We start from the raw sequence: 72089 nt of genomic DNA on the forward strand, positions 1-72089 counted from the left end.
TGTTTATTATAAAGACATTCTTTTATTTTTGGTATAGAAAATGCCACCTTTGCTCAAACGATGAAGTTATATCGTTAGTGTTTCCGAGAAAAAAAAATTCAAAAAATCTAACAAACCTGAGTAATACGTGTATGCTTATTTGGTAACAAGGCTTTATTTAATGTAACATATTAATGTATCTGTTAATTATTCCTGAAGTTAATTATTATTAAGTTTTACTTCAATCGCGCTTAAAGATTACACGCACACACTTTTTTTTAGTTACGTAAACAATTGGGACTCGTTATCTGTACTTGGCTTTTTCAATTCTATACCGGTTTATAAACGCCGGAGTTTTGAGGTAAGTTACAGATTATGAAATATACTCACGTTGAGTCTTTATCATATTCAGTATCCCGCAAGTATCCCATCTCGGCCCATTAATATTTATTTTATATATATTATTAATGAACTAATGAATTTGTAATTTTGACACTACTAACGTACGCTATGTAACATTTTCCTACTATGTGCAGTAGATCTAAGACTTGTGTGTACTTACGTACGACTTATGGAACGCAAGAAGTAACATTCTTTTAGCGTATCTAATAAAACAGAAATCCATGCAAAAAATATTACTCGTAGCATTTTAGGTTTCCAGAAAGTACAATATTGTAACAAAGAAGGAATTCAATTTACCAGTGAAAATATTATTATACCCCATAATTTAGCTAATTAACATTTATTTAAACACATTTTATTTTATAGTTTTGAGTTGGAAAATTGGCTTACGTCTAACGTCTGAATAACTCCGTGTCTGATATACACCTAAGAGTTTACAAATGGATCTTCACGGCATATGAACACACAGTTTTCCATCCCATTTTGTCTGTCGTCAACCTTATTGACAGAGCGTGACAACAACACTATTCTCCGTCCTTCAGCGTCCATCTCTTTCTAAATTTGCATCTGCTATTACTAATTTAGTACATGTTTTTTATTCTTTTACTACGTCACCTTATTCACTTTAGATATTTGATTGTTTTTCAAAGTCAAATCTATTTAGCTTATGGTATATTTAGATTTTAGGTTTCTCGTTTAACATTTAAAAAAAATTATATACGCCTCACTTGCGACAATTTGATATTTCTCCGTATCATGAAAATTGTAGTGGGTAAATCGTAATTACGAAACTGCTACCAATATTCAATAAAAACAAATAAAACACATCACAATAGGTAAGTCAAATAATAAAAGCACTACTCGAAACACTACACTATTCGAAAGCTACAGTATTAAACTAATATCTAAAATATTAAAGCGAAGCCAACACTGGCAATATTCAATGAAAATTTCATGATAGTAGCGTTGAGCCGAGTTGAAACTGCGAGTTATCCAGTATTTCAATTGAAATGAAACAATCAGAACATTAAGCCAATAAATGTCAGCAGCACACGTTGTATTAATATGCGAGTTACATGTGGGCACAATACTGGAGCCAATCATTCGCTGATGGGGCAAATATTTGTGAGAATGCTTTTCTTAGTACAAATTACTTGTTGAAACTTCGTTGTTTATCAATTGCCATGTTTATATGTTAGCTATCAGGAATCGAACATAAGGTTTAAGGCATGGGTGATTAGCCTCGATTATTTTAATGATAAACGCAATATGATATATAGCGGAGAAAGGCTGGTTACATGGTCAGGATTTTCGTGGTTCTCCGTCAGCATTTAAAACACAGTCTTAAACTCACAGTTTTAAAAGTTGCATCGTATTGGTAGATACACCTCACAAAGCCTTATGATTATAAATGAATAAGAACATGGGGCTTGCGGCATGTACGTGCGACACAACCGCCACGCTTGATAGTTCTTCCCTGACTGATAACCTGCTCGTTGCTCACCCTATGCCCGATCATGACCACACTCGCACTGCATGCCGATCACACTGAATACCGAATCATCTCTTTACTCATTTCTTCTGCTTGACATTCTTGGCTGTGGTGTTAGTGTTTGAATTTCAATAAGGAATGGATTTCCTATTTTATTTAAATTAAATTTTGCATATGGGAAAAATTTACAAGAGTAGCAAGTCGTTCATCTGATGCTAAGGGATACAATGTGTTGATTTCCCTACTGCTGTTACTATACTAAGTAGTTTAATTACAAAAGGAAAACAAATTTTAGTAATCAGACAGATAAAGTGAATTTTTCTATTCAAACTTATTTTTAAAAACAATGGAATACGTTTTTAAAACTATACGATATTGATACTTTAAAAAATAACACATTCACCGTCCTAAAAGACCGGCAACACTCCTGTGATTCTTCTATTGGAAAAAAAAATAAGCAAGAAGCTTAATCACTTTTCACGTTAGTTAATATAATAAAGAGATTTCTTAGCATTATAAAAGAACCATTCCTAATAATTATTCTTAAAAGCTATTCGGTCTGTGTTTGATTTTCAAGCAACTGATCGACCAATCCCACTGTAGCATGAATATTTTACATGCAACATTACTAAATTGAAATAAATATTATTGTTCCAATAATGTTGTTTCTTTAAACTCTTAAATTACATAAAAAACAGTAAACATAATTTACATCGTTATTACATAATAAAGGCGGAGTTTATTGGTTTAGTAAGAAACTTATTAAAATAGGGTTGACAGATTAGAATAAGTAAAAAATAAATAAAGTTTATCTGACAAAAAACCTTCAAGATTACATTTAGTGGTCGACCGACGGTCAGCGCTGACAGCGGTTGAGCGTAGCTCTAAGTTTGAAAACATAACATGAACGCGTTCAGTCTAGCGCTGATGAACGCAACAAATGCTACGCGCGTAGTGCTACGTTGCAGTTACGAGAACCGTCGGTCGAGCTCTTTGGTCTGACGTACGTCGGTCCGCGCGCTGAGGCGCTGTGGCGATAGGTTAGTGCATTCAGTGTCACGCTGACTGCGTGACCAACACTACGTGCGTTTGTAACATCGCTTTCAAGAATCGTAAACAAAATTTCGTGGTCTGACAATTTCAAACATATTGTATAAAATAACATATAATAATTGGGTGAACACATCTTCTCCGTCATTTATTCCGTAATGTTTGCGTAAGTAGTACGTACATATTAAAGAGGATTAAATTTATTTCATATTTCGTCGCAATTGTAGGAGCGCAATCAAGTTTGCTGCCAGCTGAGCATTAAACGATTAGATGTCCTGCACCTAATATTCAGTGATTACCACACGCTCACATTCTCATTCAACTCCAGAGGAATCACAGGAGCATTGCCAAGCTCGAACAATTGGCTGAATATGACTTTCCAACGGGGGGCATCGTGGTGTATGTGATGTACGTAAATGAAAGATCACAAATAGTAGCATAATGTTCACTAAATAATTGCGGTGTATTCTCAATTCGATAGGGCCAAAGCCCCAAAATATAATGGACTGTTGTTATTAAGCCTATTTCAGGTTAAAATATGTCGAATGGATTTTAACTATTTTCCTAAACTCGCATTCTTCTTATTTTCCTGAATCTGATATTGCAACTTAGTTAATTTTTGATTGTTTAGTAAAACGTCTCTTACTTTTCCCTTAAATAAAATAATTAACGTTAACCAGAGTGTAACTACATTTGCATATAAATTCAATAGCTAATCTAAGTTAACATATTATTATATTGTACGGAAACTACAAGTAAATAAATCAATTTATTGTTAATTATTATGTAAAAATTCTATTTATTTTTTCTGGTGCCAGCCCTAGATAAGATGTCACCGCCCGGAGATCAACTTGCCGCATCGGAAATGAATACGACTTAGAACAGCTATCGTTCTTTGTTTTAATATCCTTATTTGTGAAAACTATAAGCTAAGTCAAAAATTTATCAAGCATTAAAGTTATGGTTGGATTTCATTTACATTTAGTACTTTATTTATTTCACTCTAGGGGTGGGAACTATTTCAGATGTTTTTGGTTAGTTTGGAGAGCAGCAGACTCGAATTTATGGTATCAAATGCGCGCGAGTAATCAAGTAGTAAAAAATTAGTACCCTTTCAAGGCATCGTGTTCAGTAAAAATATTGTCAACAACGTGACTTGTAATCCGGTAATATGCAGTGCTAGATTGCATGACGCCATAAGACCAAAAACTTACATGAAAACAAGGATGTATTTATGATATAAGTAAGAACACTAAGAGTTTTTGCTTTAAGCAGATTAAGCATAATATCCAAGGAGACCAATCAGGCTTGCGATTGTAACTCATTTTGAAAATTTGAAATACCGTACGTACATCTACTAGTATAAAATCAAAAACTGGGTCACTATGGCGATGGAACACGTAATATGTCAGATTAGGCAGAGGAATCTCAGTACTGCCTGGAATGTTAAGAAAACAATTATTCATTTCGATAGGGTTTGCAAGGTGAGATGTTAATGTGTTTTTTCTTTCGTATTGATTTAAGTATTCTTAGTTATTTGCTCTAATTAATATGCCTCCACACTACTTGGGGTTTATTGATATATCAGTATATGTCAAAATATGCTTTTTGTCTCTTTGTATTGCAGACTTAACATAGCTACAAGTTACTACATTGTTATGCAAACGACAGCACTGGTGATGAAATCGTCCACCAGTGCCGGGAGAAACTTATGTCTTCTATCGAGACTCTCTTGATAAGGTCGCGGAACGGGTTAAATTGGAAAAGGTTCAATTTAACCAGAAGACTCAAGTTTATGCGTTTACTACTAAAAAACCTGCCGCTGAATTCCATCTTCGGACGACACGCCACAAGTTATATTATATTATCCTCACCATCTGGATGAGTGGCGGTCCTTCACAATGCGATTTTCAAGGAGCTTTCTTCCACGTATTAAAAAGCTGTGGAATGAACTTCCTTGTGCGGTGTTTCCGTGGCGTTACGAAATGAGTACCTTCAAATAAAGCGCATACACTTTCCTTAAAGGCTGACAACGCTCCTGTGATTCCTCTGGTGTTGCAAGAGAATGTGTGCGGCGTTGATCACTTAACAAAAGGCCCTTACGCTTTCTCGTCCTCCTTTTCCATAAAAAAAAGTGCTTTATATCTTTATAGATGTCAAAATCAAAGAGTCATATGAATTTCCTCTGTTTCTCTTCAACAATCTTCGCAGCAAACTATAAATTGCTAGCATCTCTATATCTAAACTAATTTTATAAAGAGAGAATATTTGATTTACATATGTTTGTAAGGTATACAGTTTAATCACTCAGACTAATAGTATGTAAGCAAACTAGGGTTCTAAAAATACAATCACCCAGCAAAAATCGAGCGTTGATGTCTAGTTTTGCTACAACTTTATTGCGCACTATTAGGTGAGCAGAACAAGTTTCAACGCAATTACCATTTTAAATATGATAACTTTTAGTTAAGAGTTGGAGAGTTAAAGTTAAAAAAAGAAGTTTGAAAGACATTGTACGAATTAACCTCTTTATTAAGAATACTTAGACTTGCATCAGCATTGTTTTTAGTAAAAGTTTTTGAGATATTTGATGATTGCGATATTATAATGAATCAAGGTGTTGGGAAAACCCTTTGGTTTAAATTATTTATTAATTCGGATATTTTCACGATTTTGTTTTGGCGGTGTCGGTACCGACTATTTTCAGACCATTCGGAGGTCCATCATCAGGGGTGAGTGTGGTGGGTTCGCGATAACGTCCCACCTCTTACTGCGGACTTGGGCTCGTAGTGCGCGGCTGGACAGAGCGGGGGCTTACAAGTTGGTTTAGTTTCAAAACAGTATAGAAAGGCGTGACATTGATAGAAATTCAGGACCGTTTTTATTAAAAGGACAGACTATAATATGATGAAAATGTTCCACAATAAGACCTATGTACTACGATCCTAACTCAAATTGAATATTTACGGATATAACAAAATCGACTGATGTGAGCTAACGTAGAACGTATCTTGTTCAATGTTCAATAAAATTTTGTATGTGTAATTTCTTACGAATAATCACTAAAATACCATATATAATAAATAGCTGGAGCAACAAACAATGGATTATTTAATATCTCTAACTTCCAATCATTCGACCCTAAAGATATATGCTTTGTCAGCCAAAGTAGAGCATATGTCGTAGGTACATTTACTTTGCACGTGTAGAACCTTCTGGAAACAATATTTCTGATATACCAATTTACTTCCTGTGAAATACGTAAAATGACTCTCTTTGGTAGAATAAACTATATAAAGTAAATTTCGTAAAACTGAGTATTCTGTGTTTAGTCTTAGCCGTAAGCATTGTAAATAAGGTTTATTGAATAAAGTTATTTTTTTTATTAAGTAACCATTCAGTTATTCCTTGACTAGCTTGTGAAGCCCAGACCTTATCCCCAACAAAATATCATACTAAAACCTTCTCCGAAGCACGCTAAATCTTATGGTATCAGTATTATTCGTTCAGCAGTGTTCGCATAACCGAAGGAAAAATCCGGCTCTCGATTATATTATTGGTATAAGTGACTATGGTAGTATAAAACTTTCGATTTCCTAGCCTCACGTGATGAGAGAACCATAAGACCATTAAACGTATCAAGTGCTATTAAACTTGGAAAATCTAAGGTTGTCGTCAGATGAGCCATAAAACGCAGTTAAATCACGTTCGCGATTTACGTAATAGCCACCTCATTGGTATGTAAATACCTTTACGAGCGACAATCTAACTGACGGTGATATATTGACTTATCGGGACTTGGTTCTTTGGCAGATGAAATTAACTGTGGATGTTTGTGATCGATTGATCTAATCCAAATTGGTGATGTAATCTAAGTGGAGTTAAAAGTATGGTAATATAGGCTTAGATTTTAGCATTAATTTGTAAACATTATTATGTTTCGGTCTGAAGGTCGCCGTAGCTAGTGAAATTACTGGGCAAATAAGACATCATCTAATCTCTCAAGGTAACGAGCGCAATTGTAGTGCCGATCAGAATTTTTGAGTTTTTCATGAATCTTCAGTAGCACTGCAGTGGAATGTGCAGGGCCTATCAATTATAATCAGCTGAACTTCCTGCTTGTCTCGTCCCTTATAATGTCATAAAAAATATATTATTTTTACAATGCTTAAAAGGAACTCTAGCGCATCGGCACGTTGGCTGTGTTTTGATTTAGTGTTTTGATCATTTTTAAGGCCCTGAGGACCTTTTATCTATTATAGATTTGATCAAATTTACACTATTTTACCAAATTCGTTTTGGCCATGCGCAACTTACTTGTCAGTCGTATGCCTGAAATTCAAATAATTACAAGAATATCATATAACATACAGCCGAAAGTTCTGTGTATTGTGAACAGATGTATCTATGTCGTTACGCAGAATGTTACAAGCGTAAATTTGTACAAACCATTTTATATCTTAACACATAGTCAAAAGGAGAACTTTGGCATGTGTTTTTATAAATATATATGTATCGATTTTAGTTTCGTTGTACGTGTCCCTTCACCACATTCATTCGGCACGTAGCATATATACATGGATCTCGTTGCACCGCTTGCAGTTATAAAATTAAAGACTATCGCACACTAAATTTATCTATCTTAGGACAAAATTATAAGCTTGGAAAATTAAATATGCTGTTCAAAGAAATATCGGAATAATATAAAGAATACTAACGCTATTAGGAAAATTCACAATTTAATCAATAACATTGTAATCTACAAATGCTACAACAACAACTTGATCTATTTTTATCTTCAAGCATCAAACGAGAAATTATTATACTGTATGGAGATTCCAAGTTTAATCCAAATTACTTATAAATACGTATAAATTTTTCCTTGGGACACAACTTCTATTGGAGTTGAACAGGCTATCAACCGTGGGGCCTCGATTTAAGATTCTAACAAACATGCCAAGATTTATGTGATTTATTTGTGAACATCTTGCTCATCTGACCACTTCTTCTTTCTTTATAATCAAAAATAAATAGTGGGCGTTATTGTTACAGCTGTTTATAATTAAAACAAAACTTAAACTTCTAGATTTATATTAACAAGATTATTAGGTATAGATTAAATATAATGTTAAACAAGGACGTCTCTCATTACGGCCGGGCGATGGCGGTCTCTTTCGCGTATGTCGGCGCAGGTTCTAAAAACTGGTCGCTTCCCCTCTCCCCCGCCGTCTCCTCCTCTCAGCTGTTACAGGCGTTAACATCCTCCGGGCCTTGAAAGTACTGCTTTCAATAGGATTGAATGTGGCCCAGTACAGCGTCCGAGTACCTAGTTTGTTTTGACATCATCTTTGGCAGGAATTACACACATCTTGTGGATAGCTCTTTTTATTGTGCCCTTTGTAGTAAGGACATCTGCGACTCTGCTTACTCCATCCGATCCAGGGTATAATTTGGCGATGCGTGCTAGACGCCATTGAAGTGGAGGAATATTATCTTCTTTAAGTAATACTAAGTCTCCAATCTGAAGCTCCTTTGTCTTAGTTCTCCACTTAGTTCGCTGTTGAAGCTCTGCTATAAACTCCCGGCGCCACCTCTGCCAAAAGTGTTGCCTTAATTGCTCAATGAGCTGGAACCGGTTGGGGTGCTTTGCCGTGATAGGAAGCGTAGGCACCGCGCTCATAGGTCTTCCAATTAAGAAATGCCCAGGGGTTAATGGAGTAGGATCTGTAGGATCAGCAGAAAGAGGGGTTAAAGGGCGAGAATTCAATATCGCTTCAATCTGTGTGAACAGCGTCGCTAGTTCCTCAAAAGTGAGAGAAGCATTGCCAGCGACACGACGCAAATGATGCTTTGCTGACTTCACGCCAGCCTCCCAAATACCTCCAAAATGTGGAGAATAAGCGGGACTAAATATGAATCTAAATCCTTCATTAGAGGCAAAATTGGTTAAATGCTCACGACTAGATTTGAGTAATCTACTTATCTCATTGTTTGCACCCTTAAAATTGCTGCCATTATCACAAAATATTGAATATGGTTTGCCTCTTCTAGAAACGAACCTTCGCAATGACAAAATGAATGACTCCGTGCTTAAGTCACTAACTACTTCCAGGTGAAGTGCTTTTGATGCTAAACATATAAATAAACACAAATAACATTTAGAAATGCGGTTGCCCTTTCCTTTTCGACTGGAAATCATAAATGGTCCGGCAAAATCCACCCCACACGAATAGAATGGAAACGAAGAGTAGGTTCTTTCAGCAGGTAAGTTGCCCATTATAGGTTGCAATGTTTGTCCACGCAAACGAAAACAAATCATGCACTGCTTCGTCGTACTACGTGCCAGATGTCGACCACCGATGGGCCAGAAACTCTCTCTTATAGAGGCAAGTAGATGCTGAGGACCGGCATGAAACAACTTTTCGTGTTCGTTTTTAAATAGTAATTTAGTGAAATGATGCTTTGAATCCAAAATCAACGGGTGTTTTTTATCGTATTCAAATTCAGAGTTTTGAATACGACCCCCAATTCTTAGCAAGCCGTGTGAGTCGATAAAGCAATTTAGTGTTATTAATTTAGACTTACGATTGAGAGCTTTATTATTTGAAATTAATTTTATCTCTTCATTGAAACATTCCTGTTGACTACATTTAATTAATAATAGTAAAGATTGATTCAATTCATTAGCATCTAAAGGACCAATTATTTTATTATTCTTATTTTTACAATTTGATAAAAAACGTAATACGTAGCCATAAATCCTCTTCATTCTGTTAAGGTTAGAATATTTGTCAAATTTTAGAGCATCGTTAGCTGAGACGTGGCATTTAATTATGTCTTTTACCTCGGGTAAGTGTATAGGAATGTGAGTATGAGCGGTTTTCGGCCAGTAGGATTCATCATTCCGTAGGAACGACGGCCCTTCCCACCAGAGGGCAGAAGCTTCGAGCTGACTGGGACTTACGCTGCGAGACGCCAGGTCTGCCGGGTTTTTATCTGTGGGTACATGCCGAAATATAAATCCGCTGGTAAGTTTATTAATTTCATTTACCCGATTACACACAAATACCTTGAGATCCTTAGTTTGGGTCTTCAACCAAGCTAAAACAATTGTTGAATCCGTCCATAGATATTTTTGGCTAAAGTTACCCCGCCATGACTGTAAAACCTTAAAGCATAAGCGAGACCCTAACAGAGCACCACATAATTCCAGCCGAGGAATGGTGGTAGAGTGTAGAGGAGCAACTCTTGCCTTTACACATAGCTGCCTAACCGTGATACTTCTGTCCTGATTTTGAGAACGTACGTACACACAAGCCGCGTAGGCTTGTTGGGAGGCATCTACAAAACAATGCAGCTCTAGAGATCTCGGGTTTTCAGACAGAACCCGTCGCGGGATCTTAATGTTTGACAGGTGTAAAAATTCTTTTAAAAGACTTGACCAATTTTTGCAAAAGTTCAAAGGAACGGGATCATCCCAATCTAACTTGGAAGACCACAATTCCTGTAAAATAATTTTTGCTATAATAACACAAGGACATAGCAACCCTAATGGATCAAAAACCTTACATGTCGTGGATATGACAGTTCTTTTGGTGATCTGAGGGGATGGAGTCAGATCTGTTGAAAATTGTAATTGATCCGCTGTAGGTGACCAATTCAGACCCAAGACACTGGAATCTTTTTAAAAATCCATGGGTTTTCCCGAATCAGTTTCATTATGAAATAATTGAGGACAGTTAGTACGAAATTTTCTTATAGGTTAACACGCTGAGTCAAGAACTTCGACAACATTTTTGTAAATGTGTTGCAGGCGCTCTACGGTATCTGCGCCTGTATTAAGATCATCAGCGTAGAAATCGCTTTTGATTATACGAGCAATAGATTCATCGTCACATTCATTAGCTAATTGTAGGAGACACCGAGAACTGAGAAAGGGCGCAGACGCAGTAACATAGGTTACTGTATTTAGACGCAAAATATCAATAGGCTGATTACAATCTTCACACCACAAAATGAGCTGAAGATGACGCTGCGACGGTGTGATTTCGGTTTGCCTGAACATTTTCTCGATGTCGCCTGTTAGAACATATTTATGCTCACGAAAACGAAGCAATATAGATATTAGGTCACTTTGCACAACTGGGCCGACCATAAGAATATCATTGAGTGATTTCCCTGTATGAGTTTTAGACGAAGCGTTGAACACCACCCTTAATTTAGTGGTTTCAGATTTCTCGCGGATTACAGCATGATGTGGCATAAAGTATCCAAACTCTGGTCGATTGATTTTAGTTAGATGCCCTAAATCAGCATATTCATTGATAAATTCTTTATACTTTTCCTTTAAACTTGGTTGTTTAATAAATTTTCTTTCTAGGCTTTCCAAGCATTTTTTAGCAATATAATAGGAATCACCGAGTGCTTTCTCTGGTCCTTCCTTTAAAGGCATGTGAACAGAAAATCTGCCATTTGGCAGACGACAAACATTCTTTTTAAAATCATCTTCACAAAGCTGCTCTTAAACAGAATATGTTTTTGTTTGTGGTAAGTCATCAATGTTCCAAAATCTTTCTAATGAATCCTTTATTTCCTGAGAAAAATTGCAATGAACTTTACATGAGATTGACTGACTTGTTGCTAAGAGACCACCTACAAGCCATCCGAGCTTAGACTCTTGAAGCACCGGTTTATTCGAACCGAGTTTAATTATATTCGATCCGACTATCTCCCAATATACATCCGCACCCAACAGTATGTCTATATCAGCCGGTGAGAAATATTTAGGGTCAGCTAATTGAATATTGTTAGGTATATTTATTAATTCAGTGTTTATCACTGAGTTTGGTAAAATACCGGTTATTTGTGGCACTACCAAACATTTGACATTTATCTCAAAAGACATAACTCTTGATTTAACTTTGATTTCACATTTTTTATAAATCCTACAGCCCACATTATTAATTCCATAAACGTTAACCGAACTAGAATCATCAATAGACAACCCTAGATTTTTCTTTAAATTTTCGGTAACGAATGAAGACTGACTGCCCATATCTAGAAGAGCGCGAGCTTGATAAATATTGTCGTTTACAATTAATTCTACTACAGCTGTACACAGTAACACTTGGCCGGCTGATGAAGACAGCGTAAGAGACACGGGTAGGGAAGACGAAGTCGTGGGTTGAAGTTCTGCATACGACAAGGTTGGTTTATGTATTAGTGTATTATGTTTCTTTTTGCATGTGAGACACAGTCCTTTGAGCTGGCATTGATATGCGTTGTGACCACTGCGCAGACAATTTTTACATAATTTTAATTTAGTAACTTCATTGTAACGATCATCGATACTCATATTTTTAAACTTAGAGCATGCATGTAAAGGATGTTCATCGTTACACACAATACAACCTCTTTTGTTATCCTTTTTATCATGTGACACTACAAAACTTCTAGACTGAGTGATAGACTTTGGTTTATCTATCACCTTCTCAGACCGGTTAGTACTATAGGAAGTTTCCAGCACGTCAGCACGACTACGCAGGAATGAAAAAAATTCACTCAACGAAGGTAACTCGTTTAGATTACCCTTGTACTCCTCCCATTTTCTACTCGTGTGTATGTCCAATTTTACGGACACCATGTATATTATAAGGGCATCCCATTGATCAATAGGCTGGCCAAGCGATTCAAGAGCACGTAAATGCTTAGACACATGATCGATAACAAACCGCAACGCTTTAAATGATTCCGTTCGCAATGGTTCAATACTGAACAACGCCTTTAAATGATTGTTCATTAAAATATTTTTGTTTCCAAATCTTTCACATAAGAGATCCCATGCAATCTTATAATTTTTAGCACTAAATTCTATCGACTTTATGACAACAGATGCGCTCCCTTCTAAACATGAACGCAAGTAATGAAATTTATTTATCGGCGGAATCCCTTCATTGCTATGTATAACCGATTCAAATGTGTCCCTAAATTCCATCCAAAACAAATAATTTCCATCAAAAGTCGGTAACTTTATTGTAGGTAGCTTAATAGAATTAGTCGAAAAGGAATGGCAACTACTAAAATCAGACCCCTGGTTCCCTAACCTTTGATTTTCATTTGGGCGTTTATCTAAAAGATCCTGACAAGTAGATATCAAACTTAAAAATTGATTCTCAATCATATCTCTTTCTTTTATTTGTTCCTCTGTATCAGTATGTAATAAATCAATTTTATCTTGTATAACTTCATAATCATTAAGTAATGTCTGACATTTGTTTAATTTTAATTCTATTTCTTTATATTTTACTAAAGATATTTCTTTTAAACTTTGTAAGGTAAATAGGTAAGTCGAAAAATTTGTTAATCTTCCTTTAATTATTCCTCTTTGTTTTATTAAATTAGATAAATCAACCTTTCCTTGACTATCGGCTTTAGATTCAGTCATTTTGTTATACAAATTATCATAAATATTTCAAATATAAATAGACAATGTACGAATTTATTAAAGAATTCTAAGCGCAAACCATGTAAATAAAGTAGAACGATTAATGCAGCGCACTCAAACCTGACGAGTACAAGGAGATAAACAGATCACTTCAAATACAGTCGCCGCTACGCCGCTCCGACGGTTAGATGCTCCGTGATGTATTGTTGTGCCGGAGTCTAAAGTCCAACGGCAACGGGTATTCGCACACAGCGCCTTACAGCACAGCGGATTATACAGAAACACCAAACAACTAGATCTTTCGAACGCTGGAATAAGTTGACAAAACGTTTTATATTGTGTTGAACAAATTTATTTTAAAAGGGTTAATTATGACCTTGTTATGCAAGAAACTAGCTATAAATGTAAGCTATATACGGAACAAATTAGGCAAAATGAAATGATTTGCTAAATAAAGAGAAATAAAGAAATAGAGTGATGTATAAGAAGCGTAGCAAATAAGCCGCTAACTGGCAGCGATACAGTAAATTAATTTATAAGAAAACTGGCAGAATTATTAAAATCAAATACAATATAGGCAATAGGTAGATAGCTGATATGATGCTTATCGTTTGCATGCAATTTAAAGCTTTAACAATTATAGCCTCAATGTAAGCTTGATTAGATATATAAATTATTAAATATCTAACGCTTGAGTACTATTTAAAATCGCTAAATTAAATGAATAACATAACGGCTACTGCGCACAAACTAAATGCGATATATGAGTGGAACAAAGGAATGCTTTGGAACAGCTTTAAGTATGGAACAGGCTTACTTTCCTTGGATTAGACCTCTGGATCTCCACTGGTTCATCAGGCTCCAATAGCAGCAATCTCAAATTATCCAAAATCAAACGTAGATTTAATTCTCATCGATGTTCCAAGTTCCAACGTCTTGTTCGTCGTGTCAACCACGTGGCACTTTTTAAGTCGCCGGCAGCGTAATGCTTATTAAAAGAATATTATCTTTTAGAGTACTCCGTCCTGTCACGGTCGCCACTTTTTGTTTATAATTAAAACAAAACTTAAACTTCTAGATTTATAATAACAAGATTATTAGGTATAGATTAAATATAATGTTAAACAAGGACGTCTCTCATTACGGCCGGGCGATGGCGGTCTCTTTCGCGTATGTCGGCGCAGGTTCTAAAAACTGGTCGCTTCCCCTCTCCCCCGCCGTCTCCTCCTCTCAGCTGTTACAGGCGTTAACAACAGCCTAAATTGTATCAATGAGAATTTAAGGAACCCTAATTTTTTTCTCATCCGAAGGTCACTAAAAAGTGGGTAATTTACAAGGTAACTAGATACTCTTATTAGCAGAGGTTAGTAAAAATCAGTAAAACAGGAAGCAAGCTTTAATAAATACGTAGATAGTAAATAGACGTAGATACGGAAGTAGAAAACACTATTCTTCTGAGTACCCCTTTTCCAATTTTATAACACATAATAAACTTGAATAGTCTCTACTGCACATACTGCTTACAGAGGACTTAACTAAAAAAGTGTCACTTAGTGAGGTTTAAATGTAAAAAATGTGAAAAGAAACACGGTCACTCAGTAAATTTTTAGTCTCAATAAAGCAAATACTTCATACCAGATTCTAAATTTAAGGATAATGTAATATATTAAATTAACTTTTTGTCATAAACGACTGCTTGTTTATCATACAGCTTACAATATTGAATTAAGGGATCAATTAACAACAAAACAAAAAACTTGAATAGTCTCATATAATAGATCACTTATTGACATAAATATCGAGGCTTTTTAATGGGACATAACTGGGTAAATTTAAAGTACCATGAGGAATCAACAACATTTATCAATAACTCTTTTTCGAATTCGGTGTTACTTTGGAGATCCATGATTATTTCAATGTTTTAATTAATTTCTTGACACACACATACAACCTATTTAGTACGGTTGCCAACCCTAAGTGAAGCATTTCTTTGTTTCTCTACAAAATAAATAGATCAATTACAGTCACTTGTCCGTTTGCCCCCTGTCATAAATGAAATTGAAATTATATTATGTTAATATTCAATAGGTATTAATATTGTTGACAGTGAAAAAGGCTTGCGTCGACACAATTTCGCTGCATCCGTAACGAGTTAGGGCGTTACTCTGTTCAATTTCTGTTCGAATATTTGTCATAGTGTTATTTGAAATGTATTATTAGAAGCTCAGCAAATTGTTCTGTTTTAAATATAAATAAATATTGATACACTTTTACACAAATTACCTTGCCCTAAACTAGGCATAGCCTGTACTATGGGTACAAGATAACGATATATTTAATACAATATACTTACTTAAATATACATAAATACATATAAACATGCATGACTCAGAAACAAACATTCATATTCATCAAATAAATGTTTGCACTTACCAGGATTCGAACCCGGAGCCACTAGCTTTTAATATTTAATCTTACAGTTATTTATGTAGAACAGTTACTTTTTAACAACAGTTATTTTTTTACAACATTTTTTAATACCACCAGGTATTAAACAATGTTGTAAAAAACCTTTTTATCTTATTTCCTAGAAGATATTAACAGTATTACATTACAAAAACAACAAAATTTTTGTGAAAGGTGTTTGTAGAAATGCGAGTGTTTAGTGTACGCTCACCATAATTTAGCTTAACAGTAACGGTAATATTCTCTAGTGTAGTATATTGGGTATACTTACACGGGATCCTCGGGACCTCGTATTGCGGCACAGATCCTGCATTTGAAAATTAGTGATACGTTGAGTAAGCTCCAGTAATCCCATGTGGTACTAATACGAAATAAAACAGGGTCACTTTGAATAATTTTAAATCAAGTTAACCTCTCATTTCAGATCCTGAAATTAATTAAGGACTTTGCAATAATATATTTTGTTATAGATGCATATTTTTTTTTCAAAACAGACAAATAAAAATTTTATGCATCAAAGTAGAACAGGCAAGACTTATTCCTCGAAACTTAAAGAAATACAAGCTCAGCAGTATAAATCCTGAATAAATCATTATAAATAGTAATAAAAATTATTATATTTGTAATTTTTCTGATAATTCTTGTAATATACTGTATAAGCGAATGATGTGCTTCGCTTCACCTAAACAAGTGCATATTATATACAAAAATTCACATCAAAATGTAAATATTTTTTTATGAGATTTGTTTCAAATTTTAAAAAAAAATCAAACATTACTGTAATGAAATAATGTTACAGCAGAACTCTCAAAATGTGCGTCAAAAATTTATCTCATAGATATTGTTCAAAAATAAAATTTGAAATAAAAAAATAACGTGTGAAGTGAAAACTTGAAAATTAACGTTGTGCGTTTGAATATCATGGATTAGTTTGGAAATAATTTTGCATGAATTTTTTTTATTTATCAGTATAAAGTCCTAGCATTTATGTGGTAAATACAATATTCACTTTGCAATTCAATATTGCGCTATCGTACACAAAAATGAGAATTTATGTTACATAAAAAATTTAACTCTTCAGAACGATTACAATTATTTTACATTGAAAAGTTTATCTCTCAGAAAAATCAACTTTAATCCATAATTTCAACGATTGTCTTACGGATTTTCGATCAGGTCACGTGTCCTGACGCGACATTAACATTTTATACCCATCCCAAGAAAAGTGCTCAACGACTTTTCTTAAATCTTGCTGACTTTTCTTAACTCTTTGAGAAACGTAATTAGGTGTCGATATTTCACCATCATTCCATACAGTATTGAATATGAAAATCGATTCTGTACGAGTAAACTCCAAAAATACTTGGTAAATGCATATATTTACCAAGCTTCCCCATAAGCAAGCAGCAAAAACCACGTGTATAATTATTGTCCTTCATTTTTTGGTAGGAAATTTATATGTATAGTAAAGCAAAGCTTTGTTAAATCCTGTTCATATTGCATATACAATGTTTTCGTCGAACACTGTCACGTAATATCATGATAATGATTAATGAATATTCAGCTAGTAGTATACACAAAGGAAATTCGCTCAGATTTGCCTGACAAATATTCAAACAAAGTACGCTTTTAATGAAGTCTTCACATGCGTTATAAACTTTGTTCCGAGTCTCTCGCGTCATTCTGTGTGTTGAACAACTTCTGTGTAACTTTTTGTAGCACAATTATGAGACAACTTAAGAACCAGATAAGTTATTGAAAACTCTTATTTGACTGTTAAGGATTATTTAAATTATATGAACACTTGCGTAAGACTTTTTTTATGACGATAAGGGACGATACTGGCAGGACGTTCAGCTGATTGTAGTTGATGCGGATCAACTCAATGCCACGCCGCGCCTCTCAAGATTCTTGAAAATCCTAAAAATTCTGAGCAGCACTTCACCTTGTGACATACAATTTTAAGTCTCATTTGCCCAGTAATTTCACAAGCAACAGGCGCCCTACTGTCCCATACACAAAAATGATTACACATTATTGCTTCACGGCAGAAAAAGGTGCTGTTGTGGTACCCATAACATAGCCGGCATCCTGTGCATAGCAGCCTCCAAACGGTAAATGCCCTTAGCCGCCTCTTACGACGCCCTTGAACTTGGGACTTCGATATTCCTTTTATGTCCGGGGAAGCACAGGGCATTCTATTCTCGGGGAAGCAATCTAATATAATTACAGAAAAGTTTAGACAAGGCAAAAAAGAGGTGGCAACCAGGCAAGAGGCTCATTTGATGGAAAGTGGTGAGGCAAACATCCGCAACAACAGAACACAAGAGATGCGTGGCTAACCCTTAAGGTGAGAATAAGCTTGGATGAAGTTCCCTAAGTTGTATCGGATCGGGAAAACTGTCAGGAAAATCCTGTGATCGTGAAGTCTACTTTTGTTGATACTAAAAAGTTCAATTTATTTCACATAAATTACACATAATACCGTTCTTGATTTATAGTGTGTGTAGCTACTGTAGTCGAAACGCTTCTTAATAATATGTATTGTTTAAGTCATTTTTTCTTTTCTTTAAAGAGTTGTTAATAAACTACGCATGTAAATGATATTTTAAGTAATTGGTTAAACTTTATTACTACCTTTATTGTAGCTTGTTTATTTAAAACACTAACAGATTTTTTTTTGTTTTATATTTAAAATGAAAACATGTAATGATTAATTAAATTAACTCAAACATAAGTGAACATAGGATAAAAGTTTAAAATTGAAAGTCATGCAAGTTGTCACCCAAATATTCCTTCTAGGAAATAGGAAGGAACGTGTTTCAGAGTTTCACGCGAACAGTTTCAAGTTTGTCAAGTTTTGTTTTCATTTAAAAATTTTCTGTACTGTAGCTAGTGAGTACTGGAAGGGATAATTTGAAACCATAGTAACGAACTAACAGAACACTTTGTTTTTGTTATCAGTAAATGTGACAAGGCGAGCAAAACGTTTACCTAGTTGCTATTAACGCTAGGGTTTCTTGAAAAAAAAACTGAGTGACATTGCAATTCAGCTTCACCCTGAGACAAAAGTTTCTCATTAGCTCAAAAATTTCACGATCCATATAGCCCAGCAGTTAGTGACCAAATATTCACCTTGAGACGTAAGATATTAAGACTCATTTGCCCAGTAATTTGACTAGCTGACACGCCCTTCAGACTGAAACACACTAATGTATAAACATTACTGCTTCACGTCAGAAATAGGCACCGTTGTGGTACCCATAATCTAGTCGGTATCCTGTGCAAAGGAGCCTCCACTTAAGCCGCTTCACCAACAATTACAATAGCCAATGCTGTATCATTATGAAAACATCGTGCAAGGAGTTCATTCACTAATTTGTACGTGACATAAAGTCTCTTGAAATCTATTCGAAACTCAGCTCACGCCGGTTTTCCATGTGAGTGTGGTAGGTACTTATGTAGTCGAGTCTGGTCCAATTAATGTCGTCGTAAAACGCAGCTTTGATGTGTCACCTGCTTCTTATACATCAATAAGCCCTTAGTTTCCTGCTACAATCCCCTTGGTTGTCGGCGTTCCATTTTACTCCCCGTTACGCAAAGAGAAAATCTTCAGTCTCTTTATTTCTAGAACCTTTATACCCTGATATATGAGATAGGGTTAGTATTAATTATTTTATCATGACTTAATTTAATAAAATAATTAAACTAACAATGTATGCAAAATCACTTTTTCAGTCTCTAGTTATAGGGAATACACTCTATATACCATTCACACTATATTAACCTACTTATAAATAAATGTGAATGTAAGATTGATTTTACGCTTTCCCGCCTAAACCAACAAACCGATTTTGATAAAATTTAGTACAGATATAGACTAGACCTTGAAAAAGGACAAGGGCTACCTTTTATTGCAAAAAATAAAATATGGAGGGGTTGAAATAGGGGATGGCAGTTTGTATCGAAAATCGTCATCATCGAAGATAAAACCATGAAACTTTGTATTTAGGCACTTGATAAGAAATACTTGATAAACATTTGTCCGAGCATTTTTGAAACTTTGACCTACATGGGGACGAAATAGGATATTAAAGTTAACAGGGAAATACTATTAAAGAGACTTTCCACAATGACAAGGGATATGCGCTTATCATAGAAGAGCGCTGCCAGCACCGAAAAGAGTGGTTTGTATGTGTATTATTTGAAAATAATCCTAAAAGATAAAATAAACTGTCCAAAGTGGATGAAGTCGCGGGTAAAAGGTAGTATAATATAATCATATTGGCCCACTTGGCCATTATAGGTGCAAGACAACGATATATTTAATATGTTACGTATACTTAAAAGTATATTATAAAAAGATAAAAACATCGATGTCTGGATAAAAACATATTCACCTTATACGTGTCCACCTGTACTGGGATCTCCATATTATAATCCCGTTCAAATGAACGGGATTAAAATATGGAGATCTTTTGAATGTTCGTGTTGTCAAAAAAATGTAAATATTCAATAAATAAACTGAAAAGATTGAAATCTTACCGCAGGTAATGAATACGCTGTTTAATATAAACTGCCCAGGGCATTTATAGTACACAAAGTTTGCTTCTATAATTAAAAACTTTATGAAAAGGTATATTATATTACGTCAGACAACGAACCAAGTTTCCAACTCGATGAAAAATACTGATATATATGAAAGTTGTTTACTTTTAATTGTTTAAATACAAGCACGTCATATAAAATGAGTGTTGGAGTCTCCTGAGCGTGAAATACATGTAGTTGGAGGCGATACAGAGACTTAATACAATATACACAAGACGTATTTTAATGTAATAGTAATGATTTTGAACTAACATTAATTAAATCAATATTAACAATCAGGTGAAGTATCTTCTAAAACTTTCTATAAGTGTGTGTGTGTGTGTTGTTAAAACATGAAACATATACACTAAACTTCTTTAGGCGCGACTTGAGGGTAACTCAGAATTTTTTTCTGACGGAAGTAACATTCAGTACATAAGTCAATTGAAATATTTTTTTAAGCCGTTATAATTTAATGGTTTTAAAAAAAATTTCAAATTGCTCAGTAATATTTTTTTTAAATCTCCAAGAGTTTTTATTGTTTCTTTATTACTACTATTGCAATAAATAATATCATATAAGTTTTCAGAAATTTTCTGACATTCGTTAATTTGTTCATGGTTTTTGTTTTTCGTTTCCATTGTTAAGATTGGCAAAGGGTTCGAGCCCATACAGCCATATTTGTTAATATTCAATAACAATGTCATATTTATATGTGCTAATGATAATATAACCTTCAATTTCTTATTATCAATTATTTTTTTAATGAGTTAAAATTTTTAAATGTGCGAATGGACAACGAACTGAATAATAACTAGAATATATAATGAAAATAATAATCTGTCAAATAAAATGGCGAAATCCCAGGAACATTTACTCTTTCACCAATAAATAAGGAGGACCTGTAAAAAGTGTAAGTGTTTATATTCTGATGAATAATAATATTAAAATATAACATTACATAATTCTTTGTAAAATATATAAAATCTAACTTGATAAAATAAGATTAATTATATTATATATTAATTATGACATTTTTTTATTTTACGTAGAGAAAATGCCAACTTTGCTCAAAAGATGAAGTTATATCGTCAGCTTTACTGAGAAAAAAAATAGCAAAAAATCTAACAAGCTCCTAGCTCTTCAGTATTACGTTAGTGCTTGGTTGGTAACACGGCTTTGTTTAATATAAATTTTAATGTAATATATTAATGCATCTGTTAATTATTCCTAAAGTTAATTATTATCAAGTTTTACTTCTTTATTTTATTTTATGAATTTTTTTTTAAGTAGTCAATTATTATTTGGGTGGATTTCTGATAATGAAAATTTGCTAAAAACCTTAAAGCTTAATAATCTTACACGCGTATGATGAAGCCTGTCACGATAACTGAATCAAACAATAAAAAATAATGTTCATTTTTAAGGCGATACCCACTGAAAACATCTACTTACAATTTGACCATATTGCTAAAATTTATATAGTATAATTCATAATTAATTATATTATATTTTAAGAATAATTAAAGCTTAACTCCTTTAGAGCAATTTATACCCAAGCTTTCTTATCATCTAAATAGTATTTGAGATTGTACGATTTAAGTTTATGTTTAATATTAATAGGCTTATAATCTTGTTGAGAGACATCTCCATTACGTTTTCAAGATGCTTATTATAAAATCTAACGCAATTGCCGAGTCTACTTAGCCTAGAAGGGGGCATTAACTGTTTATTTTTGTATCTAGCTTACTTTTCATATATCTTTTGATATATTTTGCCATTTTATAAACCTTTTTATAAAATATATTTTCATAAATATATTATATACAAATATTTGTTAGAAACAGTCATAATTTTTTAATTGTAAAATTTAGATCTAAGCGACTCTCTTGGTCCCATACCATAAATTGTCCGAACAGCTCTTTCCTGCAGCACAAAAACAGAATCAATATCAAGAGCTTTAGTATGTAGTATGTATATATTCAATCATAATTTTTCAATGCTTGCTAGAATATCAAATAAAAAGCATTATCTTTTAAAATTTTATCATATAACGTGTTAGATGGAGTATAACGTGATAAGAGATAAAACGAGTGTGTGAAAAACGGTTGCGGCTTAATTGAATGTCAACAGAACAGGCAGAACTGAAAAAATACCAGGCCTTTAGATCTAAAAGAGTTTCCGAAAGGTAATTGAAAATCCGTTAAAAAAAACCAGTGTTATTTGATCCCTCCATTTTCGCAGGTTTTTCCTCCCTATGTAAACAAAATGAAGGTAGCAAAGCAGACCTAGATATGTTGGTGCTTTATTGAAACGGGTGCCGTGAGCAAACACAACGTTTTCCGGTGTAACAAAACTATTCGCTTTTCATGTTAGCCTGGTACTTAAAAGATATGTTGGCAGGCACGGAAACTGGATTTCACATTTGTCAAAAGATGTGAAAAGTGTGTGGGAAATTGTCGGAAAATTACCAAGATGTAGAGTTTATTCAAAGAAATATTTAACACTTCGTTGCACTATTTGTGCCTTAAATGGCTAAAAATTTTACAAGTTTATGTTTAACAACATCTAGGAGTCTTTCAAAACTACATAAAGTCTTGCTAAGAAACTTTATTATTCCGCTGAAAGTGCTCCGAACATTGAATTATTACTTTTTATGGCAAGGTAACTTTTATAGTCTACGATTAAATAATAATGATAATGGACACAAAATTTATATGCCTTCACTGGCACCAAATATATATCTATGGTTCTTACAAATAGGTCTTCTTTTGAATTAACGTAAGTTGATAGACTGTATTTTCGATTGAATTCCTCAATACCTTTATATATATAAATTCAGTGCCTTGATGTTTGTTTCCAGTGAACTCAATGAACGGAGTTTAATGGGGATTACTTCATGGAGTGCAGTTTAGTCCAACTTGAGAGATAGCATAGTTTTATTTCGTTTTTTTTTTTCCAATATTTGTTTTGTATATTTTCTATGAGATAATTTATTGATGCACGGTATGACAGTTCTGCTGTGAAGCAATTTCATTATAACAACAGGGAGCATATTATACGAAATAATTCATAAAAAACAGTATTTTATTTATTATGTACAGCACAACTTATTAATTATTGTTAGTATGTAGTTCCCCTATTTAAATTATAATACTAATACGAAATATATAATGATAAATCGGTTATAATCAGTTCTTCCATATCATCTAGTCTCTTGATAGACAGCTAATTACTGACAGTAGAAGATAGTAATTTATCTGTATCTGTAGATAGTTTATTGGGAACGGCCGTTAGTCAAGTGTAAAGCATAATAAGTTTATATTTATTCTTGGCGTTATAATTAAGATTATCAAATCTTTATTTATTACTTCTTTCATAATAGTAAAATAATTTTAGAGCTTTTAGACTCTTTCTGACGTTATATTGACTAGGTGCTTATAATCTAATCTTCAATTTCTTATACTCATTTTTTTTAATGTGTAAAATGTTAATTGCAAAACGATATCGTATCGTACGTTCTAAATATGTTTGATTACCTGAAAATTATGAACCAAGTTTTAGGGAATTCATAATTCACAGCGGAATAATTCGAACGAAATTTCATTAGGGAGCGGAACATTATATTGTTAATACTTTATAGGATTCTGCTCAAGGCAATGGGGAGTATTGCATTCCATGAAAACATTTTGTCACAAAAATACCAAAGTTCAACTAATAAATATTATTATCTCAATAAAAAGGATAAAATATATACAATTAAAACTTCACACTGTCTGTAATTTTATAATTTTGTTAGAAATAATTTCAGTCATATTTAAATTTATTTGTAAATGGGTATCGTATACCATAAGTGAAAATTATTTACCAAAATGAATAGGTCATTCATTAGCGCTGTACACCAGTTAAACATACATACATACATATTATACTCACACCTTGTTGCTGTCGGGGTAGTCAGAGACAACAGAACGCCACTTGCTTCTATCCGTACAAACCTCACGCGCTTCCTCTACGTTCAATAGTCTTTTCATACACTCGCTGATTTGGAATACTTTGGACCTTTCCTTTTCTCAATACGTCCACTACTTGGTCCAGGGATGTCCTACGAGGTCTTCCGCGACCGACTTGCCCACACACACATGTCTTATATATTTGATTCATTATTATTCATACACTTATTTGCTTCATGTGTCCAAACCATTTCAGCATTCTTTTCTCAGTCCTTCTTACGACATCCTCATTCTCACAGCGTGCTCGTATTACTGCATTCGGAATTCTATCAATCAGTCTCACCTCACACAGTGAGTAGATCTCAACTGCGTAAATTCTGCTTTTATGCTTTTTCTGCCATACCCAACTCGCAGTTCCGTACATAAACGTGGTGTCAAGCACTCTATTATGAACCGTGCGTCGCGCCTCTTTTGACATAGTCTGGCCCTTCATAAAGTCATGCAGCGTTCCATTCACACAGTTTCCTGCAGTCGCTATCCTTTCAATATCTCCTTCACATCTTCCGTTTCTTGTAAACATGCCACCCAAATATACAAATTCTGTAACTTGTTCTACGCTTTAATCGCAATCAAACTTTCATCCTTTTCAAATAGCATTACTTTCGTCATTCCTTTGTCGCAGTTTACTCACGACGAAAACCTAGGCGATGATGTTGCATCGAAGGCCTGTCCTTTTTCTTTAGCTACATATTATCTAAAATATATATGTGTAATGATTTCAATATAACTAGATTTAATTATTACTTTATTAAAATTATACTATATTAAATATTATTATTATTTATAAAGTCATTAAATCTTAAAGGCATTAAGTGAAATATGAGTAAATGGTTCCCAAATTCTCAAACGCCAATGTAGGCCAAGTAATTTGATATAGTCTCCAGAGGAGCACTTTCTCATTACTTACTTAGCTGTCTTGTTCAGAAAGTAAAAGTCATTTAAGTGAAATATCAAACAAAATCCAATTTTTACTCCTCGATAAAATAACTGCGTAATATTCGGAGGAAATTGAAAATGAGCCGCACTTATCCCCAACGCCTATTTATTTTAATTTATTTATTATATTTACTTTGGCACCAAACAGTCCTTGAGTGCCCATTATAATATAGTTAACAATTAATGTAATTATTCAGGAAGTATTAGGAAATTAAGAATAACACAACGTAAATACAAAAAGAAAACAATATAGAGAAAAAAGGAACATTAATTGTTTATTGCAAACTAATTATTAATTAATGATTTTTGAAGACTTTTATATTATTAGTAAAGGGCTTTAAGTGAGATATTTGATTATTCTACAGTTTCAAACAGCGGTGAACGATAGCATTTGAAGCAAAAGTAGATTTAATTATTTTCACACAGACTTTTGACTATAACATAGTTCCTATTTAATTTTTAATGATTCTTTTTCTATTTATAATTTAAGATGCATGCAAGTAATATTAGTAAATGCATGCGAAAACATATAATTGTTTGTATAGTTTTATGTACTGTTTGTTTTCCTCTTGCTGTTAGGCAACTTAAGACAACTGTACAGGCCAGGTTCATTACATAAGTGTACATGACAAGCTATGTCTTACACTCTTTATATGTATATCGCTTTGTTTTTTGTGCGTGTGTTGCTGAAAATATAGGCTAACACTTGGCTCCTATTTTTTGCGACGTTTTCTCAGCTGTCACAGTCTATCTAGAGTCTAGACGTATAAATTATTTAAGAAAATAAAAATACCACGCTCCTAGAGTGAAGTAGAGAACTAATTAAACTTTAATTAGGTATCATATTTTTATATTTATTTAAAGAAGTTTTTTTTATTGGTCTAAGATATGGCCATAATTTTCAAACGTCTTTGTAAATCTTTAGTTTGATCTGCATTCCTTTAGATAATACGTAAATTTTGTAAGTGAATAAAATAAAATTTATTAAATAAGTAATATCCATCTTGAAACACAAGGCATATGTCGAGATACGAGATCTGCGGACTTTGATAGATCCCATTTATTGTGAGATTCTGATACAACTTTTATGTATTTCAAACTGTAAATTGATCTCGTCCAACCGCCAAGCTTACTTGTGAACAGAACGACTCGTGCCAATAAACAGAGAATCGTAAATCTTGAAGTGCGGCGAGCAACACTATATTTTATTATTATCGGCTTATTATGTATTTTTGTTTTCAGGCGGGGACTGACTAGGATTATAAACGCAACAACCAAACCTAGAATATTTGTGTTGATCATGTGGCTGGGCTTCAGATGGGCCTTTATTTTACTGATTTTCTTTTACTTATTCAAAATTTACGTATTAAATTGAAATTTGTTTTGTTTTAAGTTTTAAAAAAGTACTAATTCTATTAAATTCTTTAAAAAAAAAATTGTAATAGTCCTAATCCTAATAATATTATAAAAGTGAAAGTTTGTATGTCTGGATGCATTGAGAAAACAATTTTTGTGGATATTGAGGTATCACCGCGCCTTTAGTGTAAGTTTGCGGTCTTCTAAGGTCTTTTTTACCATTTTGAAGCTTACCAGAGCCGATATGAACGCATTACAGTATCTTGGCTGTAAGAAACAAGAAGCCTATGATAAGAACTTTATATTCCTAAGCAACGCTAATAGTCAAGACGGTTCAACAGCAATTGATCGTCGATACTTCGAGCTGCTACTCGCTGATTTCTAAGAGAAACAGAAATATATGTAAATAAATATATTATTATATTAAATATATGTAACATAATATATTGCAACAACACTTATATAACGAAAGTCTCAAGTAATTACGAAAAATATCTGCCATCTGTGAGCTGTTGCTTGTGGCGTGCACCGCAAAAAAAGTAACAGTAATACGAATATAAAATATTGTAGAAATGTTTATCTTAAATAGTTCTAGAAAAAGCACGCGACAGCATATATCTATCTTTTTTATGTGTGAGCCGTTATCGCCAAATAGTGAACCTTAAGTAAATAAAAAATTATCATTTATTAAGTTGATCCTCATATCAATATTAATACTTTTATCGCATTTGGTATTTAAAGTAGATAAACTATGTCTTTTAAATACATAATTTGGACAAAGATTTGAATAGTTATGACGCTGACGATAAACAACCGAGTGCGCGATATTATTGTGTTGTATAACTAATAAATACATTAAATTGAAATTTTGCCAAAATGTTGTTTTAACAAGAGGTCAGAACAATATGTAGGCTCCATATTGTCAAGATAGATGCAGACATGTATATATTTTTGCGGGCAGCTAGTTTAATATATAAGGCAAAACCGAAATATTTGATCGTTTCGAATTCAGTAACTTTATAATGAATTTAAAAAACGAAGTAAGCAGTATTTGTCTGCACGAAATGTAAAAAAATACTTGAAATTATTTATTAAGTAAACTTTGTATCTATAATGGGATATCTTACACTAAAAGATAAATTTTAAGTATTTCTTAAAAGAGAATAGTTTTATCATGAAAAGATCGGTTTTCAAAAAAAGTTCAATCAGTTACTCTATGCAGCTGAAGCATAAATATCAAGAAAGCATCGACTTGTCATTTTAGTAAAGTCAGGTCTTAGTCAGTATTTTTTATTAAAAAAACTTTTAATACACTTTTTTTTTATTAATAATTTATTATTAACAATATTATTATACAACTTGTAGTTTTATCAGTAACAAAAAATGATAACCCAAACCAAAATAAATATGGATAATATGATGCTTTATTTAATTATAATATAGAAATAAGATGCAATCGTGTGGTTTTATGAAACTAAATAGCATATTAATAACACAGAATAACATAACTTTATAAAAATTTAAAGATAATGTAATAAAAAACCTCCCTCTCGGGAACCAGAGCTTTAATCTGGCGCCTTAGACCTCTCGGCCAACCTGAATTGAAAGCAAAAGTTGAAATTAGTGATTTAAATTTACCTCTATTCCGCGGCCGCATGAACCAACCTGACATAGATGACGAAAAAAATATACTAAAACTTTAAACTTTACCCAAACCAGCGTGATAGCTCAATCTCAATATCCACAAAATAAAGTGTTCAGCGTGGTTTTACCAGTGGGAGGCTCCTTTGCACAGGATGCCGGCTAGATTATGGGTACCACAACGACGCCTATTTCTGCTGTGAAGCAGTAAAATGTAAGCATTACTGTGTTACGGTCTGAAGGGCGCCGTAGCTAGTGAAATTACAGGTCAAATGAGACTGAACATCCTATGTCTCAAGGTGACGAGCGCAGTTGTAGTGCTGCTCAGAATTTTTGGGGTTTGTCAAAAATACTGAGCGGTACTGCCTTATAATGAGCAGGGCGTATAAATTACATCAGCTGAAAGTCCTGCTCGTATCGTCCCTTATTTTCATAAAAAATGCGTGCTTAAAGTTGTTTTCACTTCAAATAATAAATGAAATAGGGGTATATAAAGAACACATTATCACAGTTGCTCTCTATTTGATTGTAATTCACTTTAAACTGACGTACATTATGAATGTTCCTCTTGTACAATGAAGAGTTTTCATATTATTTCCGTGCTTTATTTTCCCGCCATATATCCTTACGTCACAAGCAAGCTGCGAGGACCACAGATTATAAAGGCGCGACAAAGCGTTGACAGAGTTGAATTTACGACCTGTGGTTCGCACTTATGTTCCATCTTGTAATTGTTGTTGTTATATTAATGCATTATATATTTTATACCTACATTTCTCATGATAAGCTGATCAGATGCTACTATTGCATAAAGTTATAATTTCAAACAGAAACTACGGAGAACGATAATTAAAGCATAAAATAAAAATGAGATTTGTATCAGGATCGGGCTGGTTTATTAATATTTCGATGATACGGTTCCTTTCAAACACGGAATAGTAAAAACAGAAGGACTCCGCGCCGTGATATTAGCAAGTGAAGCACCTTTATGCTAGTGTGTGTGCGGTTACGGGGGATACCAGTTACCCAATTTTTTCTCCCTTAAATAATCATATATCCACAAATACTTTTATAATATTGTTTTCACACTTTTTCACAACGCACGACGGCATTTTAAAACATTTTATTGCGACGCAAACTGTTCTGTCACAGACGATGGCAAATCTAATAATGGGGCTATGTATTTACACGTTTACCGGCTTGTTTTGGTGCTTCACTGTTATGTAAGGTGACACGGAGTCCTTCTTTTTTTACTCGTCCGTGCTTTCAAATATATTTTTTATTTTTATTCTACTTTCTTTTTTATATGAGGAATTAATGAACTACCCCAGATAATATATTTCTTAATATCGGCTCAATTACGAACGTAAATAGATTCTGACCAATCCGAGATCTTTCATCAGGGTCTTACAGAACAAAAAAGTAAAAATACAGCCCCAATCAAGCGAAGCATTCAAAATTATAACAAAGGAATTGGACGATAAAAATACAGAGTACTATACTTATAAACCGAAACAAGAACGGAATTTCAAAGTTATACTCAAACATATGCACTCGTCAACAGACACTGAAGACATCAGAGAAGCACTCGCAGCCCTTGATCATACAGTTACTAATATATGGAATATGAAGCAAATGTATACCAAGAAGCCACTAGATATGTTTGTTATCGAACTACAGCCAAAAACGAATAACAAATATATATATAATATCAAGGGAATCCTTAATTTCCGTGTTAAGTTCGAACCACCATGGCCAAAACGCAGCTTACCACAGTGCTCCAATTGTCAGGACTATGGTGTGGCCACACCAAAAAGTACTGTCGTCGTAAGGCAAGATGTATTAAATGTGCTGGTTACCATGCTTCCGTTGAATGCCCGCGGAAAGTAAGATCTGATGGTGTAAAATGTGTACTGTGTGAAGGAAACCATCCTGCAAATTATAAGGGCTGTACAGTCTTTAAAGAACTCCAAAGACAGAAATACCCACCACTTCGTAGCAAAATAGAAGTGAATCATAAGAATGACAAAAGTACCAACTTAGTTAATAATTATAGTAAAATTCTGCCAACACAACTGATTGACAAAACCAAAACATATGCTGAAACAGTTAGACATGAACGGGAAAAACCGAAAATGAATCCATTTAAATATAGCCAAAATAGACAGACTTCAGACGAAGAGACAAACGAACCAAAAGATAACTCTATCGACTCCAAACAGATAATGACAATGTTCAAAGAAATGATGCAGCAAATGACAACTATGACAAACCTACTTATGAACATCATGTCCCTACTGCATTCACATTCAGACCATTAAAAATTGCTATGTGGAATGCCAATGGGCTGTCAAATCATACTCTCGAAGTTATAATGTTCTTAAATACCAACAATATAGACATAATGCTAGTATCCGAGACCCATTTTACGAATAAAAGTTTCTTTAAAGTGCCTAGATACAAAATGTACAATACAAACCATCCTGACGGCTCCGCTCATGCAGGCTCAGCCATACTAATTAAAGAAAATATAAAACACTATGTGACAAATTCGTACTGTAGTAACGAAATTCAAGCTACTAATATTGTAATTGATTCCTCTAGAGGTCCGCTAACAATTTCAGCCCTTTACTTGCCCCCTAGGCACAACCTTAAAAATGACAGCTACACTTCGTTCTTTCAAACGCTGGGCAACAAATTCATTGCAGGAGGTGATTATAATGCGAAACATATTGACTGGGGATCACGGATTATAACTCCCAAGGGACGTGAACTCAGTAAAACAATACACCAGCTCAATCTCCAAGTATCATCTACCGGCGAACCAACGTACTGGCCCAGTGATATCAATAAGAAACCTGATCTGGCTGACTTCTTTGTCACTAAAGGCATTCCGGCTTCATCCTTGTGCTGTACATCCAGCTTAGATTTATCTTCTGATCATACTGCAATCATAGCCGAACTACGCAATAAACCAGTGCTAATAAAGAGACCCTGTAAACTCCACAGTAAAAACACGGATTGGATTAGATTCAGACAACGATTAAACGATACTATGACTTCTCAAATCCCATTAAAATCTGACTGTGACATAACTAATGCTGTAGAGATATTTAATAAGTGTGTCCAATCAGCGGCGTGGGAAGCTACTCCTACAGTTCATAGCGATAATGACTACATACCGACTTATCCTCAAATTGTAGTGGACCTGGTACAAAAAAAGAGACAAGCTAGGAAAACGTATCGAGAATCAAGATTTCCAGAACATAAACGAATATATAACATACTTGTCAGAAAACTTAAAAATACGCTAAGTAAAGTTAGAAACGAAAATTTTGAAAACTTTTTGCATAACCTTGACGCCACATCTGCAACTGATTATTCACTATGGAAAGTCGTGAAAAGTGTTAAAAGACCTATCACTTTCCAATCACCCTTACGTAAAGAAGATGGAAGCTGGACAAGAACTGATGCAGATAGAGCGAAATTATTCGGTGAACATTTGTCTTGCGTTTTTACTTTTAATCCCGACTTAGGATCAAGTAAAATAGACGAGGTTAGGGAAAGCATGTCCTTGACCCATCAGCTGTCACTTCCGATCAAATGTTTTTCCAAAACTGAAGTATACCATGCCATTCGTAAACTAGACTCAAAAAAGGCACCCGGCTATGATCTCATAACAGCAAAAACATTAAAAGAATTACCTGACATAGGCATTATATTATTGACACAAATATACAATGCTATTTTAAAACGCGCATTCATTCCTGAACAATGGAAAACAGCTGAAATAATCCTTATCCTTAAGCCTGGAAAGGAACCAGATAAAGTTACATCATATCGCCCCATAAGCCTACTGCCAATAGCTTCTAAACTGCTGGAAACCCTCGTCATGAAAAGACTTCTACCAGAAATCAATAAATCAAATATAATCCCTTCGCACCAATTTGGATTTCGCGAGGCTCATGGAACCGTTGAACAGATTCATCGACTAGTCAATGAGATCAATTCCGCTTTTGAAAAAAGAAAGTACTGCTCGGCAGCCTTCCTCGATATCTCGCAAGCTTTTGACCGAGTTTGGCACCAAGGCCTGCTATTCAAGATATTGAAAATCCTTCCTCCAAACTTCTATCTATTTTTAAAATCTTATCTTACTCGACGTCACTTTTATGTAAAGCTTGGTGAAGAAAAATCTGACTTATATGACATTAAGGCGGGAGTCCCACAAGGAAGTGTTATGGGTCCAGTCCTATACCTATTATTTACTTTTGACCTACCATTAACAAAAAATGTACTTGTGGGCACCTTCGCTGATGATACAGCAGTGTTATCTACCCATGAAGATCCGGAAATTGCATCCAATATGCTACAACGAAGTCTTGATGAGATATCCGTGTGGCTGCGCGACTGGCACATCAAAGCGAATGAGTCCAAATCTGCTCATATGACCTTCACACTTAGACATGGCTCATGCCCTCCAGTAAAATTGAATAACATTGAAATACCCCAATGCGAGGAAGTGCGATATTTGGGTATACTCATGGACAGAAGACTGACATGGAAAAAACATATTTTCAATAAAAGAAAAGCACTTGGCATACAACTCAGAAAGATGTACTGGCTAATGTCACGGCACTCAAAATTGTCTCTCTGTAATAAATTACTCCTATATAAAAGTATATTAAAGCCTATGTGGTCCTACGGAATTGAGTTGTGGGGAACTGCATCAAATTCAAACCTGGAAATACTCCAACGCTTTCAGTCTAAAATGCTACGGATCATAACAAATTCACCTTGGTATATCACCAACATCCAACTTCACCGCGACCTGAAAGTACCAATGGTCAAACAGGAGATTCTTAATAAACTCAAGTCTTATGCAAAACGTATTCAAGCCCACCCAAACGCACTCGCCTGCAATTTGATGAGTAAAAGTTGTTTCAACAGACTAAAGAGAAAAGCCCCTCAAGACCTCAATATTGTATAAGATATTGGCATTAAAAAAAAATGGATTGGTCACTGGACTAATACCATTCCAAGACTAATTTGAACTATGTAACCTCTAGCCAAATGCCAAGTGATTAGGCAGATTGCAAAATAGTCAATATTAAAAAAAAAAAAAAAAAAAAAAAAAAAAAAACAGGGATGGTGTTGTGATTTTGCGGTCACGTCCCATCTAGCCCTGCGAAATTACGCTCGTTGTGCAGGGTGGGGACACGGGGTGCGACGGTGGAAAGGAGGAGTATGGTAGGAGTGAAACATTTCTATCACTATTGGCGTTCACGCGTGCATAAAAAGTACTAACGATGTCCATTATTACAAAATTGAATTATGAAAACTATAATACAAATGTCATAAATATTTTTTCATTAGAAATCACAAATAAGAATATTGCCATATTTATCTTCGGTTACACATTTCTTTAAACACACAGAAATGTGATTAACGCTTAATTTATGTTCCGCTGAGTGGAAAACATTTTATTGCCAGTGTGAACAATAACAGATACATTCCCAATATTTTGGGGTTAATTGGAGTTTTATTGCCAGTTTTGTTCTAATGAAATTAGCATAGTTTCTGCTTTCATTGACAAATAGTTTTGCTGCAATTTGACTTTGGGTGTAACAATATTATGTTTTACGGCTCGAAAGATATATTTAATTTTTCTGTACCTTATAGTTTTATATTTTAATTTATAGCTCAATATTTTTTTTATAAAAAAAGGGACGAGACGAGCGGGATGTTCAGCTTATGGTAATTGATACGACATGCCTATAACAATACAGTGCCGCTCAGGATTTTTGTAAAACCCAAAAATGAGCGGTAATGTAGAATTGCACTTGTCACCTTGAGACATAAGTTGTTTAGTCTCATTGGCCCAGTAAGTTCACTAGCTACGGCGCCCTTCAGACTGAAACACAGTAATGTTTACAAAACTGCTTCACGGCAGAAATAGGCGCCGTATTGCAAAAGGCTTTCGCAATGCGCTTTCCACAAGGGTCCATGCACCGTCATTGGACATAAACCTTAGTGAGGCATGCATATTACTGCATTTAATAATGATAAAAATTTGTAATTCTTAGACCATTTATACATCTAGATAGACTGTGACAGCTGTGAAAACGTCGAAAAAAAATCGAGGTTGTGAGTTAATACCTCTATTTTGATCAATGCACGCACACTTACACAAAGTGACATACAAATCGCGAGTGTAAGACGTAGCTTGTCACGCATATTAACGTAATAAACCTGGACTGTTTTCATCGGTTGTCTAGCAGCGATAGGCTCTATAATCTAGACCTATAAATTATTATTTTTTTAAATGCAGTTACAAAAACACTTGTCTCCATCCTTTAAAAAGTATTTTATTGAAACAACTTGTGAAAACTTGTGTTAGTAAAAATATTATTTTGCTTATGATCGCTCGCTTATTTTATTTCTTAGAGCACTTTTGCACTACGTCCGATCAGGGGGTCTACTCACTTTGTCCGAATCGAAACTTCGTAAACGAACGAAATTTAAACGAAGCTTCGATAGTGACCCTACTCTATTATGTTTTCGGACACATCAACGAAGTTCGGAACCATAGACAATATTCGTGAACGAATGGTGACCGATTGAAATGAACATTATATTAATCCAACTAATTTGAATAGTTCTATTTCATTCCAACGTTGGGTAGTAACGTATGACAACCAAAAATGTCTGTAATGTAAACATGTCAAATTAGTACTTCAGTAGGTCTACTCTAATTCATTTGTTACGAAGTTTCGTCCCGAACGTCATTGCTTGACATTTCGAATTTCTAAACCTACTCTAAATCATTTACGTTCCGAACGAAAATATGAAGATGACGGCTATTTGTTCGGAATTTTAACGTCAATTTGACGAAACCAAAGATGTTGACCTATTGGTTTCGTTTTTGTGTATTTTGTTGCAATTGCGCTTGCTCTACGTGAAATCATTAAGAACATTGAAGAAACCAACGCCGCTTATGCAATCAATTTAATATAATTGAAATTCCCGACTTAGAGTACAAACTCTAGAGTACAAATTTTGTAATTTCCTATAAAGGAAATTACAGAATAAAATAAATTATAACATGGTATGTTTTACATAACTTATGTATCAAGGGTGGTATTAATATTCCCGAGTTCTTCTTCGTCGGATTACTCTTGAAAGAGCAGTCGTGGTCACGTCGAACGACGAACGATTCTACGCCAGTTATCCCTGGATGTTGCTTCTCTGGCACATGTGTTGAGGGGAGTATTGGTTAGGGCTTTGGTTTTTGGTTGGTTGACCCTTCCCTGAACAACAAATCTCTCTATGGCATGCTCTCCACGTCGCGTGATATGTCCGAAGTATCTGAGGATACGGGCTCTGACTATAGATGAAAGCCTTTCTTTCACCTTGAGCTCTTCAAGTATCGAGACGTTTGTGCGGCGTTGTATCCAAGATACTCGTAGCATTCGTCTCCAACACCACATTTCTAGTGCGTCAATCCTTTGTCTCTCTCGTTCTTTGACTGTCCATGTTTCGGCACCATATAGTAGTATGGGAAACACTAGAGATCTTACTAACTGAACTTTAGTAGCTGTGGTGATATTCCTGTCCCGCCATATCCTCGTCAACTTCTGCATTGCAGATCTGGTAATAGCCATTCGCCTTCTAATTTCGTCTTCCGAGCCACCAGTATTTGCGACCAGTGATCCTAAGTATATGTATGACTGTACAACCTCGCAATTAGCAATCTCGACTATATCTGGTGCATTGTTTTGACTTCGATCGACAATCATCATTTTTGTTTTCTGCCGGTTTATTTTAAGGCCATACTGGAGGCTGGTATGCTCGATACGATGTAATAATTCAGCAATGTTTTCCTTACTTGTCGCTATTAACGTGGTGTCATCGGCATTTTGGAGATTGGATATGTTTTTGCCACCAATTGGTATGCCATCTGTCCAATCTTGTAGAGCTATCCTCATAATGTGCTCCGTATAAATATTGAACAGAAGAGGCGACAAAATGCAGCCCTGCCTGACTCCTGCAGAGGGATGAAGTAGGTCGGACGTGACATTATCCACCTTGACTGAAGCGGAACCATGTTCATAAAGAGATTTAACAGAATCAAATGCCTTTTGGAAATCAACGAAGCATATGAAAGTCGGTCTGTTGAATTCCTTTGCTTTCTCTATTATTTGTCTCACAATTAGGATCTGTTCTCGTGTACCTTTGCCCTTTACGAAACCGGCCCCGAGTTCACCGAGGATGAATTGCAATATGAATGAAGCAGGCGGGTTCCCTCTTAATCAGCTGCGTCTTCACGTCAAACTCTACGGGCAGGTCGAAGGGCATGAACTGCATTAGTACAACTGTTAGAAAGGATAAAGATAGAACTTTATCTTATTTATTCCTTCCTAACAGTAGGTAGTGGTATTCCTATCTTTAAAATAAATTTCATTTTTGTTATTAATGAAAGAACAAAATTTATTTTTTATTTTATTATATTATAACAGGAAAACTTACAGCTAACAAAGAGTACCTTATCAGACATATAAAATAAAAAGTATAGCTTCGTCATCATATGTGCAGCAGTAAAAAATATACCTATAAAAGGATGGTAATATATAGAGGGAATTCTTTTAGTGAAAAAAAAAGCAAATAAATATATAACTGACATTTACTTGAAACTTTCTGATAGAATGAGTAGGTATCGCAATTGCGAGGTGTGTTACTTCGCAATGGCGATACCTACTACTAATCAATGTACTATTAAAGAATTCTAATAAAAAACCTTAAGTACTAAATTGACATGATTACTTTGCGTCTGTAATACAGACTTTTTGGTTGATGAAAAATGAAATGATCTTTTAAAGTGCTTTTTAACAAACCTCGCAGACGCGTTACCTACACATTATATCAGAAAGTTTCAAGTAAATATCAGATATATACTTATATTTTTCACAAAAAATATTGCTTCTACATATAACCATCCTTTTAAAGACAACACTTTTCAAATTGGTGGACATACGATGATGAAGCTATACCTTTTAATTTATATGCCTGAGTACCCTGAATTAGCAGTTAGTTAGTGTTCCTTTTATAATAAAACTAGCTGACCCGGCAAACGTTGTTTTGCCATATAAAGTATAATTCACGCGATAGTTTTATAAGTAATAAAATATTGCCTATATTATAGCCTGTACATCATTTTGTTCTATTGTCAATAGTTTTTGCAGCGCACGCAAAAATAGGTTTTCGATTTTACACCTTGTGTAACAAAATAGCAATTTTATTACGGATCCCTAATTTTGAAAAAAAAACATAGCCTTTAGCCTTCCTCGATAAATGGACAACCCAACACTGAACGAATCATTCAAATCGGACCAGTAGTACCAGAGATTAGCTCGTTCAAACAAACAAACAAACAAACAAACAAACAAACAAACAAACAAACACTGCAGCTTTATATATTAGTATAGATAGAAAATAAATTTAGTTATTTTATTAATAACAAAAATTAAACTTATTTTAAAATATCACTAAAGATAAGAATACCACCAGAAAGGAATAAGTAAGATAAAGTTCTACCTTTATCCTTTCTAACAGTTGTACTAATGCAGTTCATGGCCTTCGACCTGCCTGTAGAGCTTGACGTGTAGATGGAGCTGATTAAAAGGGAAACTGCCTGCCTTTTTCACATTGAAGTTCATCCTCTGTGATCTCGGCAATATTAATACCACCCCTGATACATAACTTATGTAACATTAATTTTTAACCGACTTCAAAAAAGGAGGAGGTTCTCAATTCGTCGGTATGTTTTTTTATTGTTTGTTACCTCCAAACTTTCGACTGGGTGAACCGAATTTGATAATTCTTTTTTTATCTGAAAGCTGGTGCTTCCCGTGTGGTCCTATTGTAATTTGGTCCAGATCTGACAATGGCATCCATGAGAAAACCATAAATATACATACGTATAGCAAAGTGGATGATAAATTTACGAATAACTCAATATCGCGCCAACCGATTTCGATGATTCTTTTTTTATTGGAAAGGATATAACTGGTGAGAGTTAGGTTAGGTTCTGATTACGGAATCCATGACAAAGTAACGGAACTCTTTAATTCTTAAGAGCAAATTAACGATACTCGGCCGAATCTTTTTTATGGTATCCGGTTATATAAGTCATGTACCATAACATAGTTATGGCCAAGTAATTGTCGTAGTCGAATATGATGATCAATGGGACTCCTTGACGACTTTCAGTAAGGGTGCAATCTGTGGCAGAATTTCTGACTGTCTGTAATCAAATTACGAAGCGCTTACATTCATTGCTGCATTCAAAAATTTAGTATATTTACACATATTTAGCCAAATTGTTAGTTAGTGTACTTCAAATTCACAAAAAATCATAAAATAAAAAAATGACACCGACTCCAAACATTACATTAATCGTAACTAGAATTAAATTAATTAATTAGATTGTAAAAAATACGCAATTATTTTATACTTTTTTAATGCATATTATATATATTGTTTTGAAGTGGGTTGTTTTTTTGTTAAAAATTTTATAATTGCTGTAAGTATCACTTCCACTTATATTCTGTAATTTCCTACAAACTCTTAAGTAGGGAATTTCACTAATATTAAATTGATTGCTTCTTGATGTTCTTCACGTAACGCAGCCTCGATTAATAGCATTCTTAAAACCATTTCAAGCAAATTTGCAACCACACAAATTCAATTTTCATTTTCATTTCAAGCAAATACACACAAACGAAAATCATTCTTGAAAAACATCTTTGGTTTCATCAAATTGACGTTAAAATTCCGAACAAACAGCTGTCATTTTCATATTCGTTCGGAATGTAAATGAATTAGAGTAGGTTTATAATTTCGAAATGTCAAGCAATGACGTTCGGGACGAAACTTCGAAACGAATTTTCGTCCCGAACGGAACCGTAGTAGGAAACATCCGAAATTTCAATCGAAACTTCGTTTTTAGTTGAATTAGAGTAGACCTCCAGATTCCGATCTGTATTCGTGAAAACACGGTTCGATGTAGTCGTAGAACTATTTCTACGGTTGGTAAAACTTCCATAGAATTGGAGTAGAGGAGGAATGGAAATTAACACGATTAATGAGGAAAATTATAATAATAACATAAACAGAAAAAACATTATATTTTAACACTTATCTTACTAAAATACTAACACAAAAATGTAAAAATTGAATGGAAAATAATAAAATTTTATTATGATTATTTTTATATTGCATATTATTTTATTTATTTCTTGGTACAAATTTAACCCAGCTTCCACCCTTGGCAGCGATAATAAGATCTAGAGGCGCTAGCTCCGCGGGATCTTGTGTTTTTTCACACTTCTGTATTTCGAAATTCGCAACCAAGTGGAAAAGTAAAACTTTCAGTTCCATCATAGCGAAGCGTATACCTGTAAGCAAAGAGTATTTTGTCAAAATATCTTTATCAACAGATTCAGTCTCTGAGTTAAAGAGCAGACATTTTTCCTCATAGGTTGTTAACGGTTACTAGCAATAAATGTTATTGTTACGAGTAGTAAGTGGTACCACATCTAATTCTGCCATAAATTTGTGATACCCTTGTATTTCATTATATATTTAGAAGTGTGTGGTTGCCGGGTTAAAAGTTAGTAATAAGTTCATTCTTTAAGTCTCATAATAACGTTGTAGTGAATTTAATCTGTGTCACGACACAGGTCCTTCAAACTATCTATTACTAATCTGTGGCAAATACAAACTATGATGAAACTAAAACAATTAATACTAATAAATTGACACTGTTTTTTTAAATTACTCTTATCTCTTCATTTAACAAATGAAGTAGTTACCTACATGTTAGAAAAGTAATAATAATATATGCAATTTTTGTCAAAATTGTAACTACTTCATTTAATAATTATTTCATCTTATAAGATATTCGATTTCAGCCAAGCTACGAACAAATCATTAATCGAAAATTTGATTGATCCCTACACGCTTCTTGTGCTAAGCCTGGGTTTGCTATTCTATCCTTAATTACTGGTACCCCTAAATTTGTGGATATCTAGCCTATAACTAAGAAATTAAGTTTTCTAATATCCTCAAGCCCTACTTATTGCTTTAATAGGCACATAATCATCAAACAGTTCAGAATGTATGATTCGTAATACCACATTTCCTTACATTATTTGTGATTTGCAAAAAAGTTATAATAGCATACCTATACAGTTTCTGGGACCAGCACCAAAGGGTAAAAAGGTAAATGGTTTGATTTTGTGTTTGTTTTCCTCCAAGAACCTGTCGGGGTTGAAAGCTTTAGGGTCTGGGAAGTATTTTGGATCCATGTGTATGGAGTTGACTGTACAGAGCAGAAGATCACCAGGTTTCATCTGAAAGTATTAAATAAAAGGTACGCCTAACTAAAATAGATCGCAAAATTTCATTGGTTTATTTATTTATTTTATCACCTTTATTTATTTAACAGTCAGTTCAGTAAGGGCGCTGTAAAGTGAAAGCGCTAGTGAAATTACTGGGCAAATATGACTTAACATCTTATGCCTCTAGGTGACGAGCGCAATTGTAGTGCCGCTCAGAATTTTTGGGTTTTTCAAGAATCCTGAGTGGCACTGAATTGTAATGGGTAGAGCTTATCAATTACCATCAGCTGAACGTCCTCCTCGTCTCGTCCCTTATTGTGATAAATAAAAGTCACACTCAGTAAAGATGAATAGATAAACCTAACATTAATTCTTCTGACATAAATTCAAACATAAATATATATGTCGTAGTCATGAATTAGTACGAAAATGTTTCGGTACTCGTATTGGCTCGGGTGTTATCGGCGTTTGGTGAGAGTGCGGTCGAGATCGGGCGCCGGGCGAGCGCCGAGCAGTCAGTCAGGGAAGAACTATTGAGCGTGATGGTTGTGTCGCCCGCTCATGCCGGGCAAACCACGTTCTTATTACATAAGAACCTTATGATCATGAGGGTTTGTGAAGTGCACTTACTATTATAACGTTCGTTGCCAATAATGATACCATGTGTTTGTAAGACTGTGTTTTACTTGCTATTGTATTCTACGCCCACAACAATGGACAAACACGAAGATCCTTAGGTACCATGAGCCCGGCTCTGCCCTGTCATATTTATTAGGGTTTTTCTTGTGAGATTCCCTACAGAGTGACATAAGATGTATCGAAAACAAAAATTATACAGCAAATGCTCAGAATTATAAAATCTTACCGTATATGGTTTTCCACCTTCTCTGGGTGGTGGTAATTCATAAGTTTTTGTGCACATTCTATCTAGTGCCAACGCCACCGACCATTTTCTGAGTGCCTCTGCAATAATTTGATATTTTACACAAGTATGGATTAAATTAAAAAAAAATCTGTTTGAGTACTTGCATGATTTTCTCTTGCAGCTAATCAAACAGTTTACATCTTCTTGATCACCAATTAATCATCTATAATTTTAATAATCTAATAATAATCATAATATATAATAATCCATTTATTTTTGAAATGTTAATGTTATAGTAATATTGATATTGTATGTCTTTATACGTCTTTTTGTACAAGTGTTCCAAAACCAACACCAAATACGCAATAATAGAAAGCAAACAATTTTATTTTTTCTGGTAATATATTAAAAATCTTCATATTTTTTTTTAGTAAACTGTGATTTTCAAATGTTTGTTAATCAAATTTTAATATTTTTTATTAAAAATAGATTATTTAAAAATATATTATTTAACATCGCTTGTTGAACGTCAATAACTACGATCCATTCAAAATATTATTTTTGAATAAATAGATAGTATGCCTCAGACCTGAGAAGAACAGGCGCAAGAAACTGAGCGGGACAATATAATATTTAATATCGTATGTTAAAATATATATATTTTACTAGTCTAAAGGCGCTTGCTCTATTCCCAATCTATCTAATATATTAAGAAATTTATTAATGTTAAAGTAACCATTACCACACAAACGTTTTTACTATTGAAAATTTAGTAAAAAAAAATTGTTTTGTATATTTTCTGACATCATGTTGTAAAAAACATAGCCTAACAAAAGACTTCCTAACTCAACGTAACCTAGCAGTAGGTTTCATATTAGTTTCATAGTAGTAGCACAGTCTATACATATATCAACAGTCGTCTGATGAAGCCGTCCCGAACAGGGCAATCGTGTTGCATACGCTGCGGACGCCCGCTGAATTAGTTAGCAACTCGGGACAAGACTTTAAGGGCTATCGCATGTTTGTTTTTGTAAGCAATTGAAATGGTTCATACTACCTATGATATGTTTCGTTAATATATTTTTGAAATATATTTAAAATAAATAAGTAATTCTTTTCTAACATTTTTGGAAAAAGTTTTTTTTATGGAATAGGAGGACAAACGAGCGTACGACTCACCTGTTGTTAAGTGATCACCGCCGCCCACAATCTCTTGCAACACCAGAGGAATCACAGGAGTGTTGCCGGTCTTTAGGGAAGGTGTACGCGCTTTGTTTGAAGGTATCTCTGTCTTATCGTCCCGGAAACACCCCACAAAGAAGTTCATTCCACAGCTTTGTAGTACGTAGCTCCTTGAAAACCGTTCCGTGGAAGACCGCCACACATCCAGATAGTGGGGATCCTAACTTGTGGCTTACTAAGTTTTATTGGAATATTATGTTTTTTTTTATATTTTTAATAAAATTAAGCTGGAGTACTATTTTTGATTATCCATATCCGAAATAAAAAATCCATAACATCCCTTGAATTGAGAACTTGTGATGTTTTTGTAAGTATTTGTTTCTTCTAATAAAACAAATTAACTAAGTAAATAGTTATATTATTTATTTTTCTAGTATATTCTACCTACACCCATTCTACCACCAGATAGAAATAAGTAACAAAGTAAAAAATGAAAGAAATGTAACAACCCTAACAGAATAACATGTCTGGACGGAGCTGAGGCGGGATTTCTGAAAACATCAAAGGCGTTGGCCCATTGTTAGTATTTATATATATATGTATATGTGGTAGGTTTCATATTGATTTTAATAATTATATTCCTTTTTTATAAAAATAACATAACGAAAATAATAAATTAAAATTTAATCGATAAGGTAGTGATATTCTTATTTTTTTTTATAAAAACAACATAGCTTACCATTGAGCACACACTCCAAATAGTTCAACTCGTTAATTTTTTCGAACACTAATTTGCCATTCTTTTCCTCGTAGTTTCTGATCTCCTGGTATAACTTATCTTGAACTTCATAGTTTAAGGCTAACTCATGTAGACACAATACTAAGGTCGATGCGGAACTTTCAAATCCAGCGATGAAGAAAATAAATACTTGACCTGCTAGTTCATCTGGGGTCCACTCTGTAACATTAATTCATCATAAAATTAAGTTTTCAGTTGGAAAGGACTACAAAATGACACACACACAGAAACAAGTCATTAGACAAAAGTTGAACGCTACGTAATCGAGTGTGCCTTGCATTACACAACGCTTTAGATGTTCAAGTGGCCATAGATAATTGTCCCAATTTGGAGACAATACTCTGTTTATCATCAGGTAGAGGTAATGTATTGGTACATTGACATTAATTAAGAAATTAACCTAACAAATAATTACAGCGCTGATATATCTATCGGTTTTTTTATTAGCCTCTCATTAATATTTTAACAGTTTAGCTGTAGGTTCCAGTGATTGACAGATATCTACTAGCTACTCGCAGGAACTGATGACTTCCTCTATAACTTCTGCCGACCCACTCCTCTCTCGCCTCGTCACGGTCAATACTCTCCAAACCGCTGTGTTGAGTTCGTGATATATTCGGTACTTAGGTGTTCTATATCAAGTTTATTTTCATATACGGAACGTCGCATTTATTTATTTTATTTTGGCATCAAACAGTCACAAAATTACAATTTTAATGTTATATAATTACTAAAGAGATGACTTATAGTACCGAAAATTACAATGTTAAATTAAATACCTAGAGCTAAACATAAACATAAACATTTACAACAAAAGTGTACAACACAATAACTTTACATATTTTATTCTCCATTCGTAACAAGATTACATAAGTTTGAGAATTAATTTCTTTCTAATTTCTTTAAAAAGTAACCCAAAACATCCATATCAGAAAAATCTTTATTATAGGAATTAAGTGCTCGTGGTATATAGCTATTCAAAGCATATTTTCTTGTATAGCGTGATGGAACAAAAATATTTAATTTATGACAGGAGCGGATGGGAAGTTTGGCGCGTAATGTAAATGATATTTTTGAAAGTGGTTTTAAAATGTGATGTAAAATGAAAGTGTTTTGTAATTTAGTACAATTACACGGTTCGGCGTGGCTTTCTATCTCTTAGTCTACTCTATACATCTACGGCAGTCACTATTCAAATTTATTTAGTTTTTTATTATAATTTTTTATGTTTTGAATAAGCGCTACAAGTGTCTGTTTCGTTTATTCTTTTACTATCGACATTGAAAACAAACCGTGTAAATTTTCCTTTACTTTTTTCATTAATTTTTAACTTATACTTCCTACGATTTATACTATAATGCTTCGCTTCTTTCAGGCGTCCCTAGATGTCATTCCTTTTCTTTTAAGTTTATTGCTGATGATGATTTTTTTAAATGATTTTACTGTGGTGTTAGTTGATTCGTTTTATTTATAATTTTAAAATACATTGTTTTATATAACTCTAGTCGATTACGCGGTGAACCCTATCAAACATCCAAGTTGGCAATTTTTTATATTATAAATAAATATGCAAAAGTGCAAGTTTTATATAGTTAGATGTATGTTATGCTAACCCTACTAACCTTATATACTAATATTTACTTACTAGTGGTAGATCGATTATTTTGAACAAAGGGAGCCAAACCGGTTTCGTCATCTTCCCCCTTCTCCGTTTTCAGTGAACCTTAGAACATAGTTATCATAGTTATATTTAAACATTTCAATCTAAAAAATATAAGAAATAAAACTCATCTTATATATAGATATCTCAATGCAGTAAAAATATTTAATTATGTGATATTTTGCGGAAATCCATCTAAATTTTATGATTTATGTATGTTTTTAAGTGATAACCCTCACTTTTGGGATTAATTACACAATTCAAGATCCTGTCGATGAATTCTCATCCTGAGAGTTAAAGAAGACATATCAAGATTTATGAACGATTCGTCACTCGAATGGTTGGCTCAATGGAAGATGCGCGATTCGACCCGCGGTAGGGCGTTTGAGTCCCACATCAATACATTTTGGTTACAGATTTAGTTTAATCGTATTAACAACATCTGGGCTGCCCCAAGAACTTAAATCCATATGCACTTACAAGTAAGGGTTTAACGGTTTCATGAAACAGAATGTAAAGTGTAAGCTTTATCGTGTAGAGCGACATTTATTCTCAAATCGGCTTTAAGGCTATTCTGCATGTAGAATTATAAATATTAGCAGAATTAATACTTACCACAGTATATAATATAACACTTGCCATATCAAAATATAACGTTGGGTGATATATATGAAAAAAGTCTACGTTGCCATTTTTAAATTGATGTCGTTAAGGGGGTTGTTTACTGTACTTTACTCGTACACTGGAGTACTTATTTAAAATGATAATATCGAATTAATTGTAGAAAACGGTTTAATGTAAGTACTCGTTAATTACAATAGAAGTTTCTTATAAAGAATGATGCAAGTAACCACCATTACGTGTCTATAAAATCAATGTGACAGATCCAACCACAACATTGTGGGTAATGTTAGAAAAATATTGACGCGTTTTGAATTACCGCCGTGCACGTTTTTAGACGCCTGAACATTTAATAATGTTACCTTTTAGAGAATCTTGATAATTTACGGGGGATAGTTCTACTAGAAAAAATTCATTGTTATGCAATTTCATTTATATCATATTGTTTCTCCGGCTCTTACATATATCATTTGGAATACGTGGTAAATAATGACACATCTGACTTTCAATAGAGATCTGTTTTTTATGAGAAAAACTGATATGAAGATTCGCAAGCAAGATTCGCTCACCATTAAAGATATTCAAAATATATTTATTCTAATTTATACCAATTCTAGTTGTTATGTACTTGTATATAAGTACTAAATGTTTTGTAAACATAAGGAAAGGCTATCTAAGAGGTTATTGGCCAATATTTGCGTACTGACTGAGCGGAAGCCTCGCGAGACGTCCTCGAACGTTTGCCGCAGCAGGACCGAACTACGGTCAGGCTGAGGAAGTATCGAGCTCTCAACTTAATATGAAGTCGCACAGAGACTGCACGTGCATAACGCGACTTATATTATATGCATGTATCTTATGCATAAGACCGTCATGGGACGTACATTCGGAAAGCTATAGCCACCACTGACTTTATATGAATTCTTCGACTTATACAAAAAAGAAAATTAAACCAATTTAATGGCTGTCCAGAGCAAGAGGAGTTGTGGAGAACGTCTTTGACATTTTAAGTTTTGTGTTCAAAATATTGAGGAAACTCTAACTATTAGAACTAGAAAAAGATTCAGTCGTTCGTTGAGCAAGCGAGGCAAAACACAACGCGTGGCAAACTTACCGAGGCGCTTTTGAGCATGGAGAAATCGTGCGTTTGTCTCGCGCGGCTGCTCGCTCAGTCAGTACGCGGCTAATGGCATACATATTCATGCTTCTTAATCGCAGTTAAGCTTTTGTATACGACTATTACGATAACAAGTTGAAAGGTGAACTAAATCTTATCATATCTTGGACTATGATATCTCACACAAACGCTTTATTTCAGAGCTGTTGTACAAGTTTACAAATTTCAAAAAGATCCTTTAATTCTTCTTTCTATAATCCACATTGTTTAAATATTCCATAAGTCTATATTTATTTCTCTTCGTATTTTTCAATTAATTAACATTTTGTCTTGCTTTTTCAACTTGATAGTTCATCGCATCGTGTAGATTTTAATTATAATAATTTGTATAACGATGAAGCTGTAAATGCTTAAAAATAGAGAACAAAATTTTTGGCACACCTTTTATGATGTGGTGGTGAATATCGTAATTTTCTTACATAAACAAGTAAATCTAATATTAATCTGATTTATATTTTAATCATATATAATGTGTTATAAATTAGAAGTAGATTTATGCATCTAGATATATTGCAAACTGTTAGACTCTATTTTCAGCAACGCACGCACACTAAAATAAAGTGACTGACGAGTGTAAACGTAGCTTGTCACGCGCACTAAATTAATAAACCTGGCCAGATGTCATGCGTTGCCTAACAGTAAGCGGCTCTATCTAAGACGTATAAATTATCTAAGCTAAATAAAAGGACCAGAAAATATGAATTTAATTTGTTAGAGGAGAGCGTGAGGAAGCTTAAAGCAAGGAGATTATTTTAATACCTTTTGATGTTTCCATTAGTAGTTGTATCATATCAGGTCTCTCAATGTTATTTTTTTCTCTATACTCCATGGTACTAATTACAATATTGGATAAAAATCGTGAAGTTTTTTTTGGAAATACAGAAAGATTGAAAGTCTGTAAAGTAATTTTTAACATCATAAACGGATCGTATAAATAAACAAAATACACTGGCCTTCAAAAGTAAGTATTACACTTTTAAAATTGGGATAACGTTTTAAGTTCACAAGATATACTTTCGAAATAAAAAGGACTCCAAAGAGAATTTAATTTTGTACATAAAAACTTCATAGTCGGTAACCTTCTTTTAAGAATTGGCTGAAAAAAAACTGCAAAAACAAAACCATTCCTTTTTAAAAGTGGACGTTTCCGAATTACTTTTTTACCATTCACATTTTTCTTTCTGTTCGGTCTTGTTTTAAAAATTTATGCTAAAAAGCACATAACATTTATTTATCATGCCTCTTTCAGTTGAAGAATGTGCTAGGATCATGGCTTTTCTGGAACTAGGCATCAGTATGCGTCGCACTGCAAGAATGGTGAGTGTGACGGTACGAACGGTCCAGAAGGTAAAGCGAAGGTATGAAGAGACTGGACACCATCTGAGGAGACCTTGTAATGGCAGACCCAGGTGTACCAGTGCCCGAGAAGATCGTTATATTATTTTCACTGTGTTAAGAAATCGCCACCAAAATGCAGTTGAAGTCCAGCAACAGCTACTTCAGACCCGGAGGGACTACATTAGTGACAGTACAGTGAGAAGAAGACTTGCTGAAGCAAATTTGAAACCCCGAAGACCAGCGAGGGGCCCAAAACTCGAGAGACAGCATCGAGTAGCGAGACTGCGATACGCCCGTGAACACATGCAGTGGGATGAAGAAGAATGGTCAAGAATTTTGTTTGCAGATGAGTCTCGATTCTCCCTTTACACTTCTGATGGAAGGCGAAGTGTTTACAGGCGACCTGGTGAGCGATACCTTCAAGCCTGCATCTCAGAAAGAGTCCAATACGGTGGAGGCAGTGTACATGTATGGGCTGGCATATCTTCAGAAGGTCGCACAGAGCTAGCCATAGAAAATGGCACCCTCACTAGGCAAAGATATGCTCAAGAGATTCTCAATGAGTATGCAGGGCCGTATTTAGCAAATATGGGTGATGGATCGATGCTGATGCATGATAATGCCCGGCCACACACGGCTCATATCGTACAAGAGTATATTCAGGAGGTATCATCGTGATGGCTTGGCCATTAAGAAGTCCTGATCTCAACCCGATTGAACACGCCTGGGATGAGCTTGGGAGGCTAGTCAGAAATCGCAGACCACCACCTACTACCCTCAGGGCACTAAAGCAGGCCCTGGTAGAAGAATGGGAGAATATTCCCCAACATCGGCTCCGAAACCTAGTGTTCAGTATGCCAAACCGGCTCAAAGCTGTAATCAGAGCTCGAGGAGGCAATACCAGTTATTAAAAATTAAATAACATGTAATACATTTTAGTTGAATTTTTTACACTAAACTAAAAATGTCTATTTTCATAGTTTTATCTTTTTTAAGTTAAAAATGTTACTAATGTATAATGTTAGTTCCTAAGAATTAAAGCCTATAAAATTTGCAACAAAACGTTTTTAATCTTAAATCTCTACCTTCTATAGTTAAGAAAAAAATTTAATTTGAAAAGTGTGATACTTACTTTTGCAGGCCAATGTATTTCAATTTCAAAAAATGATGTTGTTCTAACAATAACAATATTCAATTATAAAAAATAATCATTGCACATGTTACCTTGCCTGACAAATATTTGAAATCATTTTACAAAAAAAAAATCAATCAGAAATTTCTCAGCAAAGTAGGATTTGCCAATTTGAAAAATGGCAATCATCATTAAGAAAGCCATTTATAAGTTATTTGGTAGCGTATACAAGTGTATGTTCCTGGTGTTAGAATTCTAAATCATAATCAAACATTATTGAGATGCAACAGTTAAAATATTTATTTCTATTGATTTTATGTAAAGTTGCAAAAGTTTAAAATTAATATTTAGCATAGCCCTAAGGGAATTGTGACTTACCTTCAATATTGATGGGCAAATAACAGCAATAACGAATAGTATTCTCCTAAGAAACGGAATTTTGAAAAACTCTTGTCCAGCTTTATAAAAATCATTGTTTATATCTTTAAGAGAATTGACTTGAAGGCCAAAAGCTGTTGAAGCGATGACGTCATTCGTATATATTCGGATAACTTGGTCAATATCGATCTCTTCATCGGAATGATCTGTGAAATAATAATCAGGACCCAGTTTTGGAAAAAAATCAGCCATGTGTCTGTCTGTCTGTCAAGATCTTTATCTCGGGAACGCGTGTGCATCGAGTTGAATTTAAAATAATATACTCAAGTCTATAGTATTAAAAATCAAACTTCTAAGTTAACGTAAAAATAAATATATGACCGTTTACGTCGCACAAAAAACGTATATTTCAACACTATCAAGGGAATCAAAATTTAAAGCGTATTTTCCGTTGACATAGAACATAGAAGTATAGAACACACAAGTATAGGGGAAAGCCTGAAATACAATACATTTCTTATTAAATCATAAAAAACAGTGTCTTTAAGTAAGGAAAGGCGGTCGAACGTTTGGCTCCTTAGTATTTTGAATACTAAATCACTATATAACACACATACTGACAAATCAAGATTGGTCATGCATTAAGGAGCTTCCAGGTTGTCTAAACGCTAGTATATTCAAAGTTAATGGATTGGACCATACCTTTGATATATTTTACAATGTTGTTACTAATTTCCGTCATGAAAGGCATCATAAGTTTCATCTTGGAACTGGTAAAAGCTGGACTGAGCGTCGATCTCATATCGCGCCATCTTTCACCTGTCATAATATTATTGCCTATTAGCTCATTTTTTTAAAAGAATTCATAAGATCATGTTATAACGTGTCCACTATAGTAAAAATAATATAAAGAATTTAATTGCTATATATTTATTTTGACATGCTTAGCAAAATAGTCACAATGTCTCATTCAACTCTGAAAGAGCGGCGATATCACAGCACGAATCTATCATAAATCACGTTTTTTGTTATCTAGCAACCCGTAATATTAACAGCATAATGATACATCGACTTTTGTAAGCACAAGTCTCAAGTGGCCGGCGCCGGGTTTGGCGCTAAACAGCTCAGCAGAAGGCTTCTGCGGGCGCGCGGGGCGTGTTGGCATGTCAGAGGTTAATATATGCGACTTTAAGAAGTTATACCAAATTATATACTTTTTTATATATACATTATAAATTAATTATGAAGCTGCAATATTGCTTTAAAGTCAATTATAAATTATGCCACGTCTTCTAATTAATGCTCAACTTTATATTATGGTATCATAAAGAATACAATTTATGTTATAATAACCTCTACCACACAAAGGTTTTGTTTCTTTTAAATTTCGTATCACATTTGTTTTGTACATTTTCTGGGATCATGTTGTTAAAAAAGCATATACATCCGCCGTAATAAAATACATCTTTCACCGAAGAATCTTCCCACACTGAACCCCGAACGGGTTAGTCGGTAATGTAAATATCTGCTCAAACCAATGGCTCAAACAAGAAAAATTGGTTATTATATATTAACGTGTTAGGAAAACTCATAACACTTAGAACAAATGATTTTACTTTCGATTTTATTTATATATACAAAGGTTTTGCCAAATAACTTGCAATTAAATCCACTGAGAAAAGAAATAGAAATTGAAAATAAAGATTCTACCATCTCAACCGTATAAAAACATTTACCTTTCATCATAAAAACACTGTTTCCAAACAAGGGTTCAACCTCGACCGGAAAGAACTCCTTATGATCAACAAAATGATCGAAATCCTTCACAGTAATTTGCTTTATGAGATCAGGATCACGAATGAGTAAATGTGGTTTTCCACCTTCCATATAGGCGACGTATCTAAAAAAAATATTAACTGTTAGAATGGCACAAGCGTTAAAGCATCTATGAGAAAAAATATATATAACTATGTTTTTACTAAGCAACTTTGATGCTAATTATCCTATGGTATTGTAAAAGAAAGAAATGATTGGATAATTCATTAAAAATATGTTTTTTTAGTAGAACCCCAAATTAATTACTGTTCATCAAAAGTTATTCCATGCAAATACTTTAATTAATAAAAATCAATTTAGTTTTCAAGAATTTAGCTCAAATAATTCACATTATTACTACACTAGTAACCATATCTTTTTGCTCTTGGTTAATTTGGAAAGATTATACATATAGTGTTTCGCTTTGGACCTTGATCTTCACTAGACGTGAAGTATTCGCTCACGGTATTTACTCTAAAGGTTGTAAATAACAAGAGTAGCTACTCCTACATCATTTCAAATATAGTTCGACCCTTTTCAAGCAGAGCAATTACTTGGAAAACACATACAATTTACTCAGATCTGGCTTTATCGCTCATTCGTTTTTTATTCTCACTGTTTTTATTGAATAACAATTCAAATTCATATATTTTTATTCAAAATACGACTAAAAATCACTTCTTGAACTTTAAATCTACCACCCATTTGAAAATGTGTACATCAGACCTGAAAAGAACGAGCTTGTTTTTTTAACCTCTCATACGCTCCAGTGTACAAACGTACACGGCAAGAATTTATTTGTATTTTTTTTAATAATGTATAAAATCATAATATAACGTGTCTAATATACTAAAAATAATACAAATAATTCAGTTGCAATATTTTTATTTTGATGCGTTTAGCAGTTATGCTAAATATCATAAGTATAACTCTGAAAGAGCGGCGATATCAGAGCACGAATCTATCATAAATGTCGTCTTTTGCTTACAATAACTTAGTTTGTCTATCTAGCAACCTGAAACATAAACCACATAATGATACGTCAACTATCGTAAACACAAGTGGATATAGCATCTCAAGTGGCCGGCGTCGGGTTGGGCGCCGAAACAGCTCAGCATTATTTCAGCTGTGAAATGACTGGCTATTGAGGGCGCGCGGGACGTGTTGGCATATCAGAGGTTATTAAATTTTTTTCATAATATCATATAGAACAACAAAATTTATTATTACATAGCCTAAGAGCGGTCGCTCCATTACCAATATGTGGTATCATTAGAAAGTAATCCATGTCATAGTAACCTTTTCCACACAAACGTTTCTTAAAAATTCTTTTGACTTTCGTAATACATATTTTCCTTTGGACATTTTCTTGTATTAAACCATGTGGGTTGTAAAAACATATACATCAATCCCCCCACTACAGATTTACTCACTAACTCGATTTAGCCGAGTAGTAGGAATAACAATTTTATGCTTTTCCAGGAGTTAATATTATGATAACCAGTCAATTGCTTATACTCGTAAGTCTCACTCATTTAATTGAATAAGTGTACTCAAAATACTCACTTCAATCATAAGAGTAATAAACACTTAAAATATTGTTTTCAGTGATAAGAAAGCAAAGAACCTTCAATGGCGTCACTTTGATTTTAGGTGTTTATTGATTCTTCGTTACTTTGTTGATCACTACTAACTATCCTTTGCTTTTTAAATTTCTTGGCAATGCTAGAGGCAATTCCGAAGTAATTTAGTACAGCGGTCAGTTACAATTTTTTTTCTTTTCATTCAAAGTTTTATATTCATGATTGTTTTGACCAGTATATTTAAAAAGTAAGCGTCACATTTTCACGTGTTTACAAAATATTTGCATAAAGCCTATATTCACATCTCATCACATTTTCACACGTTTTTAAAGTATTCGCATAATGCCTTAGTATATTTATTTGATGTAAGTACTGGAAACAATAATTCTTGAGGATTTTTTATGCTGAGCTTAAGCAAAGACAGCCGAATACAAAAGCAATATCTAAGTTCTCTCTATAGGTCTCAGCCTTAGAGTCCAAGCAAAACCCGTCGACAATGACCTGTATGACTCGATGAGTTACTATCAAAAACCCCTTGGAAATCCAATAAGATGGAAGTTTGGGGGTACCTTTTATGCCGTTCTTATACCGAAGGCATATTTTTTATGACAATAAGGGACGAGACGAACAGGACGTTCAGCTGATAATAATTGATACGCCCAGCCCATTACTGTGCAGTGCCACTCAGGATTCTTGAAAAACCCTTAAAAATTCTGAGCAGCACTACAATAACGCTCGTCTCTTTGAGACATAAGATGCTGAGTCTCATTTGCCCAGTAACTTCACAGCTACGGTACCCTTCAAACCGAAACAGCCAGCATCCTGTGCAAAGGAGCCTCCAACTTCGATACTATAGGTAGTAGGTAGGTAGGTAGGTACATAGTAAAACCGATGACTATTTGGCCATCCTCTATATATGCCAAGTTCTGGCCTTTCATGATGTTCTCTACTATTTTTAGAGCAAGCAGTTTATATCAATAAACCTGCAGTTAATTGGATCTGAACTGTCACCTTTCTCGGAATCAGATGGATAGGAGCTATTTTCGTGTGTATTTGACTACACTCTGTTCGCTGTGGGAGATTTGCTGTTCGATTCGTTTGCCTTTTTACGTATAAACTGCTATATAGCCTCCAATAATAATATTGTATTGTTTTCTTTAAACATAGTATATAAGTATGTCATTATTTATACAATGTAACTTAAAATTCTAAATCTACATCAGTACTAAAAGTGTAAGTATTACAAATATTAATATTATTATTGTAAATATCAAAAATATTACAGTGTAAGGTTAAACTTTAGATTTTTGTATCCATATCCATTCAGATCAAAATTATTTTATTAACAAAGTTTCTTTTCTCTTTCACGTTTTTGATGAATCTGTTCTTTAGTGTATTTTTAGTCTAAAGTCATCAAGATTACTTACTTCTCATTTGGAAACGCTCTGTATACTTCATCTAAGTCTTCAACCATGTGCTTCTGTTTAAAAGTGCTCTGTAAATTATTACCGAATATTGGATAGAATGGCTTGTACTTCAATCCATTTTCGGTGAAGAAATTCTTCATCCGATTATGATTGTATAAGGCATATGCAAAAAATGCCGTTACGAGAAACACGCACAGTTCGATGAACATCTTTTTGAAGACTAGTCTGAACGAAATGATTACATTGCTTTAGATGATTGTGGTGTGGTACAAGGCATAAGCGTTTAATTGTTTGCTTAATAGTTGTTATTAAATTAGATGATTTTCTCATATTCACATTCAAAAGGTTATCATTGGTTTCCTATCACTAGGATACAGCTATCCGTCCGTTTATCGGTATATATAGTAAATAATAGACAGATTTAATTTTGGATACTGTGTGAATGACTAAAAATGAGGTTTATTTGTTTAATTACCTACATGTAAAATTCCAAATTGGCCGAAATGTGTATTGAAAAGTACATTGTGTTAATTTAAATCAGTTTGTTATGTGTCAATTTAAATCAGTTTAAGGGCTCCACATCTTTTAAATACAAGAAACTCTTAATCATCTGAATTTTTGTCTGGCTGGCCATTTACACAGACCCACGTGTAGAAGAATCAAGCTTAAAATAAAGATATAAATGCGTTAGAAAATTCGAAATTCTAAATCAAACAAATCGAAATTGAATCGAATTGAATTGAAATTTTTGGTCAAAATATTTGGGGTTCTTTCCATTTACTTTGAATTATTAAATACAATAATAAATAGACATTTCAACAAAGTCTACTCTAAATCTAGCAATTTTGGAGTCCTTAAGGATGTTACTACCTATTCTACTACACCACCTCGTGGTTACTAGTATAATATGAGAAAAATATCCGACAAAAATTAAGCAAAGTTTTACCTTGACCTAGGATTTGTGTTTTAATTATTTGTATCCCTGTATTTAACGGTTGATTTTTATATGCAACCGTTATCTGTAAATTTCGATCAGATGAATTTAATCCAATTAATCCATTTGGTGGCAAATAAATCCTTGGTATGTTTTGTTGATCTCTTTTTTCAAATCATATTGGGAATAATGTATTGGTACAGTTTTCTTGGTATTTACATAAATCTGATAGATATAGCGATTGACTTATGCACCTTCATTATCAATTGCGGATATTATACAATCATTATTCTAAATAATCTTCTAGAGATATTGATATTGCAATTGGTCGCAAGTCTATGATCAAGTGCGTAGTTTGATAAGGAATGGACATTGGTTTGATGAAGTTTTACCTAGAATTTCCCTCCATTAACATTTTACTTAAGTCTGGATGAGAAACTATCGGTGTATTATTCTTTTATCACAGAAATATTATAAAAAGTTATACTTATCATTCTTGTACGTTTGTAACACTGATAAGCGAGTAACTGTTTCACAAGTTCAATAAACCTTATAACTATTTTTCAAGTAATTAAAAACAAATGAATACTAGAAAAGATGCATATTTTATGATTTGAATATTGAAGATATATTGTTAGTTTGCATATAAAAATTAAATTAACAAATAGTAAAGATAAAGATGCTTTATAAAATTAAATACATGACAAGAGATATTTTTGTGACCACATAGATTTCTGTAATAAAAGATTTGGATTGGGATAGGGAGCTACTGGAAATTGGAGTATACAATACACATATTTACTAGCACTGTATGCTCAAATTCCCAAAAATATATTATATCATGATCTTTTTCATCTCCTCATATGTGAAGTTCTGTCTCGCTCTGTAGATGACACAGTATTTTTGGTAGTTAAACTAGAGAAGGTAGCGAAATTTTGAAATCCAGTACATATGTGTACTTTCTAGTACTGTCAGTATTTTTAAGATTATTGCAATAGATAATCACTGATCTCAGAACACAGAACATGAACAGACGGTGTAAACTACGCCCAAATAGTGTAGTTAGTTAAACTGTCAATTACCAATAATTGTTTTTATCTTATTGCAGTTGTCAATTCATGAATAATTTTGTTAATGTAATAATTAATAAAAAAATCAATTGTGTGGTTTTATGAAACCACAATGGAAATGAAATCTTTTTTCAAAAAAAAAATGAAAATGTAATGAAAACAAACGATCATGTAAAAAAAACCTTTGTCTCTCAAACCTTACTCTCCCTCCCACTCGGGAAGCAGAGCTTAATTCTGGCAGAACTCAAACTAACTCAAAAACTCTCTTGACTCAAACTAAGCATAGCCTGTACTAGTACAAGACAATGATATATTTAATACAATATACTTTCTTAAACATACATAAATTCTGAATCGGAAACAAACATCCATATTCATCATATAAATGTGTGCACCTACTGGGATTCGAACCGGGACCTATAGCTTATATTATAAGAAAGTAATGTAATATGTTACAGTAACCCTTACCACAAAAACGTCTTTTAACAATTTATCATAATTTTAACGCGTTAGATAGCTAGGCTGATCCGTTTACCGAACCTGCCAGCGCTTGGGTTTCCAGTAGCCCTATTACATCAGTACGTAGTAATTAACAAAATTAATCTCAATATAAAATGGATTTCAACCAGGCTTGTTCAATAGTAAAATGTGGAGTAATATTATCATTCAAATTTATTATTGACTTCAAAATACACGAACTGTTTGCCTGCTACGTGATGACATGAACAGAGGTCATATTAATAAACATTACATAGAGTTGAGCTCAATAGCATCCTCAATATGACAGTTCATTCATTGAATGATAAATAATAGTTTTTTTTTTATAATATACTAGCTGTTAACCGCAACTTCGTCCGCATTTACCAGTGTAACCATTTTAGCTGCAACAAATTTAATTTTATAATTGTGAATGTAAGTTTGTTTGTTACGCTTTCATGCCTAAGCAAATGAAATCGGTTTTGATAGAATTTAGTACAGAGATAGACAAGAGCTTGAAAAAGGACGTAAGCTAATTTTAATCGCGAATAATAGGCTTGGCGGGTATGAAATAGGGGTGAAAGTTTGTAGGTTTGCAGGTTCGTCATTATCGAAGATAACACTGTGTGGGGATGAAAAAGAGGTATGATAGTTCTATAGTTTGCAGCTTATTAAAATGTATTAACCACAGCAGTGTGTATGTGTATTATTTGCGAGTACTTAAATTAAATAATAAAAAAATATGCCCAAAGTAACTATTGCACGTGGACGAAGTCGTGGGTAAAAGCTAGTAAACAATAAAATCATATTCTGGCCAGTGCCAGACCATTCTACTGCTGTTCGCTGGCCCTCGGTGTGACGGGGAGCTATTGACGTCAAAATAAGTGATTTTAAATAATATTTTTAACCGGCTTCAAAAAAGGAGGAGGTTCTAATTTTTTATGTTTGTTACCTCAAAACTTTCTACTGGGTGAACCGATTTTGATAATTTTTTTTTATTTGAAAGCTGGTGCTTGCCGTGTGGTCACTAAAAATATTAACAATAAAAAAAATTTAACAAAAAAACAACCGACTTCAGAAACACTATTCCACAACAATATATCTAATGTGCACTAAAAGGTATAAAAATATTTGCGTATTTTTATACAATCTAATTAATTACTCTGATTCTTGTTACAATTTTTGTAATTTTTAGAACCGAACCATCTATAAAGTATATCCTTTTCAATAAAAAAAGAATCATCGAAATTGGTTGGCACAACATTGAGATCTTCGTATATATATCAAATTTAACACAATTATGGTTTTCTCATGGATGCCATTGTCAGATCTGGACCAAATTATAATGAGACCACACGGGAAGCACCAGCTTTCAAATAAAAAAAGAATTATCAAAATCGGTTCACCCAGTCGAAAGTTTTGAGTAAAAAAACATTAAAAAAAACATACCGACTAATTGAGAACCTCCTCCTTTTTTGATGTCGGTTAAAAAACAACCGACTTCAAAAACACTATTTCAAAATAATAGATACTATATGCACTAATAAGTATAAAAATAATTTTATAAGCGTATTTTTATACAATCTAATTAATGAAACACTTTTGGCTTTACAAAGTAAACACCCATCACCAGATGCTAATTGTATTATTCCGGAACCATCTTTTTCCGACAATCATCTACGGGCTAATGATGGTGATGTACTAAAAGCAATAATGTCCTTTAAGACTGGTTCTGCCGGCGGCCCCGATGGACTGACACCCCAGCATCTTAAAGATCTGGTATGTCCTTCCACAGGGGATGCGGGTAGAGCGTTGCTTGAGGACATTGTTCTCTTAGTAAATCTCATGCTTTCTGGAAAAGTTAATACCGAAATTACCGAAATTTTATATGGTGCGAATATATGTGCTCTTAAGAAAAAAGATGGTGGTATTCGTCCTATAGCCGTGGGCTGCACATTTCGACGCCTTGTTTCTAAAATTTGTTGTAAACATATTTCTCCTTTCCTATCAACTAAATTCATTCCAACTCAGTTGGGTTTCGGCTGCAAAAGTGGTTGCGAAGCTGCAGTCCACGCTGCGCGAACTTTTTTGGAGAGGAACTAGATGTGAAAAATGCTTTTAACTCTGTTGATAGGGGAGCTCTGCTGAGAGAAGTTAAAAATTCAATTCCTTCAATCTATCATCATATTTGGCAATGGTATAGTAAACCATCCAAATTATTATTCAAAAATCATAATATTTGGTCTTCTGTTGGCTGTCAGCAAGGCGACCCTCTTGGTCCAGCAATATTTAGCCTTGCCATTCATTCCGCCATAACGAAACTAAAATCAAAATTTAATGTTTGGTACTTGGATGATGGTACTTTGGGTGGTGAAGTGGACTCTGTTTTAGATGATTTGAAAGTTGTAATAGAAAGTTTTAGCTCAATCGGCCTTGAGTTAAATTTTTCGAATTGCGAGCTTTTTATCGGCGAAAATTTCCAAATTTCAGACCGGGTTGACATTACCAATAAATTTAATGTTCTGGCCCCCAATATTAAAGTTTTGGATAAGAATTCACTTCACCTTCTTGGAGCTCCATTATTTCCTATTTCAATTCCAACGATCTTAAACGATCACATTAAAAAATTTAATAACGTTTCGGACAGATTATTGAAAATTAAACTCATATGGCCTTAACTATTATTCGGTCTTGTTTATTTGTTCCAAAATTTACGTACCTCTTAAGGTCTAGCCCGTTATGGAAATTTCCAAATTTGCTTGATGTGATTGATATTTCACTTAAAAATATTTTAGAAACCGTTTTGAATTGCGCGTTTACAGATCGTGCATGGTCTCAAGCCTCTTTACCGATACGGTTTGGTGGTTAGGGTACTCGCAAAGTTTCGGGCGTTGCCTTGCCAGCATTTGTATCTTCAGTTCATAGTGCGCATCCTTTGGTTACTAGAATTGTAAATCATGTACCAGGTAACTCAGAGATTGTGTATTTGAACGAAGCTAACAATGCTTGGCTAAATATTGCAAACATTCAAAATTTTCCAGACGATTTAAAGTGTCAAAAAGCATGGGACGCACTTCTTTGTAAGTCAGCCTTTGATGATCTTTTGATCTCATCTACTGACATAACAGAGCGTGCTCGTCTTTTGGCCGTGACAGAAAATGAGTCGGGATTTTGGTTACAAGCCTTACCTTCTGCGCCGATTGGAACGCTACTTAACAATATGACATTGTCAATATGCGTATCACTCCGGCTAGGTATAAAACTGAATGAACCACATCAATGTAGATGTGGTGTTCAGGTAGATGCTCTTGGACGCCACGGGTTATCCTGCCTAAAATCGGCAGGCCGTATCAGTCGTCACGCCAGCATTAATGAAGTCATCCGCAGGGCATTTGCCGCTCTTAATATACCAGCTGTTTTAGAGCCAAATGGTATTACCCGCCGCGATGGCAAGCGTCCTGATGGAATGACGCTGGTGGCTTGGGCACGGGGAAGGGCGCTGATGTGGGACGCTACTTGCGTCGACACTCTGGCTCCTTCTCATGTCCAAGCTACGTCAGTTGGTGTTGGGGCTGCTGCTTCGACTGCCGAAGACAGCAAGCGTCGCAAATATGTTGGTCTCAGTGAATCATACATCTTTGTGCAGTTTGGTGTCGAGACACTTGGCCCGTGGGGCCCAGAGGCGCGGAGAATGTTCAAAATACTATCTTCGCGCCTCAATAAGGCTACTGGAAACCCAAGCGCTGGCAGCTATTTCGGTCAACGGATCAGCCTTGCTATCCAACGCGGTAATGCTACCAGTATTCTTGGTACGCTTCCACGCAATGATAGATTTAATTTTATGTAGTCGTAGTATTGTAAATATTGTTATAAGATTTGTTTTGATTAAATATAAATTTGCTACTTGACTTTAAGGTAAGGATAAGAAACAACTCACAGATCTAATTAATTAATCTAATTCTAATTTAATGATTGTAATTTTTGGTGTCGGTATCATCCAATATAGGTTTGTAACTACATACATAGTTATAGGTGAGATGTGCTTGAGTCGTGAGGAGGCGACAGGCGAGAGCGGGTCACGGCGGAAGGACACCGATTCCAAAAATAAAAATAATGGTAAGTAGAATTAGATTGTATAAAAATACGCAAGAATTTATATACTTTTTAGTGCATATTATATCTATTGTTTTGGAATAGTGTTTTTGAATTCGGTTGTTTTTTTTTTTGTTAAAATTTTTTGAATAATAATATTTGAACTTGAATTGATAATTGAGCGAATATAAAGATATTCTTTATTAACTCGAGTATAACTCAACAAATCAAAGCAAGATATTATTTCGGGAATGTGTTTTTTTATAAATAACCTTTGTCTCTAGACGAAGATCCAAAATAATTCTATAAAGTTGAAGCTGGCTTATCCGTATACTACGTACATTATATTTATAAAGTATTCATAAAATATTTTTCAGACAATTCTGTATTTGATTGGTTTCTGAAACAAAAAGCGTCGTGTGAAAAAATCGTATACATTTTCTAACAATAGCTTTCTTTATCTCAGTGGGAGGCTCCTTTGCACAGGAAGCCGGCTAGATTATGGGTACCACAACGTCGCTTGTTTCTGCCGTGAAGCAGTAATGTGTAAACATTACTGTGTTTCGGTCTGAAGGGCGCCGTAGTTAGTGAAATTACTGGGCAAATGAGACTTAACATCTTATGTCTCAAGATGACGAGCGCAATTGTAGTGCTGCTCAGAATTTTTCAAGAATCCTGAACGGCACTGCATTGTAATGGGTAGGGCGTATCAATTACCATCAGCTGAACGTCCTGCTCGTCTCGTCCCTTATTTTCACGACAAAAAAAAATCTCACCATTGTATTCAAAAATACACGACAAAAAATATTTTTGAAGTGAATACTTCTTCAGCCGCTTTGGACACTTTTTGGTGGGGGAAAACCTTATGGGTTCGCGTCACTTACACATACTCATGACTGGCGCCTATGATTGATAAATAATTAAAAAAATATATATAAATATATTTTAGTTAGATACATATTGGATGGGTGATATCTCGTGAGTTCGCTTCACTGAAATGCTTATAGCTGTATATCTGTATCTATTGTGCAACATTAGTTCCGAATTGTTGAAAATACAACTTTTTTATGACAATAAGGAAGAGACGAGCAGGACGTTCAGCTGATGGTAATTAATACGCCCTGCACATTAAAAGGCAGTGATTCTTGAAAGACTTAAAAATTCACTATAACAGCACTCGTCACCTTGAGACATACGTTGCTAAATCCCATTTGCGAAGTAATTGCACTAGCTACGTCGCTCGAAATACAGTAATGCTTACACATTACTACTTCACGGCAGAAATAGGTGCCGTTGTGGTACCCATAATCTAGCCGACATCCTGTGCAAAGAAATGGTTGCTGGTTATAATAACTATATTCTATAATATTTGCTTGAAGATATTATAACTACTCGACAAATTTATTCTGATTTATTTGAAGAGAGGACTCTTGCATAACTTTTCATAAAGTTAAAGACTGTTAGCAGTTTGTTTATCATCCAGCTTGTTTCTGTAAAGTTTAAATATTAGACGGGAAAGCTTTGATTCCTGACTAACAACCGTAAAGACACTTAATAATATCTTAGTAAAAGATTATATTATTTTAAAAGACTTTTATGTTTAGTACACATTTATTTTAAAGGGTGCTATAGGTATTTTCAAGAAATCTATTAATCAAAATAAAAAAAGCCTATTGGTATGTTTCAATAATGTCCATCTTGTATTTATATATTCGTTTTTCAGAGATCAAATTTACTCATCGTTAAAAGTTACAGTTCATCATTAATTAATTATTTTGAATTTCAATAAGTAATATAAAAGCCTAATTCAGTCTCGTGCCAAAATTCGGCGAGTCAACATCTCCTGAGGAGGCCTCGTGTAGAGGCTAAACACGTGTCGAATTGGTTGAAGATGAATATAAGCGGAATTTACACTGAAGGAGGCTCATAACATTTAGCTAATTATGGATTTGCACCAAAATAACGCTTATTCAATAAATCTTCTAAAAGACAACATTTTTTAGAGCTCCATACCTTAAAAGGAAAAAATGGAACCCTTTTCAGATCAAAATACAACATACTCAGGTCTATAATCTCTTGAAGTAGTAAAAAAATCATATAGGCACAGCGACAAAAACTTAAATTTAGACACTCACATCAAAGGAATCAAATTTATAATATTATAATTATAGCGGGGTTCCGAATTACACTGTGCCATTATATTTCGAAAATGTGTGAGAAAATGTAAATTTCAAATTTAATATGTTGTAACAAGAAATGGAAAACTAAACCGTTGCAATAAATGATGCTATAATAAAACATATTATGGAAGAAATCAATGGAAATATTAAAGTAACAATAGAAGAAAATAATGGTATCATCTCAGGTAAATAATATTATTTATAGTAAAATGAATAATATTATTTATACACAAAAAATAATATCGCAAACAGTTCGAGAGTTAAATGTAATAGCTTAAGAATTCAAAATCAACAAATAAAAAGGAAACGGACCATTTATATCAAGTAAAATAAGACCAATACATTTCTATTTTACTAGCTACAATGAATGTAAAAATATTGAAAAAATAAAGAAATTGCCGAGAAACACTCATGTTAAAAACATTCAACAAAGAGGAAAAGAAAAATATTTCTTAGAACCAACAATATCATCATTCAGAAACCCAAAGAATAACAAATGTGTTAGTTCATCGTTACCGCATTCATTTTCTAAACAATAGTTTCGAAAATCTATAATAGTACCAGTGAAACTACATAAAATCAATTCAAATGCTTACATGGGTTCTATTAGCACATCAACCGAATAAATTGCATAGGAAACAGCAGAAATGGGCAACAGATTACAGAAGAAAAACGTAAATTGAAAACAAGAGACAAAAACACTTCTTACAATTCTTGTATTTGCATTAGGATTTTGTGTGTGTACATTATTAGTATCATTATTTAATCTTATAAAAGTAACAATTAGACTGAGAGAGGAGCCTGCCTAGCGCTGCCGCTGCCGAAACGCGTTACGTTACGAAACGGCTTACCCTCCCATAAAAAGTTATCACTTCAAAAATAAACAATACTCAAACTCAATCCGGCTAGTCAATGTTGGTTTAGAGAACGAATCGCCCCCGTTATTCTCACAAAAATAATGAATCGAAATAAAGCAAGGCCTATTCCAAAAATGCCAGCCATTAAAACCTTAGAATCACTGAAAACGTGTGTTTAAGACGACTGTAGGCTTAACGATAGTGTACGGTAAGCTTTAACAATAATCATTTTATATAAAACGAGAGATCAAAAATCTATTTCAAGATAAATCGGAGCTCACAGCAACTCAATCTATTTGCACACTATCATATTTATAGAGTACACAAGAGTACCTTGTACGACGAATTATTATATGTACGCAGACTACAAACATAGACAGAGAGATGACTTAACATTGAACGTAATATAGTAACGGACAGGAACTTAAAACATAGTTAGTAATGTGTTATCTTGTTTCTATAACTACTTTAAAAGCCATTAAGACAATTTATTTTCTTTGAATTGATTCCTTTGGAGGATTTCTTTTAGACTCAGATAATTTACTACATAGAGTTTCTTGCCGTTAGTCCACCGATAAAAACAGGCTGGGAGTATTAGTTTAAAGTGCGTGACAAGCTACGTCTTACACTCACGATTTTAATAACACTTTGAGTTAGTGCGCGTATATTGCTCAAATCTTTTTTGAGCTAGCGGTTAGTTCTAAACTAATTTTTCGACTTTTCCACAGCTGTCGTAGTCTAAATAGACGTATAAATCATGTAAGGTTTTAGATGTCAATCAAACATGTCACTAGTGTGATCATCATCATATGGCAATTAAACTTTATAGTCATATCTCGAATAATTTTAAAAATAAAGAGAAGCCTTAAAAAAGATCCCTTAACAAACTTGAACAATGCTTCTTTAATCTTCTAGATTTTTTTAACTTTGTAAATTTGATAACTATTTATAAAATATATATTATTATTGTATTGCATAAAGTACTGTTGTGCCCTTACAGGGCTACATAATATTGTATCATCATTCTGACTGTACACCATGCTTATGTGACTTGCAATCGCCCCGCTTCGGATTAAATTGTTGATCTAAAAAAACGGTGCAAGAAAATCTAAAAAAAATTGTAATAATATAATGACATAGGTTTCAGCAATATTATATTGATTCACGAAAGTCATGAACTGTCATAAAATATCCCAATTAATAATAACATTTATTTAACTACTTACTGTGTTAGAAATGTTACGAGTATCTATATACCTATATAAAAATGAATTGCTGTTCGTTAGTCTCGCTAAAACTGGAGAACGGCTGAACCGATATGGCAAATTTAGGTCTTGAATTATTTGTGGAAGTCCAGAGAAGGTTTGAAAGGTGAATAAATAGGAAAATGCTGCTAAATTAAATAAAAACAACACTTTTGTTTTTCCTTTGATATGGCCATACATAATTTCTATGAGAGAATTTATTGACGCACGGTTTGACAGTTCTGCTGTGAAACAATTTCATTACGACAGCAGGGTGCATATTTTACGAAGTAATTTTTGATGTTATGATATATTATTGACAAATTCATATAAAACATTATTTTATTTATTATATACAGAACAACGTCTGTATTATCACTATAAATAGAAATAATTATAATAGAATATAATATTCAGATCTTTAGTTAAATAGATTCGTATAAGTTAGTAGCATCAATACGGTAGACGGTCGTGCCCTATATATAAGCCAGAGCGCTAAGTTCGAGTAGGCATTACTTATTGAGAATTCTAAGGGGTAGCGCTGCCCAAATTGTATTGAGTCAGTTAATATTATTATTAGTGGAAACTGTAAAATACAGATATTTCAATTTTAAGTGCGTTTAAACTACCATCCCCTTCTACATAGGTCATTGCTGTAAAATAATCTTTGCAACGTACTCTAGTCATTATTGAATACAGTCTGCAATGTGTCTAATCAATTGTATACATTGCAATATATATTTTTATTAAACAAATAAAAATATATACGGACAAAAAGCCAAGAAGTAATTATTTAATGTCGTAGTCAAAAACGTCGAGCAGAAGAAGCGAGTTCGAAGATGATTCGAGTGTTCGCTATAAACGCTTTATGCCACACCTGATCGAAGGCCTTTGCTATGTCCAAACTCACCGCCAACGCCTCTCCCTTCGACTCAACCGCTTGCACCCATTTATGGGTGAGGTATGCAAGAAAATAACCAGCTGAGCGACCCTGACGGAAACCGTACTGGCATTCGCTGATCAGCTGGTGCTCTCTAAGTATCCCAAGAGCTGGCGATTGTTGATCGACTCCATTACTTAAAGAAAATAGAGGTAATGGCAAAGGGGCGGTAGTTGGACGGATCCGAGAGTACACCTTTCTTAGGAATCAGATGCACTAAAGCCGCCTTCCATGATGTTGGGACTACGCCTGATAAGTAGGAGAGCCGGAAAAGACGTGTAAGGACCGGCGCCAGTTTCGGGGCACATGTCCGCAGCACTATCGGGGTAATGCCACCGGTCCCGCTCGATTTGTGAATGTCCAAGGTGAGAAGCGCCTTAAGCACGGCGCCATGCCGGAATTTTACATCCAGCATGTATGACTCTCACCGCGGAATATGCGGTGGTGGCGCACCTTGGTCATCCAGAGTCGAGTTGGACGCGAGGAGGGAGCCCAGAAGATCAGCTTTCTCTTTCGCGTCATGGGCCAGCGAAACATCGTCCCTGTGCAGTGGCGGAAAGGCTGGCTGGCAGAAGTTTCCTTGGACAGCCTTGGCGAGCGACCAGAATGCACGAGTTCCCGAGGGAAGGCGTGCAAGTCTCTCGCCAATTCCGCCAATGTGCTTAGACTTCGCGTCAGCAATAACTCTATTGAAGGACCTGTAGGCATGATTGTAGTGTTTTTTTAGTTCGCTGGAATTCACATCCTTAGATACCACCGCATTGACCCAAACCTGATAGCATTTGTGCTTTCGGCGAGAGGCCATTTTGCAGGAGCGGTCAAACTATGGTTGGGACCTACCACTGATAGGCACAGAGGAGACTGAAATAAAGAGTTGTGTTTAATGCCCACAACAATGGACAACCACGAAAATCCTGAGCAGTTGACCGGCCTTGGCTCGTCATAAAAAGGCATAAAAGTCATTTATTTTCTCCAAATTGATTCCTTTAGAATTCTTTTTGATGTCATTTATCCTTTTTATGTCATAATAATATTATTTTCTTACCATAGGAGGTTAAAACAACATAATATTATGCAACAACACTTGGTAAGCATCATCAAGCTACGTCAGTTCTTAAATGGGCTTAGACATGGGGAGAAGATCTGAAAGGAACTTCCCAGTCCATCTTTTAAATCATACAATGACAAAATTGCTTAGCCAATTTAATATAATACTATACAATTTAGGTGGCCTGCTCAGAAGCAGTCAAGAACCATGTAATATTCTATCCTATATAATCTACTATACTTTAATAAGACGTCTTTTTCAAAGAATCTTTAATATATTTCTTTATCTACACCCATGCTTCAAATCCTCTGTTAAAGATTCTGCAACAGATAGCTTATTGCAACATTAAAACACCCCATTGGGTGTTTTAATGGACATTTCCTAATAACCATTAAGTATATCATCTAATCGAGTGTTCTAATAAAATTCAGTACAATATTATATCATCCGTTTTCATAATAACACTTCTTTGGATGATATTATGGTTACTAGAACTGGCTTTTTGAATGTTAGCTGTGTTTCAGAATCTTTTATAGAGGATTCATATTATGGGTGTAGATAAAGTCTGGTAAAACACTCTCCTATTATCACTTCACACGAATGTGGGTTTATCATTTATGATTCTTTCACTCACGTTCCTGTTTTAATATCACTTATTACACTAATAACGTACCCAGTGAGTCTTAATATACTGTATAGTATTTTATTGTAAAATTGAATACCGAGAGCTATGAAGAGGCCCTAATCCTTGCTTAACTATCAAAGGGCACGCACAGTTTAATCTTCTTCTTGAATTGAATAAATTCAAATCACAATTTTCTGGAATTCAGTAATGTTTTTTATTCTAACATAAATTATATTCATTTTATGAACATGAGTTTCACATCATTAAGGAATAGTAATAAATAATTGAGAACAGAAAGTCATTATTTTATTAACCAATAAAGTTTTACTATGTAAGCCAAGTAGCAATTGCGGGACCATTACTGAAAAAAATATATCTTGACAATTTCATTTTCCATCAACAAAACGAAGCTCTAATAACATTTCTGAAAATAAGTGTGTTTTCTTTTCATAATATTTTTTCCTATGGAGTATTTTTCAAGATGAGTAAGGATTTATTCATTTTAATTATAATTATTTATTTAGTAGGTTAAGATTATAGTAATAATATACTTATTTGCAAGAGTCGGTCGCTTTCTTGAATTTTTTAGAGATTTGAATTATTCGAATTTGTTATGCAATCGAATTTAAAGTAAAAAACCAATATAAGATAATATAATATAAGAAGCCTTACGGCGGTCACTCCAATACCAATCTGTTTTATCATAAACGTCTTTTAATAATTCTTTTGAAATACGTCGCTACACTAGAGACTTGACTAAGATTAGATGAGATTTAACTGGACCCCCTCACCCCCTTAAACATCTCACGTAATTTAAGGATGCCTCCTAAGTCCATAATTATCTAAATGTTATGTATGAGCACTAAATATTAGCGAATACTATGCTAAAATTTTATATCTTAACTAACACAAGATACTTATACTATTAAGCGAATTGAAAATATTAAAAAATTCGTCAAATTTGTTGTATTTAATAGTATTTTTATTATTTCAGATCTTATCAAATAGTACTAATAACTTAGATTAGGGATTGGTCTCCGAAGGTCCATTGGTAGTGCCAAATGTTCTGTTAAACTTTGCTAATAATTTAAACTAAATTGCTAAATTTATAAAAATAGTTAAGTAAGTATTTTGTATTTTATTAATTTCAATATAAAACACGAAGCGTATGTTACAAAATTTAGAAGAGGACATTGAGTGTCTAGAAGCATATTTACAAATAGCCAATACACACTACAATATAAAGTTGCCGTAATAAAAAAGCTATTGTACTTAGGTAATGCGGTATCGGACCAATCCATAATCTAAGTTTAATCCTAATAATCTTATTTGCTGTATGGTTATAATTGTAAATAGAATCAATATCTTTCTTATTTTCACGACCTTTGCTAACATTATATAATATCTTAAATAACATTACAGTTAGTAAAGGAAACGCTTCTTAGATATAAGCTCTTGAAAAGCAATATAATTTCTCATTAAAATATATTCATAAATTTATTTTCTATGAATCATTGTTATAATTTTTAAATTATTATAGTTATAATAAAGTTTTTCAAATGGCCAGACCAGTTGTTATTTACATACATAAATAAATAAATAAACAAATAAATACATACATCATATTATATCATACCCATACCATATCTACCAAAGAGAATTTTAACACTACGTTCAAAAACTACTTCTACTGTAAAACTAGGATACATTAATATTTGAATGAGGAGAGTGTTTGTCTAGTATACTAAGTTTATGACATTAACACGGTTCATAATTAATGACGTATCCGGTTACAAGCGATGGCCGCTACTTTGCCAATGTAGAATTACATTAACACAGCAATCTGAAAATTTAAATGGATTTTAAACCGCTCAAATATGTCGTATTACCTCTCTTTGACAACACATCCCATCCTTAATCCGCCCAGTATCAGAATATTCACGAATTCTGCGGTCATCTGGACGGCAATACTAAATTGGCCCCGAAGAAATGTGGGGATAAGGACAGAACGGGACACAACTTGCCCAAATCTTAGCGCTAAATATCTAGCAGTTCTGATAAAATAATATTGAAAATAGTTCTCATCTTATCTCTGATGCACAAGCTTGAATCGTCGAAAATCTAGTACTCTGTGAACCGCTAGAACATTTAGCGATGCGTAAACTCGTCGCTTTGTTGAGTTCCTTCTAAAGCATTTACCTTGGTTTCATAAAGTTATTTAACTTGATCCCTTCAAGTAAATTCTACCTTTGAACAATGTGCCATCATATATAATATACCAACTAAAAGTAACGCATGTATCACAGTACGGTTTTAAAGCAACTTTATGTCACATACAACCAAACTGTCGAAATTTTAATAAGTTCGTAATTAAATAAGGTTTATTGTGCGATGTTTTTACGAAAATTGATCAAGCATTATTGGACGGTCAGGTCGTCTAAGCGCTAGTAATAAAAAAGGTTAATATAGTATTAGTTTTTAATAACGCCCTTCATCGGGAGATCCAGAACAATTGCCCAAGCATTGGCCGGATTTGATATGGCGTGGTAATCGGTCCGATCCAGACGATAATAATTATAATTAAGTGCTATGGACAATGCAACATATCGCCGAATATGATCCGGTACCAGACCGCGTTCGATGGGTCGGCCGGATCGAATCTTACCATATGTTTAGACTATTATATAAAAAATTAAATACGACGACCCTACTATAGTATAGCCGAATGAGTAGTGACCCTGACTACTAAGCAAGAGGTCCCGGGTTCGAATCCCGGTAAGAGCAATCATTTATATGCTGAATTTTGGGGTAAGAAAATTTGTGTTAAAGTGTGTCAGTATTAGCCACACAGAAGCGCTGACTTTCGCGAATGGGCCTCCACACTCAAGTACTGGTTTTTTGTTTCGTTTATAATTCTCTCAATAGAGCAACAACAGAACACAGAAGTAAGTGTTTGATGTAAATTTGATTGATTTCGTCAATCTTTGCGGGAAAGAAAAAACCTGACAGATCGACACTAACTTGTCCTCTACACTAACTCTAACTCCTACCTCTTTTCTATTTTAAAATTATTTCTAATAATTTTAAAAATGACAGAAATGAAAAGAATGACAGCTTTCTATTATCAGATACAATAAGGTTTTAAATTGTAATCCAAATAGCAATCACAGGGCTTTTACTGGAGAAAAATAGCTTCACAATTTTATTTTCCATAAACAAAATTAAGCTATAATAACTTTTCCAAGAATAATTGTTTTCTCTGCAGCTTAAGGTAAATACTGCAAATAGATAATTATACTTGTTACGTTGTTCCAGGATTTAATTGTAAATAATAAGCATCGTTGGCGGAATAAGTTGAACCGTTGACTCTCACCACGGAGCCCCCGGTTTGATCCTCGCCCGCCACGTACCAATGTGTTTCCAGTTTTCTTATTCATATGTTTGTTTATTCTACGCTGATGGTAATATAATATTCATATATTACTGCCTCCAAAATTTTACAACGTAATAAAGAAACATATCCAAATATCATATAAATGAGGGTACACGTATAATATGATATACGGCAGTAAAATTGTCATAAAACGTAGCCGCTGCGGTCACCTGTCCTACGATATCAAAATATAATACGCAATAAATAATATTCATGGCGTTTACTTTATACTAACATAATATTTATAAAGATATTAATATCATAAGATTATATTTACGTATGACGTCAAATGCGTAGCGTAAGCTCTATCAGCCTTACAAATAAACTTGGTTTAAAATTATACTTGATAATAAACCAAGAATATGTAAAATGTTTACAAATAGATATTTGCTTATGATTGGTGCATTCGGATGTATAACGTTTCCCGTGTTTATCTACAAGGCTGCTT

General features: G+C 34.0%; 2 protein-coding genes across 3 annotated transcripts; both read right to left on the minus strand.

Moving 5' to 3' along the window:
- Window positions 1-10685: 10685 nt before the first annotated feature.
- Window positions 10686-24953, minus strand: LOC126979121 (uncharacterized). Its single transcript, XM_050828333.1, has 4 exons — window positions 24671-24953; window positions 13488-13675; window positions 11558-12704; window positions 10686-11443 (listed from the first exon to the last, which is right to left on the minus strand). Exons 1-4 carry the CDS (start codon window positions 24951-24953, stop codon window positions 10686-10688), a joined length of 2376 nt encoding a protein of 791 aa, XP_050684290.1.
- A 14577-nt stretch (window positions 24954-39530) lies between these two features.
- LOC126979149 (cytochrome P450 9e2-like) lies at window positions 39531-54976 on the minus strand. 2 transcript variants are annotated; one of them, XM_050828386.1, is made up of 10 exons: window positions 54742-54976; window positions 51653-51816; window positions 50619-50735; window positions 49917-50122; window positions 47828-47963; window positions 45256-45333; window positions 43551-43769; window positions 41630-41727; window positions 40608-40776; window positions 39531-39819 (listed from the first exon to the last, which is right to left on the minus strand). In XM_050828386.1, exons 1-10 carry the CDS (start codon window positions 54948-54950, stop codon window positions 39650-39652), a joined length of 1566 nt encoding a protein of 521 aa, XP_050684343.1. In that variant the 5' UTR covers window positions 54951-54976; the 3' UTR covers window positions 39531-39649. The 2 variants fall into 2 exon arrangements, with proteins under 2 accessions (XP_050684343.1, XP_050684344.1); XM_050828387.1 differs by lacking the exons at window positions 47828-47963; window positions 49917-50122 and having other exon boundaries at window positions 54742-54974.
- Window positions 54977-72089: the final 17113 nt, after the last annotated feature.

Source organism: Leptidea sinapis, chromosome Z (genome assembly GCF_905404315.1).
Source record: "Leptidea sinapis chromosome Z, ilLepSina1.1, whole genome shotgun sequence".
NCBI classification, from domain to species: domain Eukaryota; kingdom Metazoa; phylum Arthropoda; class Insecta; order Lepidoptera; family Pieridae; genus Leptidea; species Leptidea sinapis.

Bases quoted from the DNA above. Each gene is read 5' to 3' on its own strand.
- LOC126979121 (XM_050828333.1), bottom strand. From the start codon at position 24,953: ATGTTTACAAGAAACGGAAGATGTGAAGGAGATATTGAAAGGATAGCG. The intron at 13,676-24,670 runs GTGAGAATGAGG...AACTTATTCCAG, and splicing joins TGCAGTAATACGAGCACGCT to CGTTCGAAAGATCTAGTTGT. The intron at 12,705-13,487 runs GTTTGAGTGCGC...AATCATTTAAAG, and splicing joins TATCTCCTTGTACTCGTCAG to GCGTTGTTCAGTATTGAACC.
- LOC126979149 (XM_050828386.1), bottom strand. From the start codon at position 54,950: ATGTTCATCGAACTGTGCGTGTTTCTCGTAACGGCATTTTTTGCATAT. The intron at 50,123-50,618 runs GTATGGTCCAAT...ATTATTTCACAG, and splicing joins CATTGTAAAATATATCAAAG to ATCATTCCGATGAAGAGATC. The intron at 39,820-40,607 runs GTATGCTATTAT...CTTTGCTTACAG, and splicing joins TGGTCCCAGAAACTGTATAG to GTATACGCTTCGCTATGATG.